We start from the raw sequence: 72,089 nt of genomic DNA, 5'->3' as shown, positions 1-72,089 counted from the left end.
TAGTAGTAGTAGAAGAAGAAGAAGAAGAAGAGGAAGATTTCAGAGTAACCAAACTAACAGGACTGTAAACTTAAAGAAAGGCAAAACTACACTGTACACAAACAGGCTTCAGTGATAGGCCTTGGGTGTAGCTTTTCTGGCCTGCTGTGAAGGTATTGTGATGTGGTTGTGCTGCAAATGTCTGCATATCATAGACATTTGCAACCCAACATTTACATTATGCACTGTGTGTCTTGTTTGGAAACAAATTTGTTCCATTTGCTCACGATTCTTGCTGCCAACATCAGTAATGTCCATTTTAATCTTTCCCCTCAAGCTGGATTTTCAAACAGCTCAGTACTTTCTCAGGTTTCTTTTCTGGCAGTGTTAGCTGTATGTTAACAGTGGTGCAGAGTAGTATGGATCGAGTTGGCCAATACATCTAGTGTGAAGGTTCACTGAATGCAGTGGAAGGAACAATACAGTGATGCTATAATGAAATATTCTCACATGGATGGCAAACCATATCATAATATCTTCATACCACATCAGAAAAGCTACAACCAGTGAACAGTGGAATTCTGTGTCTCTGTGAGTTCAATGTCCTGTTAATTAGGTTGCTCTGTAATCATCATCTCCATGTAAAGTCAATTGCGGGGAGTTATAAGTGAAGTCCAAATATTTTTCCATGACAATACAATATACAGTATTTAACAATTAGGTCCCGTATATAGCAGCTGAGTCAAATAAAAGCTTAGTTTGCAGCCCAATCCATGTATGAAAAAAAAAATTGTGTAAAGAGTCAAACTAGAAGCAGTTATTCTGTAAAAAGCCACTGGATAGCATGGATTTCTCATACCAAAATGCCCAGAAATATTGCTCAAGAATCTCTATATCACGTTTTATTTAGGTCAAAACAGTAGTGGGTCAAATACGGATCCTTGTGGATCTCCATACTTAGTGCTTTTCTCACTGTGAATTTGGTTTTATTCCTGTATTATAATTTGTTAATGTGATCTGTTTTCTGTAACTGAGACAAGACTCTATTCACAATGCAACATTTTATAGTTTCTCTTGTACAATTAAAAGATCTGTGCATCTGAAGGCCTCGGAAAAGTTCGATAAAATATTGACAGTTTAAAGTTTTTCATATTTGGGTCTAGTACAGCCAGTGGTTACAGCCAGTACGTATCTGTGTGCAGGGCTCCAACCCGGTGCAGCTGACACATGTGGCCGGTGACCTGTCCAATGGTGTGGGACCAGCTGCAGACACCAAGAGCCAGGAGGAGCCACTCAATGGCATAGGTGGCCACCACGTCACCCCAATCTGATGTCGACAGAGAACAGTGGGGACTGCTGTGAGCTGAAAGGTGAATCCACATGGCATGCGACCATGAATGTTTGTTCCCTGTACGTGAGGGATCATCATAATTTGACCCAAGATAAACAACAGACCTGGTACTGACACTTGTGGGACCCACATTTGATGTTATACAATTGTCAAGTTTGTTTCGTTGTTGTGTCTAAGTGCACCAGTGTGACCCTCTACTTTCTGTTCTGAAGGTTAGATACCATTTGCAGAAGGCATGATGTCACAGACTGTAGCAAGGTCACAGAGTATACTGACTGGATAGTTTTTCTTGTTTACCTGTGCCAGAACTTAATTTGTGAGGTCATGCTCAGCTATAAGTGTGTTAGTCCTTTCATCACCGCCACCTGATGCCAAATTATACAGGGTGTTAGAAAAAGGTACAGCCAAACTTTCAGGAAATATTATTCACACACAAATAAAGAAAAGATGTTATGTGGACATGTGTCCGGAAACGCTTAATTTGGATGTTAGAGCTCATTTTAGTTTCGCCAGTATGTACTGTACTTCCTTGATTCACCACCAGTTGGCCCAATTGAAGGAAGGTAATCTTGACTTCGGTGCTCGTGTTGACATGCGACTCATTGCTCTACAGTATTAGCATCAAGCACATCAGTAAGTACCATCGACAGATTAGTGTTCATCACGAACATGGTTTTTCAGTCATTGCAATGTTTACAAATGTGGAGTTGGCAGATGCCCATTTGATGTACGAATTAGCACGAGGCAATAGCCATGGCGCGGTACGTTTGTATCGAGACAGATTTCCAGAACCAAGGCGTCCCGACAGGAAGACGTTCGAAGCAATTGATCGGCGTCTTAGGGAGCACGGAACATTCCAGCCTACGACTTGCGACTGGGGAAGACCTAGAATGATGAGGACACCTGCAATGGATGAGGAAATTCTTTGTGCAGTTGACGATATCCTAATGTCAGCTTCAGAGAAGTTGCTGCTGTACAAGGTAACGTTGACCACGTCACTGTATGGAGAGTGCTACGGGAGAACCAGTTGTTTCCGTACCACGTACAGCGTGTGCAGGCACTATCAGCAGCCAATTGGCCTCCACAGGTACACTTTTGCGAATGGTTCATCCGACAATGTGTCGATCCTCATTTCAGTGCAAATGTTCTCTTTATGGATGAGGCTTCATTCCGACGTGATCAAATTGTACATTTTCACAATCGACATGTGTGGGCTGACGAGAATCCGATCACAATTGTGCAATCACGTCATCAACACAGATTTTCTGTGAATGTTTGGTCAGGCATTGTTGGTGATGTCTCGATTGGGCCCCATGTTCTTCCACCTACGCTCGATGGAGCACGTTATCATGATTTCATACGGGATACTCTACCTGTGCTGCTAGAACATGTGCCTTTACAAGTACAACACAACATGTGGTTCGTGCACGATGGAGCTCCTGCACATTTCAGTCGATGTGTTCGTACGCTTCTCAACAACAGATTCGGTGACCGACGGATTGGTAGAGGCGTACCAATTCTGTGGCCTCCACACTCTCCTGACCTCAACCCTCTCGCCTTTCATTTATAGGGGCATATGAAAGCTCTTGTCTTCGCAACCCTGGTACCAAATGTAGAGACTCTTTGTGCTCGTATTGTGGACGGCTGTGATAAAATATGCCTTTCTCCAGGGCTGCATCAGCGCATCAGGGATTCCATGCGATGGAGGGTGGATGCGTGTAGGGATATGAAATGGGATGTTCACTCAGGCTCAGTTGTGGGTAGTTGCTGCTGTTAGACTTTGCTTCATTGGTGGAATACTGTGGAAGTGCATTCAGTCTACAAAGGAGATTGCTTACAAATCACTTCTGTGACTCGTTCAAGAATATTGCTCAAGTGTGGGACCCATACCACACAGGACTAATAGGAGGTATTGAACGTACATTCTGACAGCTATTGAACTATATGAAATAAAATCATCATCAAATGCTGAATGGCTTGCGTTAGGATGTTCAAACTACATGGTTGGCTGCAGGACATGATGGGAATTGGTATGTGAATTCACACATGCCTTTCACCATTTGCATGCGAAAATGTCACAGCACAGTGTGCCTGAGTGTGTAGCGCTTGTAAAGGCCTACCATATGAGCAATAGCACCCCAACTGTGGTCCGAAGGAAATAGTTCAAGCAGAAGACAACTGGTCCAAGTGTGCTAACAATCAACAATTTGATTTGCAAGTTTGAGAGAATGGGTAGTGTCGTGAGGACAGTGTCGGCAATATTGGTCATCCAAAAAGGCTGAAAACTTCAAGAACATGCATGCCGTGTTTCAAACCGGCCACATGAAATTGATCAGATGAGCTGCACAACAGGTGGGAACCAACCGGAGATACTGCGACAAATTGTTGTTGAAACATGCGTCTCTTCCCGTACAAAATTCAAACCTGTCAGCCGTTTAGCCCCAAGGGTATGGAACAGTGGTTGTGTTTCATCAGCACTATTGTACACAGAACTGACAAACAGGACTTTGATCTGAATATTGTTCGGTTTAACGGAAAAGCGCATTTTCATTTAGACGAGTCCGTCAATAAGCAAAACTGGTGCATTTGGGGGGACTGAGAATCTGCATTTCATTATCGAGAAGTCTCTTCACCTTCAGTGGGTGTCTGTGTGGTGTGCAATGTCCAGTCGTGGAACAATTGTTGCCATATCTCTTGCTGGCACAGTAACTACCTAACAGTATGTGAATGTTTTGTAAGACGATTTTGTCACCATTATCTAAAATGATCCTTATTTTGACAAGAGGTGGTTCATGCATGACAGAACTTAACCCCACGAAAGCAGGAGTGTGTTTGATGCCCTGGAGGAGCACTTTGGGGACCCCATTCTGGCTCTGGAGTACCCAGAGGCCACTGGCACAGGCCACATTCCCCTCATCCAGATTCTCTGGATCTGAAAACATGTGACTGCTTTTTGTGGGGCTATATTAAAGACAAGGTGTACACAATAACCCCAAAACCATTGCCGAGCTGGAAAACACCATTTCGGAGGTCATCGACAGCATCAATGTTCAGACAATTCAACAAGTCGTGTACAATTTCGCTATTCATCTGCACCACATCATTGCCAATGTTGGCAGATATATCAAACGTGTCATAACCTAAATACAAATATCTGTAGTGACATTTACATGTTGAATAAAGTGTATGCATGCCATAGTTTGTAACTAATTTAACTATTTTTCATATAGTTCAATAGTTGTCACCCTGCATACAAAGCAGGGCAGCTCAAATAATCACAGGTTTGTTTAATCTGTGGAAGATTGTCAGAGAGATACTGAAGGACCTGAACTGGAAGACTCTCAAAGATAGATGTAAAGTATCCCCAGAATGTCTACTGACAGAGTTTCAAGAAGCAGCTTTAAATGATTACTCTAGGGATATACTACAATCCCAAATGTGCAACTCACACAGGGACTGTGAGGATAAGATTAGAATAATTACTACATGCACAGAGGCATTCAATCATTTTTCCCGCACTCCATACATGAACGGAACAGGAAGAAAGCCTAATAACTGGTACAATACAATGTATCCTCTGCCACGCACCTCACAGTGGATTGCAGAATATGGATGTAGATGTAGATATGAATTTCAATTATCTATGACTCAATATAGTGAAAATAGTATAAAATATGCAACATATCTTCTCATTGCAAAAGAGACTGAGATTACCTTGTTATCAGCCTTATTTCTGCAGCAAAGCTCTACAGTTCCCCCCCCCCCCCCCTCCCCCCTCTGTCCCTGCAGATACTCCCCTACAACAATTCATTGCTACCTCAGGATTAAGTCCTCTCAATCAAGTTGTGCAATAAATTTCTTTTTTTTCCATAATTTGGTTCTGTACCTCCACATCAGTCTACCCATCTAATCTTCAGAATTCTCCCATAGCACCATGTTTCTTCCCAGAAGTCCATATTGTTGACATTTGACTTCTATACAGGGCTGCAATTAAGAAAGATACTTTCAGAAGAGACTCCTTAACACTTAAATTTGTGTTTGATGTTAATAAATTTCTCTTTTTTGGGAATAGTTACCTTCCTATTTGCATTTTACATCCTCTCTACATAGGTCATTGTCATTTATTTTGCTGTCCATATAGCAAAACTCATCTGTAGCTTTCAGTGTCTCATTTCCTAATAAAATATCCCTGCCCCCTCCTTATTTAATTAGGCTACATTCCACTAGCCCTGCTTTACTTTTGTTGGTGTTCACCTTGTAACCTCTTCTGAAGGCATTATCCATTCCATTCGACTGATTCCCCTAGTCCTTTGCTGTCTCTGATACAATTATGATGTTATCAATAAACTTCAGTTTTTTGTCTGCTCCCTAAATTTTAATTCCCTGTCCAAAATTGTCTGGTTTCCTTTTCTATTGCTCAATGTAGAAACTGAGTAACTTGGGATATAGGCTAAAACCTGGTCTCATTCCTTTTGTGTCCTTCAGTTCTTCTCACTGCAGTCTGGTTTGCTACAACCCTGACTTTCCTCTCATGCTTTTTAATTCCTGTACCTGTACTCTGGTTTCTTTACAGACTGTAAGCTTTTGCATCCTGAATTTTATTCCTGCTGTCTTAGCAACTTCAAAGAGAATATTCTCCTCCAATTTGGCTTGTATTATTCTTTCCATTCTTCTATAAATAATTTGCCAGTAGTTTGCAGTCATGAATTATTAAACTTATGGTTCAGTATTATCACACCTGTCATTTGCCTTCAAACCTGTCACTTGCCTTTTTTGAAATAGCAGTTATAAAATTTTTCTTTATGTTTGTGGGTACTTCACCTGTATCATATGTCTTGAACACCAGGCAGCATAGTTTTGTCATGGCTGACTCTTCCAAGGAGCTCAGTATTTCTGGGGGAATTTCATCTATTTCCAAGTACCTTGTTTTCACTTACATCTTTCAATGCTCTGTCAGACTCCTCTCACAATGTCATATCTCCCATATCATGTTCATCTACTGCCTCTGTATATTTCGTCCACATTTCAGCCTTCCTTTCTTTGCTAAATATGAGTTTGCCCTCTGAGCTTTTCCAAAGGTTTCTTTAATATCCCTTTACACAGCATGTATGTTTCCCACAACCACGTAAACTGAATGTTTGAAATCCAGTGTGTGTGACTGTTTGTTTTCCCTGTTATTGTGTTGCAGGTGCTGATTTGTGGGTTCCCAGGCTGAGACATTCCAGCCTTCTCTACAGAGGCTGCAACAACTTGGTCCATTTATTTTCTAGTTTTGTAAAAAAGGAAAAAAATTATAAACACTCAGTATTCCTCAGTTTGTAATAGCTGTGCTTTTTGTTCTCAGTTTTCTGTTCAGCTGAATTGCTGCAAATAATGAAGCACTGCAAAATCAGTTTTATAGGTGTATGAAGTCTCGACAGAAGCAGCCAAAGAGAGTGGAAGAGATTATATGAGGCAGAAAAATGTTGCTGAAGTTAACTTGTGATGCAATGCTGCACAGTGTAGAAACTTTCACAAATGTAACATTTCAGTGGACTTAATAAATATGGGCAATTGCTTACCTGGTAAACTGTGAGCAAAAGTATGACAATAATTATTACAATATTGGAAAAAGGTTCTGACCAGGAAATCAGTAATCGTGTGATGAAGAACAATACTACAGGAGGGTGGAGGCATTGGATGGTGTAAAGGTGGCTGAATAATATTGTTGAATGGCATAGAAAAGATGCCTCCAAAGTAAAACTAGTTGCCTATAAATGGTCACAGCTACAAACCAATCAAAAAATTTGCACATGTACATTTTCCATCATATTTGCTGCACTGTAATTATTTTTCTAGAGCACATTGCACTTTGGAAGAATCTGTCTTGTCTTGTGTGTATGGGTTCCTTGCCAAAGTAAATTTTTTTAAGGTTAAAACCATTTTGCCATTTCAGCTTTAAAATTTTTTAAAATATAAATGTTTATTTATTTCATCATTCAGTCACCCACTGTCAGCTGATTTTTGGCACCTGTATTAAATTGAGTAATTCAAAATCAAGCTGCATCTGTACTTCACTCTTTTGAATAATGCATCAGTTTAAATAGAACTCAATACAACACACTGCATTGCTATCTGCACCACTTCCATCACGGCTGAACTTATACAAACACATATTGCATAAATGGCAAAGAAATCAACAAATATGGTATTTCTAAAGTGGGTTCAACTTGTACAGTGTAAAAAGAATTTAGTGGTAAACATGTTTTTCATCCATTCATTCACACATTTTGTTCTGGCTCCACATTAGGGGTATGGAGTAAGTTAAAGTATTCATTAAAAGGTGTGGGTAGAGACATGAAATTTGTCGAACATTGCCTGTTGTGTTATCCCTGCTTTTTTAAAGTCATCTTTACTGTAATGGCAAGTTCCATTGTCTGTATTCCAGCTTTACTCCCGGTTTTTTTAGAGCTCCACAACTTACCTGGTTAATCTGGTTGACTCCATTCTTTTTATATCCCATAGAAGTTTAGTGCATATTTTTACATGTGAAGAAATACTGATCTAATTTAGAATCTCCTTGTTTGCTCCTTCATCCATCCTATTTTTAACAAAATAATTTGTGATTACTTTCTTCTCTTCTATATTTCCTCAGTGCCTCTTTGCCCATTTTAAATACTTTGTCAGTGGTCTACATCCATACTGTTTTCAAAACTAGTTCCTAGAACAATTTATCCAAATATTTGACTCAAGAAACACTTAATTGTTTTGTATTTAGTTTCTAGAATTTTGTTTGGCAGAATGTAGTTGGACATTAGCAATGTTATTATTTTTTAAAGGAAATTACTGATCTTCTTATCATACTACTAGCTGCTGTTTTTATCTAATAGTTTTGTGTAAATTTGCACAGAACAGTGTCAGCTGCCTACAGAACATTAAAGTTAAAGCACAGTTTAACATATACGGTCATGATATTCATTGCTGTGGGAACTGTTACCGTCTGCAAACTGGAACAACACTAGTGCACATTGCAGCGAGAAATCCTGCAGGATTATTGCTTTTGGCATTTTATTGTAGTGTCTGTGTGGTTTCATCTTCAGCTGCATCTGTGGAGGCATATGTAGTACATTAAACAATGCAGGTATTGCGTTCCAAACAGCTTTTCTACATTACATATTCTCTGATTTGAATGGAACTGTAATGAAAAGAGTTAACATAATTGAGTAGATACTCAACATGGGTGTCTTTCTGCAAAAAGTCAGTTCTTCTGCTGTTTACTAGTACTTTTTGTTCTTAAGACCTTAAGGGGCTCCGGAAAGGCTCAAAATCATGAAAAGTTAAATTTTTACTTTTTTGCGTTTTCTGAATCTGCAGTCTATTACCTTTTAATAGATATATAATTTATTCAATTCTGAAGACTACAACTATTTTTAAATTTTTTTTGAAATGTGTTCTACATGGGCGTGACCCATTGTGGCACTGTTAAACTGCTGTCAAATGGTGTTATTATTAACGTCCGTGTTCATCAGGTACATTTTAGTGATGTGAGATAAAGTATGTGTTGTGGCTAACCTGTGATGGTTCAATATATATCACTGGTGTGATTGTCGATTGTTTCATGTTTATTTACTCTGTCGTTATCTCGAAAATATTCGTAATTAATTCTGTTTCTTGAGTCTCTGTTTTGTTGAAGTATAATAATGAGTAAAAGTAAAGTTATTAGAAATCCTCTGAAGGCTTTTAAGAATAGGAGAAATGTTGGAAAGCCAAGGTATTTAGAAATATGGGAGTGAAGATAGGTTTCAACATGGTACGAGCGATGCTTGCTTTAGACAAGGAACGTCTTCGGGCTGCAGACAGGGCTGTAAAGAGTCTAGAAATACAAGCAAGAGTAAACAGGAGGAGGAACAAGAGGAAGCTGGAGGAGTAGTTTGCAGAGGATGAAGATAATCCATCCTATGGACCTGGAATGCACTAAAAAGTTAATCCAATCTTTGTCGCTCGATTCCCAAAACTTTTATTTTCTCATACTAATTACATGTTTTCTAAGGATCTTCCAAACATATTTGTTTCAAACTTTCAGTAAATGTTACACAGTACCTTCTGCATAATTTAACACAGCCTTTTTTCAAAAAAAAAAAATATTTTTGAACATATAAATAAAAAATTGCAAAAAAAGTTGTGAATTTTCATTACAATTGAAAAAAAAAATCATCTTTAATAACTGAACTAAAATTTTGTAAAATCCCTGTGTTAAGTTGTAGCCCATATTCCAATAAATAATCTGTAAAAAGGTCAACTTCCTACCTCAAATACTTTGTGAGGAAAAATGTAATTTATAAGAGTTATTTTAACATTGCAAGTATAGGGCGTTCCGGAGCCCCTTAACCCAAAACAACTCTCAAGTATGTAACAAGAAACATGTCTCCTAAAGCTTGTAATATTGTTATCACATATCCCCACATTAGCTGACAAAAATTAAGTGAATAGTCAACTGTTTCATATTACGAGTAGATGCAATATTATTGAGAACTTACAGTATTCAAAATGAATACAAAACATATGTGCAGTCATTTAGTAAGAATCTTGAAATGATTTAATATTGTGGCATCAATCACGATGTTCATGAGTATAAATGAAAGATTGCAGAAAATGCAAACAAAAGCAATTCAGAGAATTTTTTCACACTCAATGCACATCTTCCTATTGCACTCCATGAATGTTGGCTGAGCACGATTGATGCACTTATGAGACCACCAGTTCTTTTTTTTATGCTGGGTACTTTATACACATCTTCTTCTTTTCCATTCTATCATTTGGTATGTCTCTAAGGTGTCATCAAATAAATTCTCCTGTGTTTGTGATTTAATAGGCATTTGCACCAAAATTCGATTTTTGCTCTTAGTAGAACCATTACTCTTTCCAAAATATTATGCTGAGCTGTTCTTCTTGCTGTAACAGACCGAATGTTTCTACTTGAAATTATCTTTGCCATAAAATTACTGTGTTTGCTGTGAGTAATTAGCTGTGGTACAATTCACAAGAGGCTCTCCTTCCAGTAAAGCATTGATTGTCTTCACCAGTATCACTCCTGTATCATGGTGACCATCAGCTACTAAAGTCAGAATCGGCATTAGAATCATCAAAAATGTTATCGTTTTTCCCATTTTCCTCTTCGTCTTCTTTGGTTCAACTGCATAAATCTTATTCTTCTTAGAAAGTTCCTGCGTGCTGAAGTCAAAAATAACAAATTCACACATACATTAAAATGCTATAAAATAAGAATATTCAAAATAGCAACTGAAAGCAAAGTATGTAGTAACTAGAAACATGCAGTGTATTGGACCTACCTAATTATTACACATAATGTGAAACGTGGTCACACAGGCACTCAATTTTGCACTAACTTCTAAATAATATGTCTTATTGCTAGGCTGACAAAGTCAAGCTCATTGTTGAATGTTGCTTTACACGCCACATGTTTTAGAATGAATGTTTAAAATGAATGATGGGTCTGAGAGACTATTGTTTTGGGTCAGGGGTTAAAAAAAAACATGCTTCAGCAAACATCTGTAGGCTGCAAGGGAACTATAAACAAACTATTCTGTAATGGACTGTTTTATACCTCCCAAGGCCCTTAGGAAACTAAAGAAAGACAAATGTGGTCTCGCCCACCCTTCCTTCTTTTTCTTTCTTAGTTAGTGCTTATTTTTACGGCAGTACATGAAGTTCCCTATTGTAAAAGCTGTTAGAAATCAACATAAATGGTACTGTTTACACTAGTCTGATACCATATTTGTAAACGTACCTTTCTGTTGGCTTGGAACACTGCTGTTGCAATATATAACATAAATGAGTCGGAATGTCACGACTGTATGTGTTAGACCGTAGTTAAACCTGACTAATTATCAGTGTTAGGGCATTTAAAACTCCATTGTTCTGATAACCTGTAAGTGTGATGGTACCACTGCACCTTAGTTTTGAATATTTGGAGATTTCCATTTCTCTACCTGATGTCTGTTGGCAACCTTCCAAAAACATTTTCACCAGAACAAAAAACTCAGTCCCAAACCCCAGTCAGGATTCATAGTCTACATGAAAAGCATTTTTACTTGTAGTATTTTGGCAGTTTGTCCTAAATTCATTATTATTTACCTCAGATAAGACAAAAGAGTGAACATATGTTTATCTGTTGATGTTGGTTTTTCCACTTTACTCAATATTCTCACTATAGACTAAGTAGTTTTTCGACCTCTGCTTCTCTGCGATAGAGCCTCAATTGGTAGTGAGTGTGCTTTGTGGATGTTTCCTAGACTGGCTGCTTCTGCCTGGTGATCCATGACTCATATCAGCCCGCATTGCTGCAGGCTCTGCACTATGATGGGATTTACCGTACACAGTATGTGAATTAATGAATGAGTGAAGATTATGCCACAGGCCAACACTGAGTGAAAATGTGTGAGGCACACTGTTACCAAGCACTCAAATTCCACAGACTGTGTTCATTTTCTACTGGAAAACACAGTAAGTTTTGGACGCAAATTGTGTTCAGAGAATTCTGGCTGTGATGAAAAACAGTGACAACATTGCATTGCAGACTGAAGTACAGAGCTGCAAAAATTAGCCACATGTTTACTACTTTACCTGTATGTGCATCCACTGCCTAGAACCTCTTCTGAATCCTATGTGGTTTTCTTTTTGTATTCCACTAGTTATATAATCCATCCAAAACTGTCATCACTTCATATTTTGGAAAATGTGGCAAAGGGACCAACAGCATCCAAATAAATGTCAGGCCGATTTATTTTTTAATGTTAAGTATTACATCATCCTCCATAATTTGGCACCATCGCCATCACATTCCACATGTCGTTATCCCTTGGCCGAACATCTTTCAATATATAGCCCCTCTGTCTTTCATTAAAGTTGCATCCTGTCTCTAAGTCTCTGGTAATCTGTCCACTAGTTAACACTGTCTTCAGTTCCCACTGAGTGGCTATAGGATTTGCAGGGGGTACACTGATTGCACCAACACTGAAATAGGTGTGGGTTACAAAACTATCCCCCATCAAAAATAAACTTTTTCAAGACAGTGGTAAAACCTCCTCAGCACACAGTTAATGCTTTCATGGCCAGTTGTCGTAGTTGCTAATGAATCTTCCAACTTGTGTGGTTAATATTTTAGGTCTCGCATTTTGTCCCGAGCTGTGTTTTGACATCTTCGGAGATGCTCCTGGTGCCACTTTGTTTTGCCAAATGAAGAGTTAGGCCTTGGAAAGAAATATAAATACAAATATTTCATATACAGTGATGAAATGTTGTCCATAGCTATATAGAGAAGCCATCGAAGTACATAAATATGTGGATGATTTTAACAGAAAAGAAGCCATGAGACTTAGTGGTATGTGGATTGATAAAAATATTTAATAATGAACATACAGCACTGGAATTGTTACAGATCATAGCCCTCTAGACAACACAACTATTCAACAAAGTTGCCATGCATTTATACACATTTGCACCATCATTGAACCCAGGCATCAAAACCAATTTGGGGGAAAAAAAGTCACACTTTTGCTTCTTAACCTATTTTTGTCACCATGTCTGTCACTGTGAATCACTTCAACAACACATCCTCAATTGACATCTGTGACATATGTTGGCACAGCAGTATCTGTTTCTCTGTAACCCGACTCTTTCACGCAATACCACACACAGCTGATGTCGACTGCAGCATCACCGCACACTTGGTTCATGGATGACATAAAATCAGCTTTAAAACAGTGGGTCAAGAAGCAAAATACTGAACTATTCCAAACTGGCTTTGATGCATGTTTTAAACAATGGCATAGATGCACTGTCACAATTTTAAATACCAGTGTTATGCAGGGACACTTTGACCAATGATCTGTACTAATTCTGCTGTTTTTTGTCCACTATTAATTTCTTGATGAACAGTAGCTCCAAAGAATCAATAGTTAAGTTTCATCTTGATGGTGATTATGTCTGTCAATCACATTAAAACACGTACCATGCCCACTTTTCACAATATTCGTGTCACATGCCTGACCTGAGTCTCAGCAAGACATGGCAGAATCAGAAGCAGCTGTGGAGATATCTGACTCTGCTCTATATGACATGTCAGGGCCAAAAGCATTTGTGGACCACGAAAGTACAACCCCAAAGATTTGCCAGCAACTAAAATCTTCTCAGTCTTACTGTCTGCTGTCTCGTCTCCATTACATTTTGTATGTTACTTCCTAATCCTACTAGCAATGTGCCTTTGGCATCTCAAGTAATGTAATTTGTGTCCTAACAAAAATAAATATTCTAATAAAATACAGACCTCAGTGATCAGTGTCTCTTATCAGAAAATCATGCTTGGAACATATCAAGTTCCTAGCAAAACAAAAATTACATTAGAAATGCAGAAAACTCTGCCATTTATGTCGCCTCGCAACTAGTGTTGTCAGACTCACTCACTACCAACTTTGGTCGACTTTCTGCTTGTCCCAGAGCTTAAAAATGAACATAAACAGTCTCGACTGCAAAAAACTTTATTTTTGTAGTTACCAGTTTCTGTCAGTTACTGACCACCTTCAGACAACATATAATGCTGACAGGTGTTGGCAGAGAACAGAGCAGGCATTACAAACTGCATTAATGTCAACTGCGGAGTTTTGTGGAGTCCATACCACCTACCATCAGACAGTAACGGAAGGAAACTAGCAACCACAAAAATAACGGTTCTTGTGGTCGAGACTGTTTATGTACATTTTAAAGTACTAAGGAAAACTACTGTTCAAGAAAATTGTTCTCAAAAATTACTGTCCCGAAGCTATCACTGTGTTGAAGTTTTGGTTTGAGAAAAGAGAGATGAATTTGAGGTGGGCTTCTGACTTAATAATTTCGACCTCTTTCTGGTAAACTGTTGAAGAGATTTCATTTTCTTCCAGAGTGCAATAGATCTCGAAGATATGCCTAGCAGTTCTGGCACATACTGTAGCTGCATACATTCTCAATATTTTGTGGTTGTCACGTTTTTTCACTGGACATGTGAAAGGCTTGAGCAACAGTTTCCTCCCACATGGAGGACTACTCTATATTACAGATACTGAAGGGTACCAGATATTGTATAAAGGAAGTAATGACTGTATCCTAGTCATTTGGTACTATGACAACTAGATTCTTCGCAAAGGAAATTAATGAGAAATCATGATGGGGGGGGGGGGGGGGGGGGGGAAATGGCCTCTGTTGGGTTGAAGGTAAGCTATGATGGTCAGGTAGTGAAACAATGAGTGACTTTGAGCTCATGCTAGCTTTCTCACAAAAATAACATGTGTTAGATGACAGAAACTCTTTCTGCCATAAACTTTTTGGAGACAGGATTTTTTAACCACTCTAACTGTGGATTAGAGATGTAACAGGGTGATGAACATTTTAGGTTTCAGCCGTGGCTACTGTGATACAGGTTTTCTCAGATGTACTTAAGGTGGGTCATCTTCAAGGATCTTAGGGACACATTTAAACATGAAAACCCCTCTTTTAATGGCAGAAAATGAGATGAGTCCCTACTTGAGTGTACTGTGCATGAGTTTGTTTCAAATTAATTAATTCTCAAGAAAAAATTAAAAAAATGGAATATTAAGTTTCATAAATATTGTCACAAATACTGGCAACTTACCCGCTTTTAGCAGTTATGTAAGACTGTCATTACTCTCCGCTATTGCCCCTGACCATCAGTCCTCACTTTCATTCTTCATCACCATCCATTTGACACCCACTACTAAATAAAAGCTGCCTCTTCACTTTGCCACACCTTACAAATTTTCACCCACATCCATTCCTACTGGTGCTGCTTGTCATTTTCTAATGTCATCTACTTATTTGTGTAGCTATTGGCTTCCATGTGCCTCCCACTAATTCCCAGTTTGCTTGCTGACGATCCTCCCAACATTTGAACAGAATTCTCTTTAAAACTGCAGGGTTCACTCCAACTCCATCTACCAACCTGTTATACTACACTCAGTCCAAAACAGAGCATTGGCTCAACAGAAATGAAGTTACCTCAGCTGGATCTTTGCCTGGAACTGTTAGCTGTTATGTAGTGTTGTTACCAAACCGGGCGGTCTTGTGTTGCCATACTTGTGTTTATGTGAGTTCTGTTGAAATGTGGGGACACAAGTGGCTAAAACTCATGAGAAAGATCCACTATTTTGTACTCGAAGTCCTAATTATTAGTGTAGGCCAATTTGTTGGAAGCTCACTGATTACACTTATGTGGCCAGGGGCTCGGAGGTATTGTGTAATGCTGATCTCTTTGTTGAAAATGTTTGTTGCAATAGTAAAACAATCACAAGCATATCATTTCATAAAGAGGACTTGTGCAGATTAAGGAAAGTTGTGTGAGGCCAAGAACTTGCCAATACAAGTGGAATCTTTTGGATAAGTGTTAAAATAAGAAAAAAAATTTTAGGTAACATAAATTGTGAGGAATTAATATATGAAAGCTGTACTTTGCTCCATTGGCATATTTGTGGAAAATTTTCTATTGTATCCAATTAATCTTCTCGTATTCCTCTGATGATGGGTGATCCACATCATAAGAACTGAGGGCAGCCTTTTTCTGTAACCTTTGAACCAAATGTTGGTTCTCTTGGATTATCTCATGTTCTGTGCCATATGTTTCATTTCTGTATTGGGTTGATGGTGTAGACGTTCCTTGATCAGTGTACAACATTCTTGGTACTTATCTTACATCCTAACAGGCTTCAGAACATTGTAATATGGTTCAAAACATACCTCCATGAATTATAGGACCAATGCAGGAGTAGTGGCATGTCATAATGGTGTTTGAAGGGTGTATCCTGTTGGTGGAATACCCTGGCTGCTCTTGACAGGCAGTGGTATCTCTGCCATCTAAAGATGGTTCCATATATCTAACATGTCTGTCCTTTGCTCTCCTACTTCTCCACTAGCATTTCATCTTTCATATCTGTAAAAGACACATCACACTCAAAATTCATAGTAAATCATTCCCAAAGGTAAATACTTGTGGTGAAGCCCCTTCTTTTTTGAAAGCTTTCCTTTATAAGATTATTCCACATGATATTTCTTGCAGGCTGCTATTTATTGTGATACCGTGGCAACCAAAATGTACAGATAAATAAATAAAAAATGAAAAATAAATAATAAAAAAAACTCTCATCAAGTATTACATAGAGGTTTTTGAATATCCATTGGTTGGGGAAAGAACACTGATGAGCTCTATAGGGATGTATCAAACAGAAAGGAGTAAGAGCCACTTTAGGAAAAACTTGATTTAAATCATTCCTAATGTAGTTTGTTGGTTATTGGCTATGTCTAGTTGTTAAGTTATCCGCACATAAAAATGTAATGTGATAGTGTATGACTGTCTTATTGTAGTGGCACATGGCAACTGGTAATGGAAAATACTTTGAAATGCTGGTGCATCCTTAGGTTCCTAATACCGTGTGTGTGTGTGTTTTGTGGTTCTGCAGGAGTGTATGTGCAGTGTTTGTTGTACATATAATTAAAAGAAATGTGCTAGAAATATTGTTGTTTTAAGAAGATAAATGTGTTTCCACTTCTGAAATAACTGAGAAGCTAAGTTTCCAGGTCAGAACTTTGTAATCAGTTTGTATTGGCGTGTGTGTGTGTGTGTGTGGATGAATTCTTCTGCACATGGGTTTCCATTATTGTTATTGCAATGCGTGTTTGGCAATTGCCAAAACACACACACACACACACACACACACACACACACACACACACACACACACACACACACACACACACACACACACAGACAATATCATATGTAGAAAATGCACTTCTCCATTGAGCTGTTGGTAAGTGCCTTTTTTCTGTCATTGTTAATTTTGCAGTTCATTGCAGTAGACTACTTGTTAAATGTCTAATTTGCACAAAAAGCTTGTACTCTTTCCAAATGTCTTCCAGCAACAAGAAGTGATGAAGAGAATGTGTGTTCAGTGAAAAAAATTTATATTAGTGTATAAGTGAGAGCATTTAGCAGTATTATAGTGACAACTGTGGTATACAGAATGTGTTAGTGATGTGGGAAAAGAATAATAAACTTTTTGAGATAATAACTTATAACCTGTGCTGTAAATCTGCAGACCACTTCAACAATAGACACCTACTCCATTCTTCCTTCCTCATGTTTTTATTATTGTTATTGGTTAATATAACTTAATTTGTTACACAAAAGGCGTCCACTAAACTGCATTTAATGGTCATCACACGGGCTGTATTTTCACATCACTGAAATGTGCAAAGAAGATGGAAGCAGCAGTTGCAATCTGAAAACAGTGAGAAGATGGCAGGAAGTAGTCTCCATATACTGAAGGTTCAAATATGGTACATCAGGACCAAAGATTCCTAGAGCTACTGTTCAATGCTGAGTACAGTGCTTGATAAGGAACAAGGAAATTATAGGAACATAATACATTGGGATGAACTGTTAGTAAACATTTTAATATGCTCTGTGATTATGCCCGCTAAATGAAATACAGTGAATCAGCAGGAATGCTGCCATTTTTAACAATGCTGCTACTGACTCAGTTGCACCAGATATTCACTGTTTATCTTGTATTGGTAGCTTAATGTTTACCTGAGTGGATTTCCGTGTTTTGCAGAAAATACTTCTCTACACCTGTAACAAAGTTGTTGTTGTTATGTTACACTCCTGGAAATGGAAAAAAGAACACATTGACACTGGTGTGTCAGACCCACCATACTTGCTCCGGACACTGCGAGAGGGCTGTACAAGCAATGATCACACGCACGGCACAGCGGACACACCAGGAACCACGGTGTTGGCCGTCGAATGGCGCTATCTGCGCAGCATTTGTGCACAGCCGCCGTCAGTGTCAGCCAGTTTGCCGTGGCATACGGAGCTCCATCGCAGTCTTTAACACTGGTAGCATGCCGCGAAAGCATGGACGTGAACCATATGTGCAGTTGACGGACTTTGAGCGAGGGCGTATAGTGGGCATGCGGGAGGCCGGGTGGACGTACCGCCGAATTGCTCAACACGTGGGGCGTGAGTTCTTCACAGTACATCGATGTTGTTGCCAGTGGTCGGCGGAAGGTGCACGTGCCCGTCGACCTGGGACCGGACCGCAGCGACGCACGGATGCACGCCAAGACCGTAGGATCCTACGCAGTGCCGTAGGGGACCGCACCGCCACTTCCCAGCAAATTAGGGACACTGTTGCTCCTGGGGTATCGGCGAGGACCATTCGCAACCGTCTCCATGAAGCTGGGCTACGGTCCCGCACACCGTTAGGCCGTCTTCCGCTCACGCCCCAACATCGTGCAGCACGCCTCCAGTGGTGTCGCGACAGGCGTGAATGGAGGGACGAATGGAGACGTGTCGTCTTCAGCGATGAGAGTCGCTTCTGCCTTGGTGCCAATGATGGTCGTATGCGTGTTTGGCGCCGTGCAGGTGAGTGCCACAATCAGGACTGCATACGACCGAGGCACACGGGGCCAACACCCGGCATCATGGCGTGGGGAGCGATCTCCTACACTGGCCGTACACCACTGGTGATCGTCGAGGGGACACTGAATAGTGCACGGTACATCCAAACCGTCATCGAACCCATCGTTCTACCATTCTTAGACCGGCAAGGGAACTTGCTGTTCCAACAGGACAATGCACGTCCGCATGTATCCCGTGCCACCCAACGTGCTCTAGAAGGTGTAAGTCAACTACCCTGGCCAGCAAGATCTCCGGATCTGTCCCCCATTGAGCATGTTTGGGACTGGATGAAGCGTCGTATCACACGGTCTGCACGTCCAGCACGAACGCTGGTCCAACTGAGGCGCCAGGTGGAAATGGCATGGCAAGCCGTTCCACAGGACTACATCCAGCATCTCTACGATCGTCTCCATGGGAGAATAGCAGCCTGCATTGCTGCGAAAGGTGGATATACACTGTACTAGTGCCGACATTGTGCATGCTCTGTTGCCTGTGTCTATGTGCCTGTGGTTCTGTCCGTGTGATCATGTGATGTATCTGACCCCAGGAATGTGTCAATAAAGTTTCCCCTTCCTGGGACAATGAATTCACGGTGTTCTTATTTCAATTTCCAGGAGTGTATATCACCACTTGTGCATCTTTATAGCCAATACTGTTACTTGTCAGTAGCTGACAGTAATGTTTAAAACTGGAATGTAGGTAGTCAGGTCAGTTGTGGAGGAAGTGCATTCATTTAATTTTTTGTTTAACTGGTGGCAATTTGCAGTGTCATGTTTTGTGTTAGGTGGAAGCTAATCCACTGAAATCCCCCCAGGGGCTCAGCATTCATTTGCTGAGTACGGGCTTGGCGACCCCGGGGTCCTGAGCTGGGGACTGGTCAGCGCCGCCAGTCTCCTGTCACCGTAACCCCCGGACATGCTTCAGCGACCACCGTATGGCGCGGCGGTGGAATTTTGTGTGCTGCGGGGAATGGTAATCTTGGCTTGACCGCCTGGATTGCGAGGAAGGACAACCTCTATAAAAACCCCTCAATCTTCCGGTGTGCTCCGCGCCTATGAGATGCATGGCTGTTGGGGTGGAACAGTCGCAAGCGGGCAACCTCTGGGGCACCTGCCGCACCCCAGTTGTATAAGGCTTACTCAGGCACGCGGGGCTCTGTCTGAGCGGACCTTTAGTTCCCTAGATGCTCGTGGGACCACAATGGACCCTTCGACCTATACGTTTCCCCCTACCAGTGGATTGGGTGGGCCACTGGTAGGAAAACACACCCAATCAAAAAAGCGACTTCGTGCTGGGAGTCCTCCAGCGCCTGGTGTTACTAGAGATTTATCAGACTGTCGTAACAGAGCACATGCTGATATCCAGAATGTGTTTTTGATTGTCAAACGGAAGGAAGGTAGCTTTGAGAGAGTTTCACCCTTTTACATCCACAAGGGTCTTGAGGGAATTGCAGGAACACTGAAATCTGTGAAGCGTCTGCGCAATGGGACTCTGTTAGTTGAAACTTCTAGTTCCCGTCAAGTCACTTCTCTTAGGAAAGCAACCTGTCTCGGAGAGTACGCTATCGAGACCGAGCTCCACTCCACTTTGAACTATAGTAAGGGTGTTGTGACATGTAGGGACTTGGTGGATATCCCCAAGGACGAGTTGAAATCTGAGTGGGCTGACGAAGGTATTGTCGACGTGCAGCACATTGTGAAACGAGTCGATGGTGACCTAGTCAAATCCGACTCGTTTATTCTCACGTTCAATTGCCCGAGACTCCCAGAGCATGTTAAAGCGGGTTTCTTACGTTTGCCAGTACGGCCATATTTCCCCAATCCAATGCGCTGTTTTAAATGTCAGCGCTTTGGGCATACTATGTTGGGGTGCAATGGGATAGCCACTTGTGGTAAATGTGGTCAGCCTGCCCATGAAGGAGCCGATTGTTCATCGCCTGTGAAGTGCGTGAATTGCTCTGGGAGTCACCCTGTCTGGAGCCGGGTCTGCCCCATCTATCTCGGGGAACGGAAGATACAGGAGTTCAAAACATCTAAGCGCATCCCCTATGGTGAGGCCAAGAAGCTCTTTAAGGCCATGCAGCCTCCTGTGTTTACAACATCTTTCGCTTCTGCTCTGCGGAAACCGGTACAGTTGGCCACTGTTGCTACACAAACGGAGGTTGCTAGTGTCAGCACTAACACCTGCGTTTGCCAGTGCACTTGTGCTGCTGCGGTTGTTTTGCAACCTGCAGCTCTCCCCACAACATCGGACAAGGCCGTGGTTGCTGACAGTGGGGTACTTCCTGCCCCTCCCCATATAGCATCTTCTGCCCAGGCGAGTAAAGCTCCAACTGTTGACAAGGTTCTGCATTCTAAGCCCCCCAAGACGAAGACGCCGAAGGTGAAGGTTTTGCCACCTGAGGAGACTAGTCAGGGTCAGTCCGATGACGATGCCATTGTACTATCTGACATCTCCCTTGGGTCGCCATCGGAGCTGATGGACATTGATGTCGACCGGGGGCGATCTTCTCGTCCCAGGAATAAATCTCCGGCCAGTATGGGCTCTCCTCCAAAGTACAGGGGCAGGGTGAAAATTCAGCCACCCTGATCACTGGCTCCCATATTACAGTGGAACCTGAATGGGTTCAGGAAGCATGTGGCCGAATTACAACTCCTTGTACGAGAGCGCCCCTTGTGCTTATGTCTCCAAGAGACACATTTCCGGGCCACTGATGCTCCTTCTTTACGGGGCTATACCGTGTATCGAAAAGATGATCTGATGGGGGAAAGGGCAAAGGGTGGTGTTGCGGTTTTTGTCCATGACATGCACCACTCATCTGAGCTCACTCTCGCTACGGACTTGCAAGCAGTTGCAGTTGACCTTCTTGTGGGGCGGAGGCTCACAATTTGTTCCGTTTACTTACCTCCTCAGGATGCAATAGACTCTGAGGCTCTCACAGACCTTATTAGCCAACTCCCCCGCCCATTTCTCCTTCTGGGGGACTTCAATGCTCATAATGTCTTATGGGGCGCTACAACTACTTGCCCCAGGGGTCGCATTCTGGAAAGCCTCATGGCATCCGAAGAACTGTGCATCCTCAACTCTGGTGCTCCCACTCATTTCTGTACTGCTTCTGGGTCGTCGTCAGCTATTGACCTTTCCTTTTGCTCTCCAGCATTCGCGGATTCTGCTCTGTGGGAGGTTGCCGCTGACCTCCATTCTAGTGACCACTTCCCCCTTTGGATTCGCCTCCTGGATGAGACTGTGGCATTACCAGTGCCGGCCAGGTGGCACCTCTGCAGAGCTGACTGGACACTTTTCAGCGATTTAGCTGTTTTGGAACACCGTGCCAGCGTCCACGAATGGGTCGACCATGTTACAGCCGTGATCTCCCATGCTGCTGAATTGTCGATCCCACGGTCCTCAAGTCATCCCAAGAGGCGCCCTGTCCCTTGGTGGACCACTGAGTGCCGCTCAGCCATCTGAGCCCGCCGTGCAGCTCTGCGCCGCTTCAAGTGCCGTCCCTCAGCTAACAATCTTGCGGCCTTTCGGGTGGCAAGGGCCAAGGCGCGGCGAGTGATTAAAGAGAGCAAACGACGGTCATGGCAATCGTTCCTGAACTCCATCTCCCGCTCCACTAGTTCTACAAAAGTATGGGAAGCCATCAAGAGGATTTCCGGGAAACGCAGCCAACTACCTGTCACGGCATTGCTGCATCAGGGTTGTCTATTCACGGCGCCGAGAGACATTGCCCAGACACTGGTCATGCATTTTGCGGAATCTACTGCCACTATTAACAGTGATCCAGATTTCTGCTGCTACCGCACTGCCATCGAGAGGGATCACTTGGACTTCCAGTCTTCAAATTCTGAACCCTACAACTGCCCCTTCACAATGTGGGAACTGGATTCGGCGCTGTCTGTGGCTCATGATACTGCGCCAGGTGATGATCAAATCCTGTACAGCATGCTGCAGCACTTGTTGCTGCCATCCAAGGAAGTTCTCCTGAATTGTTTTAATATGATATGGTCATCCGGCATGTTCCCTGACTCGTGGAGGGAGGCGATTTTGGTTCCCCTCCTCAAACCGGGAAAAGACCGAATGCATCCCAGTAGTTATCGGAGTATTGCTTTGACGAGCTGTGTCGGGAAGACATTGGAACGCATGGTCAACCGTTGCCTGGTTTGGCTGCTCGACACCAGGCAGCTCCTTAGCCACTCTCAGTGTGGCTTTCGGAGATGTCGTTCAACTATAGACAACTTGACCCTGCTTGAGGTGGCCATCCAGCAGGCCTTCCTACGTAACCAGCATTGTCTAGGTGTATTCTTTGACATTAATAAGGCGTATGACACTACTTGGCGCCGCCTTATCCTCAATCAACTCCATCAGTGGGGCTTTCGTGGCCATCTCCCTATCTTCATTCGGTCCTTTCTTTCCCACCGCCTCTTTCGATATCGGGTTGGTAATGTGCTATCTGATTTGTACGTGCAGGAGAATGGTGTTCCTCAGGGAAGCGTTTTAAGTGTCACCCTCTTTGCCGTCGCCATTAACAGTATCACGTCCACTATCCGGAGTCCTGCCCAATGCTCCTTGTTTGTGGACGACTTTGCTGTTTTCTGTTCTTCCTCCAGTCTCGTCACTGCTAGTCGGCAGCTGCAGCTTACGATAAAGCGATTAGAGGCATGGACTGCGAAGACGGGTTTTACCTTTTCTGCAGACAAATGTGCGTGTGTTCATTTTAATCATTCTCGACGTGCTTTTACCTCCCCTGAATTGCGTCTGAGGGACACCATTCTTCCTTTTAGAGACACTGTGAGGTTCCTCGGCCTCACTTTTGATTCCAAGTTGTTGTGGTTGCCGCACCTTAAAGACCTCAAGATGCGGGCCCTGAAGGCGCTGAATATTTTGAAGTGTCTGATCCATCGGTCCTGGGGAGCAGATCGGGCGCGTCTGCTGCAGTTTTACAGGGCTTTCGTCCGGTCGCGTCTTGACTATGGATGCACTGTGTATGGGTCAGCGAGGCCTTCGTATCTGAAGATTCTTGACGCAGTACACCATGAGGGTATCAGGCTGGCTACTGGTGCCTTCCGTACCAGTCCCATCCCCAGCCTGTGTGCTGAGGCAGGGGAACCGCCGCTCGCCATCCGGCGGAAACTCCTCATGGTGCGACGGGTGTGCCAATTCCTTGCCTGTCCTACCTCCCCTGCATACCCTACTGTTGCCCGACTGCCTATGGAACGTCTCTTTTCCAGTTGTCCAAGGGCAACGAGACCATTTGGGATTCGTGCCAAGCATTTGCTTGAGTCCCTTGGTGTGGAGCGTGTGGCACCCCAACTCCAGGGTTTTACCCGCCTGCCTCCCTGGTTGCTCCAGAGGCCCAGCGTCCTTTTAGACTTGTCAGAGTACCAGAGGAGCTGCACTCCTGCGTTTGTTTTTACCTCCTTATTTTACGATATTTTAAATCAGCATGCCGACCATGTACCAATATTTACGGATGGCTCTAAACAGGGGGACTCTGTTGGTTGTGCTGTTGTTTTCCCTGATCGAGTCATCAAGTTACGGCTTCCTGCAGCGTTTACCATCTCTGATGCCGAATTGTTTGCGATCTTGCGGGCATTGGAGCAGATGAGATGTGTTCCCAGTCTTAAGTTTCTCATCTGTTCTGACTCCCTGAGTGCCCTTCAGACCATGCAACACTTGTACCCAGCGGATACGGTTGTCCAGAACATCCATGATGCCCTACTCCAGCTGCAACGGCAGGGGAAGGAGGTTTCTTTCTGCTGGGTGCCGGGGCACGTGGGTATTAGGGGAAACGAACTGGCGGATGTGGCTGCCAAGGATGCATGTTCCCTCCCTCACGTGTGCCGTCCCCCTCCATGCTGTTACCTCCCTTTTGCATTTTCGTGTCATGCGTCAATGGGAAGAGGAGTGGCTGGCAGTCGGTGAAAATAAGCTGCGTTTGGTCAAGGCCACCACGCGGCCATGGCGTACGTCCTACCAGTCATGCAGGCGGGATGAGGTTCTCCTCACTCGCCTTCGCATCGGGCACAGTCCCTTAACGCACGGTTTTTTACTCCGGCGGGAGGACCCCCCAATCTGCAGTGCTTGTGGCATCCAGATAACTGTCCGCCACATTTTACTTGAGTGTCCTTTATTCTCTGACCAGAGGGCGGTGGTTTCCTTGCCACCGGATTTGCCCTCTATTTTGCAAGACGACGCAACGACTGTGGTTAAGGTCTTACGGTTTTGTGTCCTGTCCAATTTGTTGCCTCGGATTTTAGGGAGAGGATTTTAATGTGCTGCTGGGTGACTGGCTCACCTAGGCTTTAGGTAAGAGGTCCGCCAGTCACGATTACCTACTTGTTTCGCTTCGATTGCTGTTCTCTTTTCCTTGTGTTTTCTTTCCTTTTTTAGTGCGTTTCTTCTCCTCTTGTTTTGCCTCTGTATGTGAGGATTTGTAACTGCGTCAGGTCTGTGTCTTTTAGCCATTCTCCTTGTTCGCTGTCCGTCTTCGTCCCTTCACTGCATGTGTTCCTGTTTCTATGCGTTTGGGCGCTGATGACCACGCTGTTTAGCGCCCGAAAACCTCAAACACACACACACACACATCCACTGAAATAAATACAGGAGGTACATAAAGTCCGGGAACACTTTCAATTATTTATTGCACAAAAACCAAACACTGTTAGATATCATACATATGTCATTTTGAAGAGAAACCCTGAAAGTTTTTTTTTCTTTCTTCACTTATACCGCCACAGTGTAGTTTGGTAATTTGCCGATAGTCAGCACCAGTCGCAAACATGGCGAGTTCAGGTGCGGAGCAAGCTTTCTGTGTGTTGGAGTTCGAAATGGCCTCCCACATCCCCAGATGTCACCTGTGGGGACATATTAAAGATCTGGTGCATGTACCGCCTCTACCACGTGATGTAGGAGAGCTCCGGGAGAGAATACGGGAAGCGACTGCCACAGTCGACAATGCAATGCTCAGACGGGTATGGCAGGAATTTGATTCCCGTATTGACATCTGCCAGCTCACTCATGGTTCACACATCGAATGTTTGGGGGGGCGGGGGACATACTTTCAGATTTCCGCTTCAAAGTGCGATATGTATGCCATCTCTACAATATTTAGTTCTTGTGCAATAAATAATTAAAAGTGTTCCCAAACTTTATGTACATCCTGTATTTTATTCCTTTAAAGAATTTTCCCAGTCAGCATACTATTAGTCTGTAGAAATGTCATTGCTCGAACAGCATAATTTCTATGGATGTAACATACCCTTTTACTTTACTATAAATACTTTGCATTTTAAACACAGTACAAACAGATTTATACAAGCTAATGGAATTGGAAGACTTATCAATACCTATTACAACAGGAAGTACTTTGTGCCATGCACTTCACACTGACTGCAGAATACGAAGTAGCTGTGAAAATATCACGTTTTTTCACATAATCAGTAGCTTTTACATATATACATTATTTTAAAACACTCCTTCTGTCAAAAAAGTTTCAGGACGGTTTTTTCTTTCTTTGTTTGTAAAAATGAAAAATGTTATTTTTACGATATGTGGTATGTGTATGTCCTTCAAATAAACTTGGACAGGTTGCCATACAAAATCACTAAGTGAAAGGACTGTGCATAGCAACACACTGTTTGGGTTATAGTTATGGTCACACAACAAATACCCATTGCGAACAATGAATTAACATTACATTCTGCTTTACGCTCGGGAAAACCCCTTGTGAAATTTGGACAATGATTAAAAAAGTATACGTAGGCAAGGCACCTTAAAAACAAGTCATGTTTTTGAGTGGCACAAAAGGTTCTGTGAAGTCAGACAACCAGTGCAAGAGGATCCCAGAGCTTGTCACCCATCTGCAGCACGTACCAGAGCAATCGTGGAGTGGTTGCGGTACTTGTTTCAAGAAGACTATCACATAACTGTGCATGTGATATCAGAACAATTTAATTTGAATCAAGATTTGTGCCATAAGATTTTACGTGAGGAGCTAGGGAAACTTAATGCAACACTCGTCCCTCACACAGTAACAGATGGGCAGAAAGGGGAAGGACTAAGAATTTCTGCTGAACTACTGAATAGAGCCAGATGTGATCCCTCATTTCTGTCAACGGTGATTACTGACTAAGAAAGTTGGTGCTACCAGTATAGCCCTCACACCAAGTGTCAAAGTGCTGAATGGTGGAGACCTGGATCACCAGCCTAAAAAAAAAAAGCCAAATGGCAAACTTTGAGAATATAGGAAATGTTGACCGCATTCTTTGATAGTTAAGGATTATTCGCCATGAGTAAACTCCTACAGGTCAAACAGTAAACCAAACTCTTTACACTGAAGTCTTGAAACATTTACGACAAGTCATTTGATATCACCACCCTGATTTGTGACATTCTCAGTACTGGTTTTCACCGCATGACAATGCAATATCCCAAAGCTGGGCAGACATTCTGTTATTGCCATCCCACATCCACCATATTCACCTGACCTTTCACCTCACAGTTTTTTGTTTTTTTCCTTGTTTGGGTGAAAGGGTGACTCAAAGGAAAGCTCCATCAGGATATTGCAGGCATCCAACGGGCTGTGAGAAATGACCTTACAGCAATTGCAGTTGATAATTTTCTTGCTTGCTTCCAAGACCTCCAGAAACATTGGCCACTGTGTATAGAGAGCCAAGGGGACTAATTTCGATAGGAGCTAGGATAATTACTTGGTAAGTGTAATTTTCTATTTTTTAAAATAACTGCCCTGGAACTTTCCTGACAAAGGGAGTAAATTCACACCAGAAACCAATGAACTCTGAAGCAACATACTGAAGAGATTTGCAAATTATGTGGCAACAAATTCAAATTATGGCAGTTTGTTTCAAAAATACTTTCATAAGCTCACCAGACCCAGAACAATGTGACGTGATAAATCTCAAATTGTTGAACCACTCTTTGTACGGTAAACTTTATCATTGCAGGCAGAATAACTTTTACTGGATGCTGCATTACACTTCCAAGTGACACAGATATGTGGCACTATTTTTTTCAAAACAGTCGCCAAGTCTCTGTAAACAATGGTCAGAACATTGAACAGTCGTTCAGTTCCTCAACAATAGAAATCTGCTCCTAGGCCATGGAACCATGCTGTATGAATGTTGACATTATTGGAAAAGCTCTCCCCCCCCTTGCCAAAAATTGCACAGTGGAAGGCCTGGAGTTACCAACCAGCATTGCCCAGGTCTGTTCGACCTCGTTCAAGTTGTTGGCACAATTTCACTGCGGATGGACGTGACATTGCATTTGGTCCATACACCAAAAGGCATTCTCAGAAATTCAGTTCACTGCCCCTTATAAATGAACTTACAGTAAATTTCCAGTAGGTACTATAACACAGCTGTATGTGCTGGAAACTTGCAGTGTGTACCCTTTCTGACAATGTGTCAATCTCCTTGGACAGTGATCTTTGCATGGGATGATATGTGTAACTGGTTTTCTAAGGTTCTTTCATGCTTAGCACACCAGAATCCTGACCACATGTTGACATTTGCATGGCACTGCCCATGAAGTTTCCATACAGTAGTGTTTTCCATTGCAGATTTAGTCAGAGCCACTGTTAGACTCTGGACTTCAACTACTTTCTTACCTTAAATTTTCTATACCATCAGATGTACAGCATTGATGAACCAACATACTGATTATTTCAAGTAATCCATTTCAATTTGCACTTTTTCTCATTCATATAGAAGACAAGGCTCACAATGCAAAAGAAAAATAATGTTCATTATTGTAAATTGTTAGCCAGCAAAGTTGTATGTAATTCAGAATTCTGTTGATTCTTTAGGCCATAAAAAACTAAATTTCAGTCAAGTCATATTTCATTGCATTATGTTCTTCTCTAAATAATAATTCATTCTTACCTACATCTATAAGTAGTTCGACATCACCCAGAAAAGCCAGTCCACAGTTTGAAAGTGAATGGGCAACTACTATGTTGGAGGTGCCAGCATTTCAAGTTACTGTCAACAGGTTTGTTTCATTTCTCTAGACAGCAAATAATGTCTTTTTTTTCCTCACTGTCTTTGTGGGTGTTCTACCTTAAGTACTGAATAATATAAATAGTAATCCATAAAGATCACTGACTTTTTTTTGTAATGTTTTTAAGTACTGTATCCTAAAAACATTTTACAAAAATCCTGTGCTTCACCTCTTCTTCGGAGGTCTTCTGCGAACTTAATAACAGCAGACAACTAGGAATGAAACTTTCTGAAGTTCCAGTGTGCTCTACAATTATTTTACTTCTCTATGTCAGTTTGAGCTGCCATACTACTGCTGATGGTATCATATTTACAAACTTTTCCAAAGCTGTGTCCCGCTTTTACCCAGGTTTCATTAAGCCAAATGATTTTTTAAAAATTCGTCCCTACTGATTCACTCAGGAAACGGCAGCGCCAGGCTGTAGTATCTTGGTGCTGCATTAATAACATCCAGCCACAAACAGGTATGTAATGGAATCCTAACTTTCTGACAAATTGAGGCAATAACGATTAACTACCCTGAAACAGGTCTGCTGCCACAAGAGAAGCAGATAGTTTTATATGCATTGGCTGTTCCTTTCTTGAATAATACACAAACTGTATATTTTATGATGAGAAAGAATACAATTTGTGACTGTCCTCTTGAGGTGCTTCTGCTTCCCAAGTATCACCAATTTAGATGATGTCTAATCTTCTTTTGCTAATGTCTCACGGTCAATTCTTATTATTTGTCATTCACTAATTTTTAGAGCATCAATAGTTGCCCATCATTTTGTCCAAAGACAGGAGAGACTCATGTGTGTGCAGCATATTGATGCATTTGAGCTTTGGTGCTGACAGATTACTGTACATAAAATGGATGGAAAGAAGAACAGATGTTTGTTGTTGAGCAACTGAATATCTCTAGACGCCTTTCTTCTTGTATCAATCAAAAAATTCTCCACCCTTTGGCCATACTGTGAGAAGATGTGGAGAAAATAATCTCGGAAGGGAACATCGAGGGCAAGAGACCGAGGAGAAGATAATCTCTGGTCCACTTCTTCAACAGGACCTAACAGGATGGAGACACTCAGTTTGTGGAGTCATAATGCTCCGTGATGAGCATGAAAACTTGTGATGATGAAATAACAAAATAGCACCAGTTGTTATTTCCCGTGATCTATCTAAGACATCTGAGTGTGTAAATCACAACATTCTTGTAGATGATCTGAGGTTTTATGGAATTGATGGCACAGCCAACCAACAGATAATATCATACATAATGAATAGAATGTGAAAAGTTATTCATAGTAAACCAACCAATGTAATCAGGGTAGATTCTTCTAATGAGAGAGATCACATATAGGGTTCCCCAAGGTCCCATCATAGATCTGCCATAATGTAAATTATCACTCGTCTGACACACAACAAACAGAGTTAGTTCCTTTTGTAGATGACACTAGTTTTGCAGTCAATCCAAGCATGTATACAGCAGGAGAAGAAATGAGAAACAATCTTCTTAAATGTATCATTGACTGTTTTCTTCACATGGTTCCGCTCTCAATTTCAAAAGGCACAAATTACGCAGTTCTGCCCTCTTATGAGTACGAAACCCATGATAATTGTAACAAATGGTGGGGAAATGATACATAGGGTGGAACATCAAAATTTTCTTAGTGTCTATATTGATTAGACTTACTAGGGAAGTAAAAAGCTTTCGTAAGTCCTAAAACATGTTAGTTCGGCGACATTTGCACTCGAAAACCTCGCAGATATTGGGGAGAGACAACGTATTTTCCATGCGCTGATATGAAACTTCCTGGCAGATTAAAACTGTGTGCCCGACCGAGACTCGAACTCGGGACCTTTGCCTTTCGCGGGCAAGTGCTCTACCATCTGAGCTACCGAAGCACGACTCACGCCCAGTACTCACAGCTTTACTTAATCTGCCAGGAAGTTTCATATACCGTACAGTTAAAAGGAAGTCACGCTTGATAAAGGTTCACGTCACTTTCCATCTTTGATCAGACGTGGCGTCTGAGAGGGGAGAGAAATAATAATAACTTGTAGATCACTGAAGTAGCCATTACAATGTTACCAGTGGAAGCTGCTGTGTCAGAGCACAAGAGCCCGTGAGCACCCTAACTTTTGACACCTTCTGGATTTATTGTTTTCTTTTATTTATGAATGCTGTTAAAACGTAATGTATATGCGGTAATCTGAAATACATGGCACTAAGTCTACCGCGCTGTGCCGGATTACTCCTCTAAATTCGGTGGAAACTGGCATCAGGATCGTGAGCTCACCTTTACTTGTGCAATTTTAAGGAGCTTCTGCGCATGCACAACTGGCGTGATGTAATTGCCTTACGGGCCAAATAGACACAAATTTGATAAACAATGTGTAGTGTTCACAGCGTGCACAGCTATACTCCATATGGCAGAGAGAAGAGCTCCGACAGTTGTCGCGGCCTCGGCGCACTTGCTTCGCGCATCCGCGACGGCCAATCGGATCATGAGCTTTTGTTTACGTTACCGTGGCAATGCCCCAGTGTTGCCATAGTGCTTGCCGAACCACTGCGAGTTGTGACTCGTGCTACGTTCAGGTTTGTGTGTACACATGTGCGTGCTGCTACATCTGTGAGTCTTGCCATATAAGTACAAAAGTTTGTATAAGGGGAAAATGGCTTTTGGGAAAGAAGCTACGCTGAAATCCCAAGCACACGAATTTATATACAGATTGTGTGTTTACTTTGAAAGGGAAAGGGTCATTGGTGGATGAGAAAATTGGTTGACTGAAATGCAGAAGCATTGCACATCTCTGCAGCGACAGTGAAGAGAGTTACAAATGCTGAAGAAGCTGCCAATTCAGCTGGGAGCCCTGTTATTGGGACACCTGGAAACTCCAGGAAGAGATCGTGTTGTGTGACTGAAACAGACAACTTTGTCAAAAGTGCTATCAGGCAACACATATACGCGTACTACAGCAGGAAGGAGAATTCGAAACTTAAAAAGTTGATGGCATCACAGTCGGACAGTGGTTTGTTCGCAGGCAGAACGACAAGTCTCTCCATTGTTTTGAAAAAAAAAAATTGGCTTCCAGTGGAAAAAGTTCTCAGTACGAAAGGTATTAACGGAATGCGGAGACACTGTAGCACAGAGATATCATTACCTGCGCGAGTTGCTAGCAGTCAATCTGGAAAATGTAATATGGATGGACGAAACGTGGGTCAATGTGCATCACGCACGTTCTGTCACAAGGACAGACGACACGCGCCACGGAACTATGTGTGTACCAACTGGTAAGGGAGGGCGACTAATTATATACCATACTGGCTCTATGAACAGTTTTGTGCCCAGTGCTATGACGATGTTTCAGTCAATAAAATCTCTCAACTACCATGAGGAGATGAATTCAGATACATTCAAAGACTGGTTTGTTACTCGTTTGCTACCAAACGTCAGTTCTGGTAGTGTTTCTGTAATGGACAACATGCCATACCATTTGTACAATTAGATAAGGCACCAACAGCTGCTGCAAGGAGAGGCAGAGTAGTCAGCTGGTTGAAAGATAATAAAACGGGCTCCAAACAGAATATGTGGAAAGCGGAACTTCTGGAAGTAGTCAAATGATACAAGCCACAGAAAATGCATTATGTGATTGATACGTTAGCAGATAACCACGGCTACAAAGTTATTTGTCTTCCACCTTACCACTGCCATTACAACACAACTGAACTCATCTCGGCTCAAATAAAAGTATATGTTGCGGAGCGAAAAAAAACCTTTACACTGGGTGACACAGAGAGGCTGGTAAACTAGGCTGTCATATGAATAATGCCAGAAAACTGGAAGAATGTCGTGAACAACGTTTAGGAGATGGGTAGAGTTTGGGAAAGCCACCCAGAACACTGGGTCTGGGGAGACTTACCAGATGGATGAGAAGGAAGAAGTCTTTCCTTCTTCTGGTTCAATCTACGTTATACTGGGAAGAAAGGGCTGTGTATGTGTAAGGAGATCTTGGCTGCGTCACATTTTAACAACCACCTTACAATTTTTTGACCTCTGATTTCTTTTTCTACATCTGGGAAATTTGAAAGGACTGATTTGTTAAGTTTGGTTTTTGTTGGGTTGCTCACATTGGTCAGTAAGAGATCTTTGCCTTCTTCACAGTCCAAAAGTTTATTAAATACTTCTGTCATGGTTTCAGCATTTTCTTTGTTACTGTGTGAGTGTCTTCTAGCTTTATCCTTAAATATTACCGTAGGTAGTTCATACTATTGCAATTAATTCCCAAGGACTTTGTAGAATCTCCTGGAATTTTTGTGATTTTGAGGTTTATGGTTCTTTTTAATTTAATGATTTGTTTTATTTGGTGGTACTTCTCATTTTTAATCAGCTGATGTATGTTTTATCTAATTTTCTTTAAAGGTGTAAATTTGATATTAATTTCAGCTATGTAGTGGTCTGAGCCAGTGTCTTCTCCTCTCATTGAAGATGTAATGTAATTTTGTAGATTCAGATCTACTCAATAACTGGTGGCAGGAGAAAAGATATACAAAGATTATAGAAATGTGCGAGATTTTGGAGGCAGTGGCTCCATCTTCTTGTAGAAGGATTGAAGAGGAAAGATGAGGGGCGAAGGAAAAAGACTCGTTAGGTTTAGGAGATGGGTAGGTTTTGGGAAAGGCACCCAAAAACTGTGTCTGGGGAGACCTACCACATGGATGAGAAGGAAGAAGTCTTTCCTTCATCTGGTTCAATGTATGTTGTACTGGGAAGAGAGAGCTGTGTTTAATGCAGAGAAATAGCTGTAATCAAGACTTTAAAATTGCCCATGGACAATATTGTAAATAACTTGACCCAGTTATCAAAAGATAACTTTTAATAATGGATTAAAGCACTTGATCCTTCAATTACCAAATGTGGAGAACTGTTACCCACGAAACAAATGACATGTAAAACAAATGACAATCAACTCCCTAATGACAATAGCTGAAGGATACCACTTTTCTTGTTGTTCATCTTATACACTCTTTTAGAGACACTATTCCTTCCATTCAACTTACCCTCCAACTCCTTTGCCAACAGTGGCAGAACTACACTGTCATTGGCAACCCTTAAAGCTGTAATTTCTTATTCATGAACTGTAAAATCATGTCTAAACTTTTCTTGGTGTCCTTGACAGCTTGTTCAGTGCACAGATTGAATGACACAGTGAATAGGCTACAACCCTGTCTCAGTCCCTTCTCAGCCACTGTTCTACTTTCGTGCCCTTTGCCTCTTACACTTGCAGTTGTAGGTTAAGATCCATCTGTCCATTTTACGTCTAACAACGTACTAAATCCAGAGTATTTATGGCTGAAAAATAATATCAGGAATTGTATACAGAAGTAGTGAATAGGTAGTAAAACATGACCTCAAGAAAGATCAGATAAGATTTAGGAGTAAGATAAGAACACAAGAAGCAATACTGAATTATTTTGTAAATGAATGGGAATATTAAGAAAATACACACATCCATTTTTTGACAACATTGAGTTAGGTATGGTTTTGTGCTATAATGATGTAGCCTGATAAAGATGTATAAAAATCCCATATGTTCTGGTACTTTTTGTATTGTTATGCAGTCATTGTTATCACTTTCACTAAAGAGAATGCCCACAGGTACAAAAGATTGGGGCTCACACAAAATTTAATATTGTCAGCACAATTTTAAGAAGGGCAAATAATCATTATTGCCTCATTCTCATTGATTAATCTCTATTGTCATTGGTGATAAAATGTCAGACAGTCATAATGTAAGTGTCAAATGTCAGGGAGTGATGAAGAAAGAAAGAATGTAGTGGAACTCCCAAAACATGTAGCCATAAAGCGAGCAAAGTGAAAAATGAAGCTTATATAAATTGGGAGGGAACAGAGTTCAACCAAAACGTCATGGTTCTAACAGCATGTGAGTTCTAACCCAAAATGTAGTATTACTTCAGAATTAAAGTTTAACTACCACAGTGAACATTATAATGTAGAACATTAAGTTCAGCTGAATATGTCATTCTGTTTCCACTTGTCAGATGATAGGCATGACAAGATAACAGAGGGCAGCACAATAGAACAAAAAATGAACAGGATGGAATCATTCAAAGCCTCATTGAAGTAAAACAAGTGGCAAGGAAGAAGCTTAGAAGTGATAAGAAATTTAGGTGGAAGAAACCAAAATTGCAATCATGCATTTATCGGTTATCAAGGTCTGAAAAAAGGATTCAGTTTTGGAAAATAGCCTTCCAAATTGTTGGTGGTGTCAGCAATGGCCAAGTAAGGCAATATGTTGAAAGAAGGTAAATCTCCAAGAGATAAGAGGGGAAAACATGAAATGTATTCACAGTTGTGAATATGGACAACCATCAGACGTATGATGGAATGACAACAATGAAAACTTGTGCCATACTCGGACTCGAATCCTGATAACCCACTTATTAAGAGGGACATTGTATCGTAATTCAGAATAACACAGGTGCTGGAGTATTGCAAGAGGGGAAAATGACATACTGGCAGTGCAAAACCAGTGGCTTAAGAAGTGGAAATGAAAAATCACATCAAATCATTTCCAGTTCAGAAAGCACATTATGCCAATGAAGAATGGAATTATCTTGACCATAAACACGTGAAGATTATGTGGCAGATGTTCAAAACTTTTAAACCGAATATTCAAGTTGATTATAAATTTTATCTGAAAATTAAGCATGGACATTTTAATTTAAAATTTGGGCAACCACAAGTGTCTGCGAGCAGTACATGTGAAGAGCCTTGGTTGGGTACATATGAAAAGTCCATCTCTGAATGATGCTGCTAAAAGGCCAGCATAGCTGAGTTGATAGTGCACAAGAAATTACACCCAGTTACAGCAAAAACTGACAGATTCTACCATTGCAGGCTTCTCGTTTGATATAATGCAGAATTTACAATTACCTCAGATACAAAGACAACTTACATTTCACTTGTGGCAGCTTTCATTAATTCTTTTAATGCACACAAATTACAGAGTGGAACAGCCAGGTTTTTATCTGTATCATGAAGGAACAACACGAAAAAGCCCTGATGAAGCCTGTTCATTTCTTTTTAATTATATAAATGAAAATGATGGACAATGTGTTAAAGACTTTCACTCATTCTCTGACTGTTGTGGAGGCCAAAATAAAAACCATTCAATGGTGAGGTTTGTTTAATGCTTGTGGCACAGGGAAGGTTTCAGTCCATCACCGATTACTTTCCAACTGGAGGGTAGTCCTACCTTGCACATGATAGGCATATCAACAGACAAAAAGGAAAATTAGCAAGGTGGATAGGATGTATGTTCTGAAAGAAAATGCAGAATTAATAACTGAATCCCGCACAAAGAGGAATTTTGAAGTGAAAATATCAAAAACAGAAGAGGTTCCAAATTTTAAGGAGTGGTGGCCAAAATTCCATAGAAACACTAATATTTCTGTTGAAAGGAAAGGAAGGGCTTCACACAGAAACTAACAGCTCTTTTATGTAACACAATTTGTGCAATTCTGTTGTTCACAATACACTCGTGGTGTTGTTAAAGTAAAGCTATTCATTGATGTGGCAGAAGAGCACACATTCCAACTTTCTGGTCAAACTGCAGTTCCACCAAGCCCTGTAAATCAGGCTCAATTGGGCTCATGTAATGATAAATGAGAGGAACATGCACCATCTAAGGCGATTTCTAGAATTCCTCCCAAAACAAGACTTATAAAGAACTTATAACATATACAATTGGCCATATGTCAAAGACTGAACCATGAGTGGAGTATAATGCGAAAGACAATGGGAATTAGCCATATTTTACTTGATTTTTGCCAATATTACAATAAACTGAGTTACGAATTCATTTATGTGCATTTATTGCACTGTATTCAAGAAGGCCATATGTTCACTTAATAGATTTTAACAGAACGTCAAGAAAATATATTATGTTTACCAGTAGAGCATTTGCATTCATCCCTCCATAGAATAATGCTAGTGTTCACTGCAATTAGTCTGTGTTTGCTCTGCTCTACAGGCACTGCAGAGCAGACGGCGACAGGGGATGGAGTTTGAAAGGCTCGCCATGTTTTTCCCAGCAGCGCGCCGCGCTGACATCTATCGGCGACGCCAAGCAACAGGGACTTCAACCGACGGCCGATTATTCGATGTCGAAATAAGAAGCTTAACAGGAAATAGTTGAAAATAACAAAAACCTCCTTATCTACTGCAATTGAATATGTTTATTTCTTAACAGAGGTGGTAAACTCATCGGTGTCTCTTTTTTATTTGCAAAGACAATTTGTGATATTCAGCAATATTTGTGGTGACATGTTGCTTAAAAATGAGAAACACATTGACGAGAATTTGTCAATAAAATGATTATATCTACAATTGTTGGAGGGTTGGTGCCGTTGGGCGCGAACCGGCAAAAAGTTTGCAAATGTTATGAGGTGTGAAGTGGTGAGGGATGTTAGCCAGAATTACGTATATGTAAGTACACGGTTTTGTTTTATTTTGTTGAATGCACTAGAGAGCTTCCCATTTCTCTCCAGCTACCATGCATGGAGAGCTGCATCGAGCCAGCACCTGGACTGAAGACATCGACAACAAACAGACGTCTCTTGAAAAAAAGTTGACATCTTTTGCTTAGGGGTATCTTTACTGACAACAGAAATTACAACGGAACTATTAAAGTATTACTTACGTATAAACGGAAAAATTGTTATTTTTTCTTTATCTGAAGTGATGCATTACCAATCTGCATATATGCTGACACTGTAATTGCAACATGCACTTACGAATTTGGCTCTCTGTTTGATCAGTAATGTAAATGCCATGATTTTATTAACGCCTGTATATGACACGGTGTATTTAAACTGAGTGATATGGTAGAAGCACCAGTTATTAACAGTGCTTCAGTCTTTGATACGAGACAAGAAATACATTTAAATGAGACAAACACAAAGCCCAACGTTAAGGCTCCTCGTAAATGCATGACTTGTATCATTTGGAAGTTAAGTCTAGTAATAATATTATATTGGACTGAGCCATGATGTAGGAAGTGAAGGAACTTGTTGAAAATAACCTCAAACACAGCTGTTAATTTTAAGGTTGGGGTGTCTTAAAACTGTAATTTTCCAGTCTGACACCCAAACAATTTTAAAATTGAATTCAAAACATGCCAGTGAGCAAAATTAATTACACTTTGAATTACAACCATAGAATTCTATTTCTGTGAATCTTGGTTCCAGTCTTTGACATGGTGTCAATCACTGGAATGACTGGTTGTCAGTACAGGGCCCAAGCACTAAACAAACCTGAAAGTGAAAGCTGCAGAAGCTGGCCAGACAGGCACCCCAATGGCTGCTACAATCTGTGTGAGACAAGGGTGACATTATATTGCAAATTTAGTGTAAAAAGTTCCATATTGTCTGAATTTGTCCTATACTGACAGGACATTCTAGTCCAGTCGATTTTCGTATCTGCAAAAGTACTCTAGCCAATACCAGTGGCACAAAGGTAGTGCCACATTACAAACTATCTGGTAACAACAGAAGTATTGGTGGACAATGTACAGTAAATAATATGTAATAACCTGAGAAATTCAAAATTGGTTTGAAGAAATAGAACAGTATTTGGATAGAGAGTAACATTTTGAAAATAACAAATGATGCAAGTAGAGTTTTTAGTTTTTATGAAAGCTCGCTTAATTTTTTTTTACCCCTCTCCCTTTTCGATTATCAAGGGAAAAATGTGATAACATAAAAGTACAAGAAAGTTGTGTACAATGTTGAAAATGATGAAAAAGAAAATCTCACTATGCTTCCTCCTCCATGTGAAGAGTATTTCTGTAATAATAGCTAATAGCATACCAAGAACATGAGGGTGTCACAGTGGAGATTTGTTTTCTGGTACAGACATCTGATACAACTATTCCACAGCAAAACGTACTTTCAGTAGGTGTGGTACCAGTGCACTCCCATAGGATAACAGAATATTATGTCCTCCAGGAATCACATTGGGTACACCACATACAGCATAAACTGTACAGCAACTACAATGCTTTGTGAGCAAGTAATAACAGTCAGTATCTTTAATTTTAACATAACTCTTGACTCCCGTAATTATATACTTATACGTGTGCTTGTACTACAGGTTATTGGTAAGGCAAATACTAATTGAATAGGTCTTCACGCTTTTAATACTTAGCAGAAATTCTGAAAAAAGTAAATTGTTTTATTACTGTATCACCTCTATGGTGAATTAAGAGGTACTGACTGGTTTCTTTGAACATTTAATAGAAGCCTTCTTTTTTACCTGATATTGATAAAGAGCCATTCCAAGTTCTGTACAGAACAATCTCTCGCATTTTTCATGAGGTTTGTTATTCTGTACACTAATATCTCTTCTTCTAAATGGTAAATAATGCATTCAGACAGTGCTGGTATTAAAGGTAATTCATGAAATAAACTATATTTAAACCAGAAAATTAAAGGTTCCACATGGCACATGAAAAGTACCTTGCTACACACGTGTATGTACAGATTCCAAAATGTCTGTGAATTTGAGTTACAATTTTTTTTAAATAGAAATATGAAGATCACAATACTTTGGGTCTGCAATAACTCAAACGTAAAATACTTTAGTTCCCTATGGGAAACTTTGTTCTTTACTTGACTCGTGCAACTGCTTTCACTCTTAATGGAAAACTAAATGGCTTATGTTAAAGTTAACTAGCAAAAAGTGTAACCATTGTTACATAATTTCTGTGAAGTAAGATTCCTTAATGTTATTTCCTTCCTTTGTCATCATAACTTGATAATTTCAGTTCCGTATAGGACATATGAACTAACAAAATGAAATGCTTTTATTACTATGACCAAACAAAATCTTTTTAACATGTAGTACACAGTTCAAATCAGCAAAAAGTGTAACTGTATACATAAGGTAAATGTTGATGAAAATCAGGCATGTAACATGAATACTGAAATTTCCTAGATTTCCACGTGTACCTGTAATCACTGTATTATGTACTTTGTAGTGCTAGAAAGATAATTCTATATGATTATTTACATTCTCTCCCCCCCCCCCCCCCTCAACACAGGAAAATATAATAGAAAGACATCCTAGCAAAATAAAGACAAAATTCAGAAAATTAGGTTTTGCCTCACTCAGGCCCCCTTATTCTAGAATGAATATAAAGTAATAAGAATGGTTATGATCAACTGGAACATTGTGTTCATTATGTTGTTGTTGTTGTGGTCTTCAGTCCTGAGACTGGTTTGATGCAGCTCTCCATGCTACTCTATCCTGTGCAAGCTTTTTCATCTCCCAGTACCTACTGCAACCTACATCCTTCTGAATCTGCTTAGTGTATTCATCTCTTGGTCTCCCTCTACGATTTTTACCCTCCACGCTGCCCTCCAATACTAAATTGGTGATCCCTTGATGCCTCAGAACATGTCCTACCAACCGATCCCTTCTTCTGGTCAAGTTGTGCCACAAACCTCTCTCCTCCCCAATCCTATTCAATACCTCCTCATTAGTTATGTGATCTACCCACCTAATCTTCAGCACTCTTCTGTAGCACCACATTTCGAAAGCTTCTATTCTCTTCTTGTCCAAACTATTTATCGTCCATGTTTCACTTCCATACATGGCTACACTCCATACGAATACTTTCAGAAATGACTTCCTGACACTTAAATCAATACTGGATGTTAACAAATTTCTCTTCTTCAGAAACGCTTTCCTGGCCATTGCCAGCCTACATTTTATATCCTCTCTACTTCGACCATCATCAGTTATTTTGCTCCCCAAATAGCAAAACTCCTTTACTACTTTAAGTGCCTCATTTCCTAATCTAATTCCCTCAGCATCACCGGACTTAATTAGACTACATTCCATTATCCTTGTTTTGCTTCTGTTGATGTTCATCTTATATCCTCCTTTCAAGACACTGTCCATTCCATTCAACTGCTCTTCCAAGTCCTTTGCTGTCTCTGACAGAATTACAATGTCATCGGCGAACCTCAAAGTTTTTATTTCTTCTCCATGAATTTTAATACCTACCCCGAATTTTTCTTTTGTTTCCTTTACTGCTTGCTCAATATACAGATTGAACAACATCGGGGAGAGGCTACAACCCTGTCTTACTCCCTTCCCAACCACTGCTTCCCTTTCATGTCCCTCGACTCTTATAACTGCCATCTGGTTTCTGTACAAATTGTAAATAGCCTTTCGCTCCCTGTATTTTACCCCTGCCACCTTCAGAATTTGAAAGAGAGTATTCCAGTCAACATTGTCAAAAGCTTTCTCTAAGTCTACAAATGCTAGAAACGTAGGTTTGCCTTTCCTTAATCTTTCTTCTAAGATAAGTCATAAGGTCAGTATTGCCTCACGTGTTCCAGTGTTTCTACGGAATCCAAACTGATCTTCCCCGAGGTTGGCTTCTACTAGTTTTTCCATTCGTCTGTAAAGAATTCGTGTTAGTATTTTGCAGCTGTGACTTATTAAGCTGATAGTTCAGTAATTTTCACATCTGTCAACACCTGCTTTCTTTGGGATTGGAATTATTATATTCTTCTTGAAGTCTGAGGGTATTTCGCCTGTTTCATACATCTTGCTCACCAGGTGGTAGAGTTTTGTCTGGACTGGCTCTCCCACGGCCGTCAGTAGTTCCAATGGAATATTGTCTACTCCAGGGGCCTTGTTTCGACTCAGGTCTTTCAGTGCTCTGTCAAACTCTTCACGCAGTATCGTATCTCCCATTTCATCTTCATCTACATCCTCCTCCATTTCCATAATATTGTCCTCAAGTACATCGCCCTTGTATAGACCCTCTATATACTCCTTCCACCTTTCTGCTTTCCCTTCTTTGCTTAGAACTGGGTTTCCATCTGAGCTCTTGATATTCATACAAGTGGTTCTCTTATCTCCAAAGGTCTCTTTAATTTTCCTGTAGGCGGTATCTATCTTACCCCTAGTGAGAACGGCCTCTACATCCTTACATTTGTCCTCTAGCCATCCCTGCTTAGCCATTTTGCACTTCCTGTCGATCTCATTTTTGAGACGTTTGTATTCCTTTTTGCCTGTTTCACTTACTGCATTTTTATATTTTCTCCTTTCATCAATTAAATTCAATATTTCTTCTGTTACCCAAGGATTTCTACTAGCCCTCGTCTTTTTACCTACTTGATCCTCTGCTGCCTTCACTACTTCATCCCTCAAAGCTACCCATTCTTCTTCTACTGTATTTATTTCCCCCATTCCTGTCAATTGCTCCCTTATGCTCTCCCTGAATCTCTGTACAACCTCTGGTTCTTTTAGTTTATCCAGGTCCCATTTCCTTAAATTCCCACCTTTTTGCAGTTTCTTCAGTTTTAATCTACAGGTCATAACCAATAGATTGTGGTCAGAGTCCACATCTGCCCCTGGAAATGTCTTACAATTTAAAACCTGGTTCCTAAATCTCTGTCTTACCATTATATAATCTATCTGATACCTTTTAGTATCTCCAGGGTTCTTCCATGTATACAACCTTCTTTCATGATTCTTAAACCAAGTGTTAGTTATGGTTATGTTGTGCTCTGTGCAAAATTCTACCAGGCGGCTTCCTATTACATTTCTGTCCCCCAATCCATATTCACCTACTATGTTTCCTTCTCTCCCTTTTCCTACACTCGAATTCCAGTCACCCATGACTATTAAATTTTCGTCTCCCTTCACAATCTGAATAATTTCTTTTATTTCATCATACATTTCTTCAATTTCTTCGTCATCTGCAGAGCTAGTTGGCATATAAACTTGTACTACTGTAGTAGGTGTGGGCTTCGTGTCTATCTTGGCCACAATAATGCGTTCACTATGCTGTTTGTAGTAGCTTACCCGCATTCCTATTTTCCTATTCATTATTAAACCTACTCCTGCATTACCCCTATTTGATTTTGTGTTTATAACCCTGTAGTCACCTGACCAGAAGTCTTGTTCCTCCTGCCACCGAACTTCACTAATTTCCACTATATCTAACTTCAACCTATCCATTTCCCTTTTTAAATTTTCTAACCTACCTGCCCGATTAAGGGATCTGACATTCCACGCTCCGATCCGTAGAACGCCAGTTTTCTTTCTCCTGATAACGACATCCTCTTGAGTAGTCCCCGCCCGGAGATCCGAATGGGGGACTATTTTACCTCCGGAATATTTTACCCAAGTGGACGCCATCATCATGTAATCATTATAGGAAGTATTAAAACAAGAATTAACAGAGTAACAATTTTATTGCTCTTATGTTGCAGAGTGTCCACAAACATTACTGTTTGAAACATAGGGCCACTGCATACTCCATTAGATCACACCCATCCTGTGATTAAACTGTTTTCTTAAAGTGAAAAATTCAAGTTAACATAATTATTGAGGGAAATATTTTCTCACACTGAAAGCCATCTGTCAAATAAGTCTCAGAACATTTTTTTTCATTAATTTCACACAAATCACACATTTTAAAGGCAAGTGCATATTTTGTAACACCAAACATCTTAAAATAAGCTTATATAATAAACAATTATAATTTTTTTACAATATGTACACAGGACGTAAAGACTTAATTTTACTTCAATGATATTCATATTTTAAAGTTCATCATTACACAACAACAACTCTATGGACAAAATAGTTTTAAAAAATCTGTCAAAATGTCACACCCATCTGCATAGAATGTCCCGTTACATAATTTTTCCAATTTGAGCTCTATACATGATAAAACAATAGGAGTTTATTTAACTTCTGCCTTATACTTGATTTGTTGTCTAAAATTTTCTCAGCAGGCTTTTTTTCCACATGTTTTTAAGCGTATTCAGGAGTATAGGGATTCAATCTTACAAACAAGTTGAGTCTGATGTAAGTCCTCAATCCTAATTTCATAATGGTAATCATGACCAAGAGCAGGAAATGGGTAATCTACAAATTTATTTTTAACACAATGCAAAATCTTGGCGTGTGTATATATCTGTCGCATATCCCCAGCAATCACAAACATCTGAAACAGTTTCTGAGTAATCTACAACAGAGTACACGCAGTCACTTGTTTTAACCAGTTTTCCCTGGTTAACAAAATTTACAAATGCATTTTTATTGGCCATATTGGGAAAAGCATAGAGAGAATCACATTCTAATGCAGATTTAACTACTGGTGGCTTCAGTATGTGAAGACAGTCTTTGCATGTGATCTGCCTTGAAAGGTGCAATGACACATACCCTGCAATATAATAGAGTATGTTTTACTTGTGAAATGAGAACTTAATCTTATCATCAAGAAGTGCACACCACTCCTCTACTTCATTTTCTGCAGCACTTTCATCACTTTCTACTACATGCTTTCTTGCATGAAAATCATAAACAGGTGGCAAACAACACACATTAAAATTTGAGCAATTCCCATTCATTGTAGTGACACTGTTACCCAAGAGCAACTTTCTCATGGCACATTTGAACTGGTATGCATTTGGATTGTTGTTCCAACCACATCTGGACCGAATGCAGGGAAAAAAAGCTCTATGTGGTCTTGTGACAGTTTATATGTTAGCAAATACTTCAAAGGTGATTCAACACGAAGCATACTTGTCAGAGCTATGTGCATTACTGATTGCATATTGAAAATTATCCCAAAAGCAAAAGTATTTCTTGAATGGAGCAGCAATGGAACACCAATGATTTTTAAACTTTGATATAATTTTCAGTGTGTCTGAAAATACCAACGTGTTGACTGGGTGTTGTGTGATGTCCTTAAGTTAGTTAGGTTTAAGTAGTTCTAGGGGACTGATGACCATAGATGTTAAGTCCCATAGTGCTCAAAGCCATTTGAACCATTTTTTTAATTTTATTTTAAGTACCAAGCCAATCAGATATGGTGTCAAGTCTCAGGGGGCTCTTATACCCTTTACCTAATGGATTTCTGGAGTTCAGAATATCAAAAATCTTATGAATATTATACAAAAATTCTACTGTTGCTTCACTTCCTTTAATATTTGGATCACCAGCCCTCCTCAAAAACACTATACTATCTGCCAGACTAGAACTCAAAGTCTGTGGAGCTAATGAAACATTCATTTTTCTATTTACATAACTTATATGTTGTCCTGATAGTTTGTTGGCAAATGTCATACCTTCTTCTTGTTGTACCTTGTTCAATTGCTCAATGAAATGCCATCTAATAATGCCAGTTGGAGACTCAATAGCAGATACTTCTGCTAGAGCATTTCTGGCAAACTTAATCATATGACATGTCCAAGATACAGTAAACATTGTAGCTCTTAAAATCACCCTTGGAAAAATTTAAAGTACAGCCAAGTGTACGTAAAGTGCTTATATTTGCCTTGCACATGTAACACATCAAACCCTAATGCCATAACTCTGCAGCCTCTCTAAAGCGGATTTTATCACTGTGGCCTGATTATTTGCCTGTACACTGTTGATAAAGAAATATGCAATCGGGCATATAAATTTGCCTTTAATAGAGACAAGCATGAAAACCAGAGCCTCAGATGCCTCTATTACTTCTTTTGGCACTTCCCCACCAAACTCTAAAAAACCTGTGTATTGCTTAGTTCCTTGGTCCCAAACTACTTGCTTCCTAATTGCCACACTGTCTACTATTAGACATGAATCGCTGAACTGGTCTCTTACAATTGGATTCGAATCAATGTACTTAAAAACATCTTTTAAGAAGCCAGTTTCACAGTCGACACTTGCCACCCATTTGGAAATCAATGATTTATGGGTCAGAGGCATTAATTTTTGCAGGTATTCATATGCTGCTGGTGAATAAAAGTACACAGTCACCGCAAACATTTTCACATTTGTTGTGTATCTATTACCCTTTGACGAGAGATAGTTGTCCACTAAATTGCACACTAATTCCACTTGTGTTCCTTTCTTATGATTGAGGAAGTTATGTAACTTCTCAGGAAGATGCCCCTTCTCCTTCAATGAACTTATGATGTTATCCATGGAAAACACTTTCTTCTCTCTTCTTCGAAGTTTTTCACAGACACACTTCAGTTTACGTTTTAATTCGTGAACAATGTCTGAGAAAAAATTGCAAGTTTCGGTCGCCTTGTCTTCCATTTCTACTTTCGACTGTATATCACATGCAATTACTTGAGAACCAACTGCACTCTGAAATAAAGAAATAATTTCGTTATATATGATTGAAATAACTCAAGGCTTGATGAAAAAATATTATAAGAAAACTTTAGGGGTGTGAAAGCATCCTTATACTAACATTTTCGGCACAATTCGCAGCTTCTGCATTGGATAAATGGGACATGCTTTCCACGGAAGAATTCTCATTGACAACATTCTCCACGCAATCACTAGCTTCTGCAGAGGGCAAATCAAGCACGGATTCCAGGACAGAACGCTAAAACCAAAAATATGGAACTGTATTACAACACTGCTTAGACCTATGTAGCCCATTTGTGTCCGTACGAAATAAATTCACAAAAGTCAAAAGCACACACATAGCAAGGAAATTAATAAGCTACTTCAAATGGAGAAGCATCGTTGTCACTCAAAATCCTAACATGTCGTCGTGGCTGTTTATTTGGCGGCATCAAATGTGTCGGAAAGCCAAAAACTGATGGCACTGCTTCGAGTCTGAGACGTTTCTTCCATGTTCCAGGGCTCACTACGTAATCATCTTGTCGGAAAAGGTTTCCGCAAAGAAAACTGCAAGATGTAGGTTTAAAATCTTTCCGCGTCACGGAAGTAATCCACTTCTTTAGCAGCTCTGGGTGCTTTAGAGGAAACCTGTTCAAAAACATCGAATTAGCAAACGCACTAAGTCTGTATTGTTGTCGTATTGTATCGGTAGTCCTATTACCTGTGAAATGGTAAGTCACTTTCCTTACTCCATCGCTTCGTACAATTGAAAGCAGAACAAGAAATCACCATTTCGATAATCCGTAATTCCTTATACACCGTACAGACCGAGAGAAACTTCTTGGCAAATTCAAATATGGCGGGCAATACAGACGATAGTGATCAGCTGGTAGAGCCATCTATCGGTAGGTCCGGTAGTTGAGCATCCCTCATTTCGCTAGCTTTAGACGCCTGTCGACAAGAACAACAACCCTTGTTCTGAAGACGGTTGCTGCTGCATATGTTATCTCTGGTCGTGTGATTGTTTTATAATGTTTTAAATTTGCAACTACAGACAGCCGTTTTATGTTGTATGTTTTCTTGCTGATTTAATTTTCCTCAGTGAGGTTTTTTATTCTATTTTGCCATGTTCCTCATTTAGACTTCCCATTATGATGTCACCTAAATATTTAAATTGATTTATCGATTTTGATTTCCTGTTCTTCCGCTGTATTTTTGTGGACCAGCTGGCATAATTTGTTTTTGCAAATGATATTCTGAGGCTGAGTTTCTGTGCTATTTTTTAATGTTTTAACTACTTTAGTAGAGAGCGCGGTGCTGTTTCCAAGCCGCCCTCGCCGCTCCCGCCCGCGTCCCCACGTGATCACACGATTAGTCTCTGATTGGAGGATTGATTCTGCCAACGCGCCTTGCTAGTAGTGTAGCCCCGTCAGCGCAACCAACCCGTCGGACTTGAGTCTGACCGAGGAGCGCGTGGCAGGAATGTGCCAACCATGGTCTTCCGGCCAGCACCTTCCACCACAGTATGCCCAAGCCGGCTACGGCCGAACATTATGCATAAAAAATTCATTTAATAAAATTTTGTCGGCAATGATCCCTCTTGGGGGGTCTCCTCCCTGCACACTCTTTTCCAGTCATTTGGAACCTTCCTCTAGAGACTTGCGGTACGCGGCTGTTAGAAGGGGGGCAAGCTCTTTCGCGTACTCTGTGTAGAATTGAATTGGTATCCCGTCAGGTCCAGTGGACTTTCCTCTGTTGAGTGATTCCAGCTGCTTTTCTATTACTTGGACACTTATTTCGATGTCAGCCATTTTTCCGTTTGTGTGAGGATTTAGAGAAGGAACTGCAGTGCGGTCTTCCTCTGTGAAACAGCTTTGGAAAAAGGTGTTTAGTATTACAGCTTTACACGTGTCATCCTCTGTTTCAATGCCATCATCACCCCGGAGTGTATGGATATACTGTTTCGAACCACTTACTGATTTAACGTAAGACCAGAACTTCCTAGGATTTTCTGTCAAGTCGGTACATAGAATTTAACTTTCAAATTCACTGAACGCTTCATCGTTTTGCTTCTGTTCGTCTGAGAGGTTTTGGCTGCGTTTAAACTTGGGAGTGAAGCTCTCTTTGCTTTTGCAGTAGTTTCCTAACTTTGTTGTTGAACCACGGTGGGTTTTTCCCGTCCCTCACAGTTTTACTCGGCACGTACCTGTCTAAAACGCATTTTACGATTGCCTTAAACTTTTTCCATAAACACTCAACATTGTCAGTGTCGGAACAGAAATTTTCGTTTTGATCTGTTAGGTAGACTGAAATCTGCCTTCTATTACTCTTGCTAAACAGATAAACCTTCCTCCCTTTTTTTATATTCCTATTAATTTCCATATTCAGGGATGCTGCAACGGCCTTATGATCACTGATTCCCTATTCTGCTCTTACAGAGTCGAAAAGTTCGGATCTGTTTGTTATCAGTAGGTCCAAGATGTTATCTCCACGAGTCGGTTCTCTGTTTAATTGTTCGAGGTAATTTTCGGATAGTGCACTCAGTATAATGTCACTCGATGCTCTGTCCCTACCACCTGTCCTAAACATCTGAGTGTCCCAGTCTATATCTGGTAAATTGAAATCTCCACCTAAGACTGTAACATGCTGAGAAAATTTACGTGAAACGTATTCCAAATTTTCTCTCAGTTGTTCTGCCACTAATGCTGCTGAGTCGGGAGGTCGGTAAAAGGAGCCAATTATTAACCTAGCTCGGTTGTTGAGTGTAACCTCCACCCATAATAATTCACAGGAACTATCCACTTCTACTTCACTACAGGATAAACTACTACTAACAGCGACAACCACGCCACCATCAGTTGCATGCAATCTATCCTTTCTAAACACCGTCTGCACCTTTGTAAAAATTTCAGCTGAATTTATCTCTGGCTTCAGCCAGATTTCTGTACCTATAACGATTTCAGCTTCGGTGCTTTCTATCAGCGCTTGAAGTTCCGGTACTTTACCAATGCAGCTTCGAAAGTTTACAATTACAATACTGATTGCTGTTTGTTCCCCGTGTGTCCTGACTTTGCCCCATACCCTTTGAGGCTGTTGCCCTTTCTGTACTTGCCCGAGGCCATCTAACCTAAAAAATCCGCCCAGTCCACGCCACACAACCCCTGCTACCCGTGTAGCCGCTTGCTGCGTGTAGTGGACTCCTGACCTATCCAGCGGAACCCGAAACCCCACCACCCTATGGCGGAAGTCGAGGAATCTGCAGCCCACACGGTCGCAGAACAGTCTCAGCTTCTGATTCAGACCCTCCACTCGGCTCTGTACCAAAGGTCCGCAGTCAGTCCTATCGACGATGCTGCAGATGGTGAGCTCTGCTTTCATCCCGCTAGCGAGACTGGCAGTGTTCACCAAATCAGAGAGCCACTGGAAACCAGAGAGGATTTCCTCCAATCCATAGCGACACACATCATTGGTGCCGACATGAGCGACCACCTGCAGATGGGTGCACCCTGTACCCTTCATGGAATCCGGAAGGACCCTTTCCACATCTGGAATGACTCCCACCGGTATGCACACGGAGTGCACATTGGTTTTCTTCCCCTCTCTTGCTGCCATATCCCTAAGGGGCCCCATTATGCGTCTGTGTTTTGGAGAGATCATGAGTGCTGTGTATCACTGAAACTACATATTTTTGTACGCCGCATGTATAAATATGAAAAAAATCAATCATGGATTGATCGTTTCTAAGGTGGCGGTCCCTTCTGACTCTAATCGCTGGTGAGAGTAGGAAAGTGGATCCACAAAATAATAACGATTTTAATATTTGTGGCACAGTGTTTATCTTTCATCCCGTATGTTTGTGAAACTTGTCTGGTAATTACAGTAACTGAGGACAGACTGTGCAGTACTCGCCACGTTCGTTTCGAGACAGATGCAGCTGATTTACGTGCATCTTATAACAGCAAAAGCCGAACTGCAGCACTCGTCTTCAAGCACAGAGGTGCTGTGGTATCTATCCCATCATTGTAGGTTACAACTTAGCCTACTTCATACATAAAATAGGTTCTGACCTAACCGAACCTCCTCGATCTCGTCAAAAACTAACGAATCAGGTGGGATGCACAGTGACCAAGCTGTCAGACGATGTTGGAGGGCAACCTTTGGCGACGGAGTCTGACGACCGTTGTCAGGGACAATGTGAGCGCAGCCTTATCGCACGTCCCACAATCTTCTGCACCACTGGTCCGTCACAAGTCAACGTGGACGGCTTGTCATAGACGAAAACAAATTAATTTCTTCCTTCTATCGTCATCTGAATAGTGAAGCAATGGAGGACTGACCCCGAACCAATTGGAAAAAAAATGCAATTTCACGGCATTTATCCAGCACTTGACATCGTAACACGAAAGTCATAGAAGCTCTTTAGTTTTGAAATTTGTGGTAACTGAAGTTGATGATTGGATGCGTAGGGAAAGAAATAAACAGCAGAGTAAAAAATTATTGCGCTGCGGTTCTGTAAACTCGATAGTCCTTGTAAACAAAGCAAAAGCGTCACCTATTTCCGAAGGGTAAAGTTTGGAAATACTACAGCTCGCGACTCTCACGTTTTATTGCGAGAACTGTTGAAATCTGAGAATTGGTTTGAGAGGAATGTGGTGTTACGCTTGGGAGTTACCAGCATCACACATCTCACAACTCATGAGCATGCAGTCACCCACATCACACTCACTACACCGATCGAGGTTGCGCAGTGGTTAGAGCGCTGGACTCGCATTCGGGAGGACGGCGGTTCAAACTCATGTCCGCCAACCTGATTTAGGATATCCGTGTTTTTGTCCCTAAATCGCTTCAGGCAAATGCCAGAATGGGTCTTTTGAGTGTCACGGCCGACCCCTTTCCTGTCCTACCCTAATCCAATGCGACCGACGACCTCACTGTTTTGTCCCCTTCCCCTAAAACAACCAACACCCACTTACTATTATCTATCGTTTACTGGCTCGAATCACAGAATACAAGCTGTCCAAAATTGTCACATTGCTATCACATCACCATGAACGTTGCTGACATTGATATCATAACCAAAAATCGGCTTTCAGATATCTGTATCTTGAATTCCGTGTTCCTTTCAGGATGCTATGTTTGAGGTAACATGGATGATGTAGCAATTCCTGGTGCTTCCCAGGTGGTATCAACAACTCCTCCTCAGGAAAGGGAGCTGCACTGACCTACCTACTGGCATTTTCTTCTTACACACCCTCTAGCTTCAGGTAAAAAACAGCCCAGTAGAAATGCGTTGCTTGTTATTACTTTTTGCAAATTAGAGAAGTTCAGCATGTCAGTACTTCATGTCTAAGTACCGGCACTAGTAATTTTGTATAAAGCAGTACAGTAGCCATTACATAGTCCCTGTTGTTTTACCACTTAGCATGTTTATCCGTTTCAAACGGAATACTGAAGAAATCGAATTCAGTAATTGTCCACAGACATACACGTAAAATTTCGACACACGCCTCATAAAGTCTGTAGCTGTAATTCAATGACTCGTGAACTGCCGCCACGTATTTGTCAGCTTCTGTGAAAATTCAGACGCAAATATTTTTCCTTTCCTTCGCTGCTTTGCTTTCTGCATCACCAACAGCGCAGCTGACATACACAACTATCCTGTGTGGATATCACGGCTTTTCATTGCAAGTATTTCGCTACAATAGCGTTCTATTGGATATGTGTGTGTGTGTGTGTGTGTGTGTGTGTGTGTGTAGCTGTGCGAGGTTAGCGCCTAAGAAAGAGAATTGCTTGTGTTCCTTCGCTCATTATTCGTCCGACAGTACTGTCTTTCATTCGTACTGCGTAAAATCTTGTTCGTAAGTTCAGGCCAACTGTAGTGAACACTATAATTGTTCTGAGGACTGGTCGTTCGCCTGTTGTTTGCTCCGGCGTACAGGCATTGCAGAGCAATTGGAGACAGGAGACGGAAGTTTTTCCCGGCAGCGTAACGAGCTGACATCTGTCGGCGACGCCAGGCAACAGTGCATTCAACGGACGGCCGTTTAATCGATGTCGCAATAATAAGCTTAACAGAAAACATTTGGAAGTAAGAAAAGTCACCTTACCTGCATCTATTGAGTATCGATTGTCTGTTAACAAAGGGGTAACCCCATTCATGTCTCTTGTTTATTTCCAAAGACAGTTCTTCATACTCAGCAACACTAGTGATGATGCATTCGTTAAAACAGTGAAAGATATGCAACAAATTCCATTCGCGGGTTAGAGTCCCTCACTTTTTCGGCGAAGACTTTCACTGCTTGGACTACTCTCAGGGTGCATCTTCGACGTGGAAGATCCATTTCCTTGCCGTGTCGTCTGCTTGCCGTCACTACTGCTCGCCGTCTGGTCCTCCTCCTCGCCGCCGCCGCCTGCTGGTGCTCGCCGCCGCCGCCGCCGTTTGTTCGCCGCCGCCGCCTGGTCGCCGCCTGCCGGTGCTCGCCGCCGCCGCCCTTCTCGCGCGCCGCCACCATGTCTCAACCCACCACCACTATCATTTTCACCTCTCCCTCCGCTGCTCCAACCACCATCACATGGAGCTCATCCTCCACCCCACTTCCCGTCCTTCCTTCTCTCCCTGTCCACCCCACCCCTGCGCCACTTTCGGCTGTAACCACCCCCAACTCCTCCTCCCCTATCACTGTCGCCCCATCGACAGCTACTGACTTTCCGCTGCTCCCTGCACCGCCTCCGACGGGCTCCAAGCCAGCACGGTTTTCGGCTCGACGTTCCACAGTCTCTGTGACACCCACGCCCCGTCCGTCTGCATCATCCGCTGCTCAGGGTGGTCCTGCCCCCCGCCATCTCCCCCTGCAACCCGTCCCCCTGCCCCCTCTACACCCGATCGTGACCACGGTACCTTCAAAGCGCCCGAATGTTGACCCTTCCCCCGAAGTCTCCTCCAAAAAGACCCCCAATCCCCGTGACCCGCCCACCACCATGGACGCGGCCCTGACCCCCACCCCCACCATGCCTGCCACCCATACCTTTGTCCTCTCCAATCCTGACCCTCAATTCCTTGATGCCCGCTCCCTCACCCTCGCCATCCGGAAATACTACCCCAATGCCCCCATCTCCCTTCTGATTCCTTGCAAGGACTCGGTCCTCATTAAATCCCCCAATGATTCCTTCCACACCGATCTCCTCTCCCGCATCCCCTGTATCCAATTTGGCCAACGTGCCACCCTCACCCCCTACCACACCCCGTCCTCTCCCGTCAGCCTCAACCTCCCCGACGTCCGCCAACCTTTACCGCTGTGATCACGAAGCTTAGCCCCGTGATCACGGAGGCTGAGGTGTTGGCGGAACTCAACTCCCGGTCCGACATTGAAATCCGCTTGGCCCGTCACATCTTCAATGATGCCGGGCCGACTTTTCTCATGCGGGTATTCACCTAATCCTCCTCCTCCATTGACCGCCTCCTCACCAAGGGAGCCCTCATCTATGATCGCCATCATAAGGTGGACCCCTCCCGTTCCCCAGTCCAATCTTACCACTGCCAAAGCTGCCTCACATACAGTGACCATGTTAACTCTGCCTGGAAGAACCCCCCTACATGTCCCCACTGCAAAGCTTCCCACTTCCTCAAGAACTGCCCCAACTTCACCTCTCCCCCCTCCTGCAACACCTGTAACAAACTACATCTTACCTTCTCCTCGAAGTGGAAAGCGAAACCTCCTCCACTCACCCCTGAGCCCACCATCCCTGCTCGTCCTTTTGATGATCCCATCCACCCCAAACACTCGCTCTGCCCTCTGCCTACCGCAGAGAACGTAATCCGTTTCATCACCATTGTGCTCCAAAACATCCACCCCTCAGCGCCCCTACACCCTTCCGCAGATCGCCCTCAATGCCCGTTCCATCTTCCATCTTATCACCTATGCCACCTACTTCCACAACCAGGCCCACTTCACCTTCACCCCACTCACCACCCTCGTCTTGCTCTCCCCTCCCATGGTACAACATCCCTAACATATCCTGTACCACAATATTTGCTCCCTGCCCACCCACAAACTCCTCTTCCTCAACATCATCCATCAGCACCACATGGATGCCTTTGTCCTAAATGAAACCTTCCTTCAACCACGTATCTCCATCTCCACACCTCCTTACACCCTTCACCGCACCGATATCCCATACCCTCTGGCGCATGGCAGAGATGCTACAGGCCACCTCCAGCACCTCCCAGTCTGACCCCAACCTCTCCTTAACAATCCTGCCGAGCATCTCACCCTCAGCCTCTTCTTCCCCACCCTTACTGTCACCTGTGCCACCATTTATGTCCGACCTCACACCCCCATCCCGTACGATTTCCTGGCCCACACTGACCGCACCTTCTCCACCTACGTGATTGCCACTGACCTCAATATCCACAGCCGTGATCCTGCCAATCTCCAGTGGTGGCATCGGTTTATCACCACCCTCCAGGGAGACCTGGTCCCCTCCCCAAGCACACCCGACCTGAACCCAACACCACTCCCGATGTGGTCCTTGCCTCTCCCAACCTCCTTGGGCGCATCACCTCATTGGCAGTGACCATGCACCAGTTCTCCTCACTATCTCTAGTGGTCGCAATCCCCGCCACGCTCCTCGCCATGACGTCCCTCCTAAACTTGTCCATGATTACTCCTGTGCCAAGTGGGATGCCTACCGGGATTCCATTTCACCCAGGGTGAGGGCCACGACCTTGCCCTCCAATCTCCTGATGACATCTCTCGCATTGCCGACTTACTGCACCATATCTTGTCTGACGCCATCGCCACCCATATCTCCATCTAAGCCATTCACCCTCACCGGCCTGCCCTGCCTCCACAGGCCGTCCTAATTCGATAGTCCCGCCACCTCTACCGCTCTTTTCTCTGCACTCGTGGTCAGGATACACTTACCCGCTACCGGCAATTACGACGACATATCTGCAACCTGGTTACTGCGAAGAAACGCCATGCCTGCCGCCAGACATGTACACAACTCAACACCACGCTCCTAATAAACTCTTCCAAGTATTGGTCTGCTTTCCACTACCTTACCGGAAAGCGCCCCACCCCACAGTACCCTCTCCTCCTTGATGACTGTCCCTTTCCTGACAACCTCAGTACGGCCAACCACTTTGCCTCTCAACTCTCTGATTTTTTTCAGTACCAGATGATCCCCAATTTGATTATTCCCTCTTCCCTGATCTCATGGACTGTATGAATACCTTTGTTCCTCCCCTTACCCCTAGCTTCCAGTACTTGAGCCACACACCACCATATGAACTTGACACTCCCATCAGTACACAGGACCTCTGCCTCACACTCCGCACTAAACACAACACTGCTCCCGGCCACGACTGCATTATCTACCGCCACCTCAAACACTGTCCTCCCTCCTTCCTTTCAGTCCTTGCCACCCTCTATAATATCATCCTTACCACTGGTTTCTACCCTGACCTGTGGAAAACCTCCCGTATCCTGAAGTTCTCCAAACCCAACAAGCCTCCATCTGATGCCTCTTCCTAACGTCCTATCTGTCTCACATCGGTGTTCAGCAAGCTCTTGGAATCCATCCTTTCCTGGCGCATCCATCACCACCTCCGCCAAAACCACCTCCTCCCCGACACCCAATGTGGCTTTCGACCTTCCTTCTCTGCCGATGACCGACTCCTCCACCTCACTCATCTCCTCTCCCTCCAGCTTAACTCCTGTCGCTCCGCCATTTTCGTCTCCCTCGATCTCGAAAAGGCCTACGAATATGTCTGGCATCCTGGTCTCCTGTTTAAACTTCAAACCTAAGCCCTTCCTGTCAACTACATCCGTCTGATGGCCTCCTTCCTCTCCCGCCGCCCCTCATATGTTACCACCAATAATGCCAATTCCCACACCTTCTACCCCTCTGCTGGGGTGCCCCAGGGCTCTGTCCTCTCCCCTCTCCTCTACCTCCCGTACATGGCAGATGTGCCCCAACACCCTCTCCAGTACACATCTTGCAATATGCCGATGACACTGCATTCCTCGCCCTCGCTCCTACCCTCCAACTGTCCCAACGCCTTTTCCAGAATACACTTGACCCTTTTGCTGCATGGTGTATCCAGTGGAGCCTTCTGTATACGCCTTCCATCCCCCACGTGGATCCTCTATGACCTCATTCCTTTCCCCCATCTGCTCCTATTCCCCGAACATATCCACCTACTCTACACCTGCCACTGTGTTGATTCCCCTCACCCCCTGGTGGCTCCTCTCTTGTCCTGTCCCCACCTCCTGCCACGCCTTCACTGTTGTGTCCCCTCTACCCTCCATCTCTACACCCTTCATCTCCTTTACCAAGGTGGCTTCCATCAACTCCCCCTCCTGGATGATGCCCTCTTTCCCTCCATATTTCCCTCCTATCAACTCTGATCCCCTCACCCCCTAGTGGCTCCTCTCGTCCTGTCCCCACCTCCTGCCACGCCTTCACTGTTGTGTCCCCTCTACCCTCCATCTCTACACCCTTCATCTCCTTTACCAAGGTGGCTTCCATCAACTCCCCCTCCTGGATGATGCCCTCTTTCCCTCCATATTTCCCTCCTATCAACTCTCATCCACACGCCCCTTCCTTTCCTCAGTCCATTGCCTGGTCTCCCTCCCCCCCTTCCATCCTGTTTTCTCCCAGCCAAACCTCTCCCTGCCTCCCTTCTCCCCCCCCTGCTGAGTCCTTTTGTATTCCCCTCCTCTGTCTTCCCCACTGCCTGTCGCATCTGCCCAGCACCCCCCACCCCTCCATTGGCTCCTCTCCCCCCTCCACCCCCTTCGATTTTCCTCTCCATCCCTTCTTTTTTATTTTCCCATCATCTGTCCATCATCTGTCTCGGCTGTGGTATGTCACATTTGATAACTTCATAGTGCAGTGTTCCAGTGAATGTTCAGTGTTATTCGCCTTTCTAGTGTTGCGAAGAGAAACCATGCTGTCGCTGGCTGAGAATTTTAAGTCTTTTGCGAACAGAAACCAGACTGTCGCCATATGTTGTTAATTGTCTCTATATTTTTACCCATCTGCTTCGTATGTATTTTATTTATGTCATCATCCCTTTGTTCTATGTTTTTTGTTCCACGATTTTTTCGTCGTGTTACTATTTAAGTCTCTGGTTTTATCGCCTGTTTTTATTATTTATTATCTTCATGTTTTTAAAACAAAGTCTGTAGGAAAAAAAAAAACAAATTTCATCTCTGGCGGTACCTCAAAAGAGTACCGCCCTTCAGTCATGGCATAGCCACTTATCGAAGTGTTAGGTGTTCCAGGACCTGCCAGCCTGCCATCCCAGCAGCCTCTGCGGTCACCTCCCGCCAGCAACAGTGGAGCGGGGATTCGGCCCCAGTCAGCGTTTAGTCCGTCTTTGTGAGCTCCTTGTTTTCTTCTTTAGTTTTGTCCAGTCCTGTCCTGTTCTTTTCCTTCTTTTCTCATTGTAATCATGACAACCACCACTACCACCACCACCACCACTACCACCAACACCACCACCACCGCCATTGTATATACCTCTCCCTCTGCCCCCACCACCACAATTACGTGGTGTGCCCAATTGGCCCCCCCTCATTCCATCCCCCAAGCTACTCACCCTCTCTTCTCCTTCTCCTGAAGGAGGGTGCCCTTCTGTTCCATCGTTGGTACATGATCGACCACTCCTATTCCCCTCCTCAGTCCATCTGCTGCCAGAGGTGCCTGCACTACAACGCACACCCAACATCAGAGTGCTGCAAGTACCCCATCTGCCCACACTGCAAACAGGCGCACTTCCTCAGGCACTGTCGCAACCTCCAGTCCCCTCTCTCCTGCAACAACTGCAACCACCCACATCCCACCTACTCCCAGAAATGCAACACCAACCCCGCCCACCCATACTCCTGAAGTAACCGTCCCCATCCGTCCTCTGGACACCCCCACCCCTCCTGGCAACTCCCTCCATCCCCCCCCCCCAACTGCTGAGGACATCATCTGGTTTGTCACAATCGTCCTCCAGAATGTCCACCCATTACAGCGCCCCCTCACCCACCAGCAGATATCCCTCGCCACCCAATCCGCCTTCCACCTTAATACTTATGCCACCTCTTCCCACAACCAATCCACCTTCTCCCGCCTCGGCACACTTGTCTAAATTCCTGTCATAGCGTGACAGCACTGTATCTAGTTTAACAACATCCAGTCCCTACCCACCTCATGCACACCCTCACGACCCACAGTGTGCACGCCTTCCTCTTAAACAAAACCTTTCTACAGCCTCAGCATACTGTCCACACTTCTCCCTACCTCCTCAACTGCTCTGATAATTGTCCACCACCGCCAGATCCCTATTCGGCTCCAACCCATCCTTCCCAACCCCACAGAACACCTGATCATTAGTCTCTTCTTCCCCGGCCTCACCGTTACCTGCGCCACCATCCACGTCTGCCCTAACGCCCCTATTCCTTTTTACTTCCTTTCCTACATCGACTGCACCTTCTCCTTCTACGTGATCGCCGCCGACATCAACATTCATAGTTGTTCCGCCACCCAGTAACAGCGGTCGCATAGGTTCCTCTCCTCCCACCAAGGTGACCTCGTCCCCATCCCCCAGCACAACCGCCCTGATTCCAACTCCACTCCCGATGTCATCCTCTCCTCCCCTCACCTCCTTGGCGGCATAGCGGTGGATGTCCTGGACCCCATTGGTCTGTCTTCCTCACCGTTTCAGACGGTCATCGCCCCCGCCCTGACCCTCGTAATGACCCTCCCCCAAAGTATGTCCATGATTATTCCCATTCCCCTTTACTCCCACAGGCCGTCCTTCCCCTCCGTGAATCCCGACGTCTCTACCATGCCTTCATTCACACGTGTGACCTGGACACAGTACGACGCCACTGGCAACTACAAAGACACGTCCAAAACTGGCTCAAGGCTAAGAATCGCCGCGACTGGCGACAGAAATGCACCTGTCATAATGTTACACTTCCTATCAACTCGTCCAAGTACTGGTCTGCCTCCCCCCCCCCCCCCCTCGTACCATCCTCTCCCTCATCATGACCAACATTTCCCTGACAACCTTAGTAAGGCCAGTCACTTTGCCTCCTACCTGTCCAATATCTTTACCCTCCCTTACGATCCCCAGTTCGACTACCCCCTCTTCCCAGATGTCCGCGGTCAAACTGACACCTATGTCCTCCACTCGCCCCTGGTTTTTCAGTACTTGGACAACATTACACCCAACGAACTCAATGCCCACATCACTATTCAGGATTTCATCACTACACTCTGCACTAAACACAACACCACTCCCAGTCACGATCGTGTTATCTATCGCCACCTCCGTGAAGCTCCCACCTCCTTTCTCTCCACCCTAGCCAGACCTCCCCTTATCCTGATGTTCCTCAAACCCGACAAACCGCCATCCGATGTCACCTCCTACCATCCCTTCAGCCTTACCTCAGTCTTTAGCAAGGTCCTGGAATCAATCCTTAGCTGACGCAACCACCAGCATCTCCGCCATCGCCGCCTCCTTTCTGTTACCCAAGTGTGGCTTTCGACCATCCTTCTCTACTGACAACCTTCTCCTTCACCTCACTCATCTCCTCTCCGAACAGCTCATTTCCTGTCACTCCGCCATCTTCCTCTCCCTCGAACTGGAACGCGCCTACGATGGTGTGTAGCATTCTGGTCTCCTCTTTAAGTTCCAAATCTTTGCACTTTCTATCAACTACGTTTGTCTGATCAGGTCCTTTCTTTCCCAACGTCCTTCCTATGTCACCATCAATAACACGGATTCCTACACCTTCTACCCCTCCGCCGGTGTGCCCAAGGTTCCATCCTCTCCCCTCTTCTATACCTTTTGTATACGGCGGATATGCCGCCGCCTTCACCCCCCATCCACCTTCTCCAGTACTTCGATGAAACAGCCTCTCTTTCCCTCACCCCCACCCTGCAACGCTCCCAACACTTTCTCCAATCCCATCTTGACTGGTTGACCGTTTGGTGTAACCAGTGTTGCTCAAGGTCTATCCTTCCAAAACCCAGGCGATCATTGTAGGCAAAACCACCACTTCCTTCTGTCTCCTGGACTTCTAACTCACCATTTATGGCCGTCCTATCGTCCTCACCCCCACCATGAAGTACCTTGGCGTCACCCTTGACCATCACCTCTCCTGGACCCCCATCTCTGGACAATCCATGCCAAAGAACACTCTCGACTCTGTCTCCTCAATCTCCTTTCTGGCCGCACATGGGGTCAGGACCCTTCCACCATTCTCCACACCTATAAATCCCTTATCTGCCCTATCCTCTGCTACACTCATCCCACCCGGATCTCTGTCCCTCCTACCTTTTACAAATCCCTTCAAATTCTAGAACGCCATGAGCACCACCTCGCCTACTGCATCCGTCTCCCGTCCCCCACGCGGATCCTATATTATCTTATTCTGATCCCGCACCTCCTTCTCTTCCTCGAATGGATACGGATCCTCTACATCTCCTGCAAACTTGATCCCCCTCAACCGCTTGTCTCTCCCAGCCTCTCCCACCCACGTCCTGTGTCGCACCTTCATTCTCACATCCCACCTGCACTCCATCTCTCCACTCTCCATACCCTCTCCCAAGGTGGCTTCCACCAACTCCCTGATGATGCCCTCATCCCCTCCATCCACCCCTCCTGCCAACATTGATTCTCCTCTACCACACCCCGTGTTTTTTCCCAATGGCAGTCTCTCTTCCTTCTCTCCCTTCTCCTTTCCTTCCTCCCTCCTCCCCCGGGCTTCCCCTACCCCATTTACCTTCTTTCCTGCCCCTCCCATCTCCTCTGCCACTGGCATCTACGCACTCCCCTCTCCGTCCTCTCCCCTTTTGGCAGGTTCCCGGACCCGTACATGTATAGTGAACTTTTGCGCACCAGAGATCATCGCCTAGTGTTTGTGTGTGCCGTCGTGTTTGTCCTCAAGTGTTCCAGTGTTTAATAGTTTGTGCTCTAAAGTTTGTGTGTGTCGTCTGCCATCTCTGCGCATGTCCACGTGTCTCAACATTTTTAATTTGGACTCTGCGCTTGTGAACGGCTCCGTGTGTTTTAATTTTACGTTTTATATCCACCATGTCTGTTCTGTGATTGTCTTCTTTTGTATCATTAGTTTTATCTGTGTCTGAAGAGCGGCGTAGTATGCTGTTGGTGGCCTACCTGTATAAGGTGTGAAATTAACAATAAAGGGGAAAAAAGTAAATTCGTTCCAGGCCCTATAAATCCCTCCAAATCCTCGAACAGCATGTGCTCCGCTTCACCTTCTGCATCCACTTTCCGTTGTGCCCCACCCTCTCTCCATCCCCACACCCTCCGCCTCCTTGCCCAACGCAACTTCCACCGTCTACCCCTGCCAGATGATGCGCTTTGCCCTCAGATCTACCCTTCCTACCAACTCTAACCCCATCTTCCTGCCTCTTCTTCAGGGCTCCCTCTCCTCCCCCTCCCTTCTCCCGAGCGGCTTCCCCATCCTACTCCCCCCCCCTCTCTTGTGCTCCCCTTCAGTGTCCCTGCACTCCCTCCTGCCTTGTCTTCCCGCTTCATCTCCTGCCCCACCAGTCTCCTGCCCGCTGACGCCCCTACTCTTTTCATCCCACCACCTCCCTTGCTGCCCCTTGCTCTCCCCTCCTTCTCCATCCTCTCTGGCCTCTCCCTCAGCAGCTCCCACATGGTAGTTTTATTCTTCATGGTGTGTGCTCCAAGTGGGTTTTAAGTGCGTTATTCTGGAGGGTTTTTAATACTGTGGCCGACTTTCAATCTGTGCGTGTGCCTTCAGTGTCTTCTTTGTGTTTTTTAACCTTATGTCGACTTTTTTTAATTGTCACCCCATGAACATCTCCATGTCACTATCTGTTTACCTCCATTATCTGCCCTTGCTCTGTTTTAAGTTCCCCATTTTATCGCCTTATGTATGTAACATTTTATTCTTGTCATAGCTGTCATGTCACTCGGCAGAAGAGCAGTGGATTGTGCTGCTGACAGGCCTTCCCTGCCCATATAGGGCATTGGAATGAAAAAACAATAAAGAAAGCACTCTGTCTTCAGGCCACCCATCCAACTGCCAGCCACGCCCGACAGCGCTTAACTCCTGTGATCTCATGGGAACCAGTGTATCCACTGCGGCAACGCCGTTCCCACAGTAAAGAAACAAAGCAACAAATTCCTATACATGAAACCATTAAATGTTTACGAAATTTTGGAAATTTTGGAGGGCTTCTGCTGTGTTGTGCGAGCCGTCAAATAGTTCGTGAATGTTAGATGTTGGGGTGCCAGTTACAGTAACACGTTTGCAATTACCCATTCTTGTTTATTTTTCGAATGCACTACAAAACTCATCCCTTCCCTCCAGCTACCATGCATGGAGAACTGCATCACGCCAGTACATGGTCTGAAGACGACAACAACAACAACGGTCATTTTGAAGATGGTTGCAGATGCATATGTTATTTCTGGTTGTGTAACTGTTCTACAATGTTTTAAATTTGCAATTATAGACAGGCTTTTTTGTTGTATGCGTTTTTGCTAATCTAATTTTCCTTGATGGGGTTTTTATTCTACTTTATCATGTTTGTTTCTCATTTAGATTTCCAGTTATGATGTCACCTAAATATTTAAATTTATCAACGATTTTGATTTCCTGTTCTTCCACTGAAATTTTGTGGACCAGCTGGCATAATTTGTTTTTTCAAATGATATTCTGAGGGTGACTTTCTGTGATATTTCTTAGAGATGTAAATAGTTGAGTGGTTTCTTGAACATTTGTGGTTAGGAGAATAAGATCTGCAGCAAATCCCAAGCAGTTTCAACTTTTACCATTTGTCAAACTTCCAGTTCTTGTATTCTATGCCTTACCTTGTACCATTCGGTCATTACATATTCCAGTGCGCAGTCGAACACTAATGGTGATAGGCATTCACCTTGTCTTAAACCTCTTTTTAGGAAGAATGGTTGAGAAATTTTTTCTCTAAGCTTTACTTTCAAATTCACGTTGTTTGGAGTAAGTTCTACTAGATTAATTAATTGCATCGTAATTCGGAGTAACACAGGCGCTGGAGTATTGTAAGAGAGGAAAATGTCATCCTGGCGGTGCAAAACTAGTGGCTTAGGAAGTGGAAATGAAAAATCACATCAACTCATTTCCAGTCCAGAAAGCACATTATGCCAATGAAGAACAGAATTATCTGGACCATTAACATGTGAAGATTATGTGGCAGATGTTCAAAACTTTTTAACCCCATATTCAAGTTGATTATCAGTTTTATTTGAAAATTAAGCATGGACATTTTAATTTAAAATTTGGGCAACTGCAGGTGTATGCGAGCAGTACATGTGGAGAGCCTCAGATAAATGTAACAAGTCCATCTCTGAATGATGCTGCTAAAAGGCCAGCAAAGCTGAGTTAATAGTGCACAAGAAATTACACCCAGTTACAGCAAAAACTGACACTGATTCTACCATTGCAGGCCTCTCGTTTGATATAATGCAGAATTTGCAATTACCTCAGATACAAAGACAACTTACATTTCACTTGTGGCAGCTTTCATTAATTTCTTAAATGCGCAGAATTACAGAGTGGAACAGCCAGGTTTTTGTCTCTATCATGGGAGGAATAGCACGAAAAAGCTCTGATGGAGCTTGTTCATTTCTTTTTAATTATATAAGTGAAAATGTTGGACAACGTGTTAAAGACTTTCACTCATTCTCTGACTGTTGTGGAGGCCAAAATAAAAACCATTCAATGGTGAGGTTTGTTTAATGCTTGTGGCACAGGGAAGGTTTCAGTCCATCACCGATTACTTTCCAACTGGAGGGTAGTCCTACCTTGCACATGATAGGCATATCAACAGACAAAAAGGAAAATTAGAAAGGTTGATAGGATATATGTTCTGAAAGAATATACAGAATTAATAACTGAATCCCGCACAAAGAGAAATTTTGTAGTGAAAATATCAAAAACAGAAGAGGTTCCCAATTTTAAGGAGCGGTGGCCAAAATTCCATAGAAATACTAATATTTCTGTTGAAAGGAAAGGAAGGGCTTCACACAGAAACTAACAGCTCTTTTATGTAACACAACTTTTGCAATTCTGTTGTTCACAAGACACTCGTGGTGTTGTTAAAGGTTAAGCCATTCATTGATGTGGCAGAGTAGCACACATTCCAACTTTCTGATCAAACTGTAGTTCCACCAAGCCCTGTAAATCAGGCTCAATTGGGCTCCTGTAACGATAAATGAGAGAAACATGCACCATCTAAGGCGATTTCTTCCATTCCTCCCAAAACAAGACATCATAAAGAACTTCTATTCTAACATATACAATTGGCCATATGTCAAAGAATGAACCACGTGTGCAGTATAATGCGAAAGACAATGAGAATTAGCCATAATTTACTTGATTTTTGCCAATATTACGATAAACTGAGTGACGTATTGATTTATGTACATTTATTGCACTGTATTCAAGAAGGCCATATGTTCACTTAATAAATTTTAACAGAACGTCAAGAAAATATATTAGGTTTACCAGCAGAGCATTTGCATTCACTCCTCCATAGAATAATGCTAGTGTTCACTGCAATTAGTCTGTGTTTGCTCCGCTATACAGCCACTGCAGAGCAGACGGCGACAGGAGATGGAGGTGAAAGGTTCGCCATGTTTTTCCCGGCAGCGCACCGCTCTGACATCTGTCGGCGACGCCAAGCAACAGGACATTCAACCGCCGGCCGATTATTCGATGTTGAAATAGGAAGCTTAACAGGAAATGGTTGTGAATAACAAAAACCTCCTTATCTACTGCAATTGAATATGTTTAGTTTCTCAACAAAGGTGGAAAGCTCATCCGTGTCTGTTTTTTATTTACAAAGACAATTTTTCACACTCAGCAATATTTGTGGTGACATGTTCCTTAAAAATGAGAAAGACATAAGTAGGGTCTCACCCCCACCCTCACCTACCCTGGCCTCACCGTTGACCGTCACCCCACCTGGATACCCCATCTCCGCTCCATCCAATCCAAAGCCCACAACCGCCTCCGACTCCTCACCTACCCTGGCCTCACCGTTGACCGTCACCCCACCTGGATACCCCATCTCCGCTCCATCCAATCCAAAGCCCACAACCGCCTCCGACTCCTCAAACCCCTCCCTGGCCGGACATGGGGGCTGCACCCCTCTACTAGTGATGGGCTAAACTGCGATTTTCCGATATCAGTGATTTCTGTGAATGCTACTTTTCAGTATCTGTTATTCTTAACTGTGATTTGTCGCAGTTAAGAGTCGCAGATAAGGAACCTAAGTCGCGTATCCCTCCGCCACTGCTATTTCTGCTACTTCCGCGATTTCTGCGACTTCTGCTACTTCTGCGATTTCTGTGACTCCTGCGATTTCTGCGACGTACCACCGTATGAAAAAGTTACATCTGTCCACACAGAAAATTGCATCTCAACAAACCTGTCATTGGTAAGTATGTTTTACGTTTATTCTTCCGTTGGCTTTAATTTTGTATTAAAGAAACAACTGTGAAAATATTAATAGTGTAATTAATATGTAAGTAGCCGCACAGTACCGTAATAGTTCGTGTTTAGAAAATGAATTCTAATATATTGTTATGTTCAAAGGTACCTGAACTACATTTCAGTCACTCAGTAAAGTGATAATTCTCAATGTCATTGTCAACAGATCTGAAGAAATTGCCAGTCTTTAGACCGTTTTCGTCAGACGAGAGGTTAGTTTCTAAGCGTTTTGATGGACTTAATTACTTCAGTGAGATCGTTCTTGCGAATGTGATATAGCAAATGTGATATAGCAAATATTAGCAATCTACTCTGTCAATTATATTGCTAGTAATTAGTGACAGCAAAAATTGTTTAATAATCCTTGTGTTTTTGCAGACGCAGTTCTGACTGATTACTGGTTGCTGTACATATCTATCCACATCAAGGCTGTTGAGAGAGACTCGTGAAGATTCAAGACAGCTCTTAGAGGATTTGCAGTTTAAAAGTGAAATAATTATGAAATAAGTGTGTGACTGATTAAAGTGTTTTATTGAAGTTGTTGTGCGATTTTAAAGGAATAATAAATGTTAAATACATTGAGTGAATAATAAAAATCTCATTTTCCACATGTTAAGCTGTCCTATACCCGTAATTTTCCGCCACTTATTTATTGGTAAACACTTGTTGGATACCGACGTGCCGCCCCCCCCCCCCCCCCCCCCTTTCGCCACAATCTTGGTGTGACACTGACCTGTAACATATCCCAAAGTCTACAATATGCATTTTGTGGCTGTTGATATGAAAGTGGGAAGTACAGATCTTCCAGTTAAATCAGGAATAGCTTAAGTGCATTACTTGAAAGTGACACAGGAAAAGCTTACTTATGTAGGTGGTAGTAGTGTCGGCAAAAAGTTCTTGTGTGTGAAGTTGCCATGTAGAACACCAGGTGTAAAACTTTTCTCCCGAGTCTTGAACTGTGTCGGAACAAAAGTGAGGCATTCATATGACTGTTTTCATTTCTCTGCACTTATACAGATGTCTGAGTTCTGCTGTGTTAACATTGCAAAGTCCTGTAGGCATGTGGAGTATTAACCAAAACTGTCATATTGGAAGCAGAATCAAACACATTTGTTACATTACTTGATATTTTCAGGAGAAAAAGGCAATGTTGCTTCTTATTAATATAATACATTCAGAGTCACAGCAGTATTTGACCAACCATAACTGATGCTGAATGTGCATGTCGTCATATAATATGAAGGGCTTATTTCAATAGTGGTACAAGTCCATTACCTACACTTTTCTGTCTATAATGCTTCTGAAATTAGTGATCCAAACAAACATAAATAAAGGTTCATCTCTAGCAAGAAGCCATATGCTTGAACATTTCTGGTATCTCAACTGCACTCATTTAACTTTACGACTCTATATCTCAAAATTAACAAAAATGGACTTTTACCACTATTGAAATAAGCCCTTCATATGCACACACAGCACATCGATCTCGTGAGGCACAAGGCTATCATAACGAAGTACGTACGTCGGTCAACAGATGACACTAGGAAAAGTATGTTAACTGCGCTTTTTAGTTGCTACTTGCGACTCTTAGTTGCGATTTGTCACAGAAATCGCAGTTTGACTCGGTAGCGAATAGCGTAGTATGAACTTTGCTCAACAGATGGCAGTGCTAACTGCGCTTTTTAGTTGCTACTTGCGACTCTTAGTTGCGACTTGTCACGGAAATCGCAGTTAGACTCCATAGCGTACCGCAGAGATGGGCGTAGTACGAACTTTGACCCACAGATGGCACTGTTAACCGCGCTTTCTAGTTGCTACTTGTGACTCTTAGTTGCGACTTGTCACGGAAATCGCAGTTAGACTCCATAGCGTACCGCAGAGATGGACGTAGTACGAACTTTGGCCAACAGATGCCACTGTTAACCGCGCTTTTTAGTTGCTACTTGCGACTCTTAGTTGCGACTTGTCACGGAAATCGCAGTTAGACTCCATAGCGTACCGCAGAGATGGACGTAGTACGAACTTCGGCCAACAGATGCCACTGTTAACCGCGCTTTTTAGTTGCTACTTGCGACTCTTAGTTGCGACTTGTCACTGAAATCGCAGAAAGCAGTGCTAAATTCGACCAATAGATGGCCCACGTCTTTGAATGTGAAATACTACTTGCGACTGCTAACTGTGACTGAAATCGCAGTTAGATTCTGTAAAGTTGCTACTGTGATATCTGTGACTTCTCAGTCACTGCGATTTCTAACAGATACGCGATTTCCTGCCCACCACTACCCTCTACCATCCTCCACACCTACAAATCCTTCATCCGTCCCATCCTCTGTTATGCCAGTCCTGCCTGGATATCTGCCCCCCCCCCCAAATTCTATCAGTCCCTCCAGAACCTTGAGCGTCATGCACTCCGCCTGCCTCGCCTTCCGTATCCGCCTCCCGTCCCCCACGCAGATCCTCTATGATCTCATTCCTTTCCCCCATCTGCTCCTATTCCTCGAACATATCCGCATCCTCTACACCTCCCGCCGTCTTGAACCTCCTCACCCCCTGGTTGCTCCTCTCCTCTCCCATCCCCTGCCACGTCTTCACCGTTGTGTCCCCCCTACCCTCCATCTCTACACCCTCCATCTCCTTTCCCAAGGTGGCTTCCGTCAACTCCTCCTCCCGGATGATACCCTCTCTCCCTCCATTTATCCTTCCTATCAACTCTGATCCTCAATCCCCCTCCTTTCCTCTGTCCTTTCCCTGGGCTCCTTCTTCCCCCCCCCCCCCTTCCATCCTGTTTTTCTCCCCACTAAACCTCTCCCTACCTCCCTTCTCCCCCCCCCCAGTCCTTTTGTATTCCCCTCCTCTGCCTACCCCACTCCCTGTCACGTCTGCCCCCCACCCCTCTTATGGGTCCTCATCCTCCTTCAGCTCCTTTCCCGGCTCCCCCCTTCGCTTTTACTCTCCTTTCCCCCCCTTTTTTGTTTTCCCATCTTCTGTCCAGTTTCCCCCCACCTGCTCTCGACTGTGGTGTCACATTTGCCAACATTTTAGTACAGTGTTCCAGTGACTATTCAGTGTTGTTTCTCTTTCTCGTGTTGCGAACAGAAACCATGCTGTCGCTCGGTGTGAATTTTATGTCCTTTGCGAACAGAATCCAGACTGTCGCCGTGTTTTTTTTAATTGTCTATTGTTTTCCCTGTCTGCTTCGTATGTATTTTTATTTGCGTCATCATCCCTGTGATGTTGTTTTAAGTTCCACGATTTCTTTTCGCCTTGTTACTCTCTAAGTCTCCGATTTTATCGCCTGTTTTTTATTATTTGTTCTCTTGATCTTTGTCACAAAATCTGTCAGCTGAAGAGCGGCGTACTAAGCTGCTGCCAGCCCGCCCCCTTCGGGGGGGGAATTGAAATTCAATAAACGAAAAAAAAAAAAAAATCAATAGGTGACGCCATCTAAAGGGTTGGATCCCCTCCTTCGAAAGCGTCAGATTGCAAAGTCTGCGCTACTCTCAGGGTGGAATCTCCGTCTTCGAAGATTGTGTGTGTCTGTCTGTCTGCCCGCTGCTGTCGCTGTTCGTTCGTTCGTCCGTCTGTCCGCCTGTTGGCTGTCCATCGCCGTCGTCGCAACCGCTGCCGCCGCCGCCTGCTGTTCGTCCGTCTGCTCGCCGCCGACGCCGACGCCGACGCCGCCCGCTGTTCGTCCGTCTGTTCGCCGCTGCCCATCGCCGACGCCGACGCCGCCTGCTGCACGTCCGTCTGTCCGTCGCCGTTCGTCTGCAATGAGTACTCCCACCTCCACCGTCATCTACACCTCCCCTCCCCCTCTCCCACAGGCACTCCCTGGAGCGCCGCCTCTGGCCTCCCTCCCTCCACCCCCCCTCCCTTCCCCCACCCCCCACCCCCCCCATCCCCCGCCGCTGCATACCCACACCTCTACACCCTTCTTCCAGCCTCCACACCCTCAACAGCTCCCACTACTACCCCCGCCCTCACGTACGCCTCTGTTGCCGCCTCTGCTGCCGCCCCTCAGGTGGTTGGCTTCCCCTCTCTCACCGACCCCGTCGCTTCGTCTTCTCCATCTCCCGCACGCATCACGTCGCGCCGAGCCACCATCACCACCACTGAACCAGTTGCTTCTCCCGGTGCCTCCACTACGCCACAGGGATCTACCACCCGCCACCTCCCTCTCCTCCCCGTCCCTCTCCCCCCTCCCAGCCTCCAGTCTCCAAAAAACTCCAAAAGCGCGTCCTTACCGACTCTGCTCCCGCCACTTCCCACAAAAAATCAACACCACCTCCCCCTCCCCCTGCCATCACCATGGACACCACCCCTCCTCCTGCCACCCCTTCCTTGGCCCCCACCCTCCACACCTTTGTCCTGTCAACTCCCAATCCTAAGTTCCTCGACGCTCGTACCCTCACCAAGGAAATACGAAAGTACTTACCTGGTGCTCCCATCTCCCAACTCATTCCCCGCAGGGCTCAGTCCTTATCAAGTCCCCGTCCCCATTCTTTCACACAGACCTCCTGCGAAAACTCCCACGAGTTATGTTTGGCCCCCACGCCTCTCTGACACCCTTCCTTTCCACTTCCACTCCTCGTCAGCCCCAGCCTCCCCGTCGCCACCCCCACCTACACCGCTGTGATTACCAAACTCAGCCCGGTGATCACAGAGGATGAAGTGTTGGTAGAACTGAACTCCCACCCGGACTTGGAAATCCGCTCTGCCTGCCGTATCCACAATGCCTCTGGTCCCACCTACCTCATGCGGGTATTCTCAGAGTCCGCCCCATCCATAGACCATCTCCTCACCCAGGGTGCCCTGATATACCACCATCGCCACCCTGTTGAATCCTCCAAATCCCCTCCCCAATCCTACCATTGCCAACGGTGCCTGATGTACAATGACCACCTGACTCCCAACTGCAAACACCCCCCCACCTGTCCCCATTGCAAGGCCTCCCACTTTCTCAAGAACTGCCCCAACCTCGCTGCTCCTCCTTCCTGTAATACCTGCAATGGCCCCCATCCCACATACTCCCACAAGTGTAAAGCTAAACCCCCTCCAGCCACCCCTGAACTTACAGTCCCAGTTCGTCCCGTCGATCCTCCTGTCCATCCTAACAATTCCCTCCGTCCACCCCCCACGGCCGAGGACATCATCCGGTTTATTACCGTTGTACTCCAAAACATTCACCCTTTTCAGCGCCCGCACACCTTCCAACAAATATCCCTTGCTGCTCGCTCTGTTTTCCACCTGAACACCTTCGCCACTTACTCCCACAACCAAGCCCACTTCACCTTCACCCGCCTCGACACCCTAGTTTAAGTCTCTTCCCTTCCCTCTCTTCCCCCCCTCCTTCCCGTCATGGCGCGGCACGAGTCTCGCATCCTCTTCCAGAATATTCGCTCCTTCCGCTCCAACAAATACCTCCTCATGCACACCCTCTCCCACCACCAGGTCGACACCTTCCTCTTGAACGAAACCTTTCTCCAGCCCCACCATTCTATCCGCACCTCCCCCTATATCCTCCACCGCACTGATGCTCCTGGTCCTCGTGCGCAGGATGGAGTTGCGATTGGCCACCTTAAGCATATCCCCGTCCGGCCACAACCTCTCCTCAATGACCCCACTGAACACCTTATCCTTAGCGTCTTCTTCCCCGCCCTCGCCATTACCTGTGCCACCATCTATGTCCGCTCCACTGCTCCTCTTCCTTATGACTTCATCTCACACATTGACCACACCTACTCCACCTATGTGATTGCCGCCGACCTCAACATCCATAGCTGCACTCCTGCTGCCCTTCGGCGGTGGCATCAGTTCCTCTCCACAATCCAGGGTGACCTTGTTCCCATTCCCCAGCACACCCGACCCGAAAGTAACACCACCCCCGATGTTGTCATTGCCTCCGCCAACCTCCTTGGGCGTATCACTGTCGCCGTCCTTGACCCCACAGGTAGCGATCACCTCCCTGTCCTCCTCACCATAACGTCTGCAAACCGCCCCCCTCCGGCTCCGCAACCTGCACCCCCTCCCAAGGTCGTCCATGACTATCGCCGTGCCAACTGGGATGCCTACCGGGACTCCATCTCCACCCAGGTCGAAAGCCACCCTCTTACCTATCGCCATCCTGACGACATCATCCGCGCCTCGTCCTTCCTTCAGACGGTAATTACTGACGCCGTGGAGGCCCATGTTCCTACTAAAACCATCCACCCACACCGTCCCACTCTCCCTCCGCGGGCTGTCCTCCTCCTCCGTGAATCCCGCCGCCTCTATCGCTCCTTCCTCCGCACTCGTGACAGGGATACACTCCAACGCCACCGGCAAATACAGTGACACGTACGGAACCTTATTACAGCAACGAAACACCGGGACTGGCACCAGACCTGCACACGACTCAATGCCACCCTCCCTATCAACTCCTCCAAGTACTGGTCCGCCTTCCATCGTCTTACTGGTTCCCTTTCTGCTCCCCACTACCCCCTTCTCCATAACGATCGCCCCCTTCCAGACAACCTCAGTAAGGCC

Source organism: Schistocerca serialis, chromosome 11, assembly GCF_023864345.2.
Source record: "Schistocerca serialis cubense isolate TAMUIC-IGC-003099 chromosome 11, iqSchSeri2.2, whole genome shotgun sequence".
In the NCBI taxonomy this organism is placed as follows: domain Eukaryota; kingdom Metazoa; phylum Arthropoda; class Insecta; order Orthoptera; family Acrididae; genus Schistocerca; species Schistocerca serialis.
This window is presented reverse-complemented; position numbering follows the sequence as displayed.